Below are 72,089 nucleotides of genomic sequence, written 5' to 3'. Positions count from 1 at the left end.
TTAAAATTATTTTTAAAGTTTATTTATTTTGAGAGATACAGAGACAGTGTAGTAGGGGAGGGGCAAAGAGAGAGGGAGAGAGAGAATCCTAATCAGGCTCCACACCATCAGCACAGAGCCTGATGCAGGGCTCAAACTCATGAAATCGGGGAGATCATGATCTGAGTGGAAATCGAGAGTTGGATACTTAACTGACTGAGCCACCCAGACACACAATTTTTAATTTCAATTACATAGTTGCTCTTTCCTTCATACAAACAGTAATATGGTTGAGGCAGGAGTTTTGTTAAGGGTGAACCTGTTGGTAGTTTATTTCCCAACATATGTCCACACAATGTTTAGTGCCATTGAATTTAAAGGCCTGATTGGCACAAGGCACTACTGTGGTAGGTGGAGGATTTTAAGTACAGGTCTCCCCAGAGCCTTTCAGTGGGCAGTTTAACTCTTTAAAGGGAACAAAACCTCTCAATTTCTCAAGCATATTTCTTTACAGAACTTTTTACAAGGACATTGTGTGTGACTAACATTCTACAGAACAAATTAAGCACCATACTAAGGCACAGGTATCCTAGGGCAGATGACCAGGAACCTTACATGAGGGGATGACCAGGCAACAACACACCTCAATTCAGCTAAGGCTGAGGGCTTCAGGAGTGCATGCCAAGTGATTATAAGCCTCTGTACCTGATGAAGGGGATTAACTGAAAGCCAGTGTCTAGACAAGTAGGGAATCCATAGTGAACACTGAGCAGACATGCCAAGTTGATACTCAGATCTGGAGAGATCACAAACATAACAGGGACCAAAATAGGGACATTTTATCTTCTTTGCTAAAAACTAACTCCCAAAACACTAATTTACAAGCATGATAGGTGAACCTCAGTCCCTCCTGGCTCTAACACCCAACTTCAGCTCCCTAATCCCTATGGCTTAGAGCTCATAAGACAGGGAGTGAGCAAAGCCCAGCATCAGGAGGCCCACAAACAGACTATGGAAGCACCAGTCCACATGCCATCAGTATGGTACACAAGACTTAGTATCCCTGGTCCAGGTAGGTTAAAGCAGTGTGTCTCAAACTCTAACACACAGCAAATTAGCCAGGGATCTTGTTCTAGTGCAGATTCTGATGAAGGACGTCGGGGGTGGGGTCTGAGATTCTGTGTTTCTAGTAAGCTCCTGGTTGGTGCCAATGCTGCTGTTCAGTGGACCAGACTTTGAGGAGCAAGGTTGTAGAGCATCATAAAGGGACATTTTGCCCCAAACTTTTTACAGTTCTCTTCTCTCTGGGAAGGGTCCATAACAGTGCTTGTATACTAACCTTCTTGGGCATGGCTATTGTTTCAAACAGCAAGTTGACTTCTACATTGCTAAATTCAATGGTCAATTTTCAGTCTTCATCATACTTGACCCATCAGCAGTGTTTTATCCTAACAAAATAGGATATTTTATTGCTACTTCCTCCTAGAAATGTAATTCCTTTAACCTGGTTTCCAGGATGCCACACGTACCCCATTTTTCTCTTTCTATAATTCCTACTCATGTCTCCAATCTCTCAAGATTAAAATGCCTCCAGTCTTGATACTTGGACCTGTTCTCTTTTGTTGATTCCATTTGGTTTCATGGCTTTAGACGGCATCTATACCCTACTGACCACATTTTACCCTCAAATGTATATATTCAGCTGCAGTTCCTCCCACCCAGCCTCAATTTCAGTCTTATAACTCCAACTATGTAAAATCTACAGATGGATGTTGAATATATGCCACAACATGCTCTTCCTTCTCAAACTTGTTCCAACCAAATCCTTTTCTATCTCAGGGAATGAAATTTCCTTAAGTCAAAAACCTTAGGAGCATTCTTAATTTTTTACTTTCTTGTGTACCTCATCTCCAATTCATAGATTGTTCCCTGTGACCTGTACCTTACAAATATATCCAGCATCTGATCATTCACCAGCCCTGTCTCTCATTATTGCTGTGGTTTCCTACCTGGTCTTCCTGTTTTCCCTCATGCCTTCCTATAGTTGATTCTCAATATAGCAGCCAATGTAATCCTGAAAATAAATAAGACACATTATGCCACTTCATTGCCCAAAATCTTTCGGTGGCTTCTCATATTACTCATGCCACCATTCTTACAATGGCTTACAAGGATATCTAGAATCCATCTTCCCCTTTATCTGACTGATCTTGTCTCCTGTCTCCCCTCCTCAATATCACTCTATTCTAGTATACTGTCTTTCTAGAAACTCCTTGAATACTGAACACATGCCTACTTCAGGGATTTTGTACCTGCTGGTTCTACTGCCTAGAACTATCTTCCCCCAATATCTGCATGTCTGGTTTCCTTATTACTGGTCTTTCCTCAGATATTATGTTTTTAAAGGGACTTTCCCCAACCTTCCTACTTAAAATTAATCCCCAGTATGTACTTCCTATCTCCCTTTTCTGTTGTATGTTTCTTTGTACCTCATTTCGTTTTCTTACATACTATCCATTTGACTTATTTATTGTGTTTATTGTCAGTTTCCTGCCACCTTACCACTAGAATATGGACTTCTGAAGGAGCAGCTTTGGAATGCTTTTTTCACTGCGATATTCTTAGCACCTGGAATTGTTCTGGGCACCTAGTCCTCAGTAGAAATTCAGTAACTCTTTTTTAAATGAATGAACAAATGAATGACAATGAGTAAATTGACATCAATAATATAGTTGTATTTAGTGATTTCTGTATAAGGGTTTGTGAAGGTTTCCAGTGAGGTTGACAAAATGAAACTGGCATGGCCTTGGGGTACAGTTATTGTCATCTCATCATCTCCTCCCCTTCCTCTCCCTTTTTCACTCAATTCCCTGATATCCACCAACTCTATCAGCAGAAAGGCCAGTGTGCTTCTTGAAGCTATTTCTTCCTATCCCTGTTTACCTAAAGCTAAGGATCTCCTTCAAAACAAAAAGCTTAGCCTCATCCACAAATATGGAGAGAGAACTGGCACCACACAGGGTTCATTACAGCCTCCTCTTGTCTCCTGTGTTTGACCTTATCATCATTAAAAAACTATTTTAGGGCTCTTTGGCAGATGGCAATTGTCCACTTCTTCTGAATTGCCTTTTCCTATCTCAGTCCTGACTGGAGCCACAGGAGTGGTCCTCATTAGATACCACAATTATGACCCTGCACTAAAAACCTCAACAATGTTCCTAGAAGTGCAACCACTGTGTTCCGCCTAGATCCCAGCCTGAGCCCCTCTCACCCTGACAGAGGTCGGCCCTTAGCTTTCAAGAAACCTTAGGCTCTTATGCCACCTGGCTTAGCAGTCTGTTTCCCCTAAGGTCACTGAATTTCAATGTATTTATTTATCTTTCTGCCATTGAGATTTGGAATGGGAAACTATAGTCTATCTTGAAAGTCCTCCATCTCCACATTTTTGGAGAAATGGTGTGAAGTGCCACAGGATCCTTTTTACCCAATAGACTTCTGCCTCCTTATGGAATCCACATTGATTGGATCCTATTGACTAATTATACATAAGAAAGGGGACTTACCTCTATCTAAGTCATTCCCACAGAGGGTAAATTCTCAACTTCATTCCCAGAACTTTCTTCATAGTATCTGCCTTATGTTTGTTACCTTACAGCAAAGCACTTGTCAACATTGAAATAACATGCCGTTGTCATTATTTCTTGAAACATTTAAGATAGCCAGAAACATTACTAAATAAGATTTTCAATTTTATTGTAAATGCACTAAGAACCATACAACACCTTGAAACATGGTAATGGCATAATCTGATTTATGTTTTAAGAAAATAACACTGGATTTGCAGAGAATGTATTTTAGAAGAGTCAGGGTAAAAGTAGACAACTAGTACAGATAATAAATCATAAGAGCTTTGGCTAGTTGCAGTAGTGCACACAGAGAGAAGCAATAACAGAGTCAAAATATGTCTTGAAGATTGACAAAAATGTTGTTCGTTGGGTGTGAAGGTGGAGAGGTATAAAAGATGGAGGATGGTTCCATATTTTTTACATATATACACGTGTGTGTGTGTGTGTGTGTGTATAAAATGTAAAATATATATATTAAAGATTTTTGGGAATGTCATATTTGTTTGGAAAATGATCATCAATTCAGTTTGAAACTACTTATGCTGAGACTTCTGTGAGACATTCAAGAGGAGATATCAAATTGAATGGTTGGGTATGCAGGTCTGAAACTCAAGAACAAGATTTAAGCTAAAGAAGTGTTTCTGAGTTATTGGCATAGAGAGGGTGATTCAATCTAAGGAAAAATTATTAAATAAGAGAAGGAAAGGACTGAGTATTGCAGGCCCAAGAAACTCTAATATGTGAGTAAAAGAGAATACACAGCAGGGGTGACCAGAAAACCAACGCTGTTTTCATCAGGATGAGTTTTGTAATGGATTTCAGGATTACAAGAAAGTTGAAAGAAGATGTTGGGAGTAAGGAAAGTGTCTAGAACATTTACATCTTTCACTTCTCAAAGCATAGTCCATGGACCAGCACTGACATCACCTTGTTTGAAACATGGAGTCAGCCCCTAGAACTTCTGAATCAAAATCTGAATTTTAACAAAAATCCTTTGTAATTTTTGAGAATGTTAATGCAATTGAAGCAGCACTACAGATCCTTGTTTCTCCACCTTGGTTGTACATTACACTCACCAGAGAATATCTTAAAACTTCAAATATCCACATCATACTTTGGAGAAATTCATCAGAATCTCTGTGGGGGTATGTGGAAGGAGGTGAGACTGAGATATCAGTAGTGTCTTAAGAATCCTGTAAATCCAGTGTGCAAATAAATTTGAGAATTACCAGTCTAAATGTGAGTAAAATTAATCAGGGTAAAAATGAGAGTACCCACTGAGGGAATAACTGTACCCTACAAATTTCAGGTGCAAGAAACAATAGGCTGCTCTGTTCTTTTCTAATTTGAAGAACACTGATGCATCTCCAACCCAATCAAGTTGACAGGGAATCTTGTCCCCATTTTGCATGGGAGCTTCTCTATGTGTACGTCTGTATCGATATCATCTACACCACACCAAAGCAGCATATACCGTATGACTCCAATTTTATTAGGTTCTAGAACAGGCTAAAGCAATCCATAAAGACAAAAATTGGAAAGTAGTTATCTCTGGTAGGTGTGAATGGAGAGTTTACTAAAAAGAGTCACAAGGGTATTTTCTGGGATAATGGAAATATTTTATATCTTCACATACTGAATATTTGGTCTGTGTATTTTACTGCATGTAAGCTACACCTCATGAAAAAGACAATTATTGAGAAGAAAAAGCTTTGGGACAACCAGATAGCCAAATGGAGGATGCCATCTACCAGGACAAATTTCAAGTGAATATAAGCACTTAAAGAAAACTATAAAACGGCTAATGGAAAACATGCAAAATCCATTTCAACCTTAGAGCAGGGAGGGCCTTTCTAACAATGATTCACACCTACAAACCAAAAAGAAAAAGACAAAAACATCATATATCCTTGTGAAATTTCTTTCTTTGCTTAGAAGTTCAAGTCGCACTTTCTAATCCTACCGTGTTTAGCTTGCCTCAAAGTCTGGCAGATTGTGAATTGGAAACATGTCATTATACTTAAAGGTGAGATGATGACTTAAAGATGGTGACATGATAGTGTTAGACAATGCGGGGGTCGGAATGGGCCTTAAAAAATGACAGCTAAAAATGTACTGCTCATAACTCTCAGGGACTAAAAATTCGACACCTTGTGTGAGGCATGGTGAGATTCAAGATTGTCGAGGTAAATACTACAGAATTTATAGGCAGAACATCACCAGGAGACCCTGGCTAGGATGCCCGAGTAAAAGGAGGGCAGATAGAATGTCCCCTCAAGGCATTGCATTTTCACCAAGAAAGTGGTGAGGCCAGAAAGCTATTGATTTTTTTCAAGCTTTATAGTGATCTAGGGGATTTTACTTTGAAGGATGTGATTTTTCCCCCCAATTTATCCTATTTATCGAACTGGAAAAAAAGACAGTGGTGATGATATAAAGACAAATAAATGTTCTAAATATGTGCTTGGTATAAGAGTATACACTGATGCTACCATCCTGAATAACAAATAATGTTGGTAATCACTGTTAAAAATCTAAAAAATTTGCTTATGATTTGACCCAGCAATTTTATTCCTAGAAACTTACTGGAAGCTTATTTATTAGAATATCTGCAAGACTTAGCAAGAATATATTTCAGCAGTGATAATAAAAAAAAAATGGAAACAACTTGATAGGTTAAGTAAAACGTGGCATCTCCATATAACAAAATGCTAAAAAGACATTAATGTATCATATGTGATTATTTATTGACATTTATTTATGTTTATGATAAAGCAAAACAAAGAGTCTATATCAGCATATATAGCATAATCTCATGTATGTGTTTATCCATATATATATATGCACCTCCAGAAGACTATTAGCAATACATTTTGGATGGCTGTCTTTGGTGATGAGACACACAGATTTATGGGTAATTCTTATTTGTTTATTTCTATATTTTATAAGAGCCATGTATTTTTTGCATAATAAAAGAAAAGTTGACACTATAAAAAATGAAAACTCTGGATCGGAGTATTTCAAGTATATAGATATGAATTAGCAATCAGGAAGAAATATGACAGTTGTTATAAATGAATCACAGGTTTGGTTCTGAGCTCCCAAGCAGCCAAATCATAAAGGGAAATATTCAGCTTTTTAATTTTCATTCCCATGAAGATGAAACTGTGTCATCTCCAAGAGAAGGAAATCTGTAAATGGAATTTTTTTACCTAAGGCTCTTTTCATATTGGTTTTATATTTTTACTTTTTTGGTTCCACCAGCTTTCTCTTTTAGGTGAGAGGAATATGATTGTGAACTTTTGTTGTTTCAATTTTTTAAGAAACATGGGAAAAATATTCTAATTGTTTTAAATCACATGTGATATAACAAATTGTCAACATTCAGATATTTTCATGTATATTTGTCACAGATTTATTATTTCTAAATTTAGCAGGATTTTTATCTTCAACAACCAAAAAAGTACATGTTATTTTTAATTTATTTTGTTTTTATTTTTCCATTCCTTTGTTTCTTGTCTTTCTTACTGTTTTTTCTTCCCTCTTTTAATGACAGTAGCAGGATGATCTAACAGCCTCTTTAAAAGCTGTTTGAAGGGTCATGTAAATAAATCTGTTTCCTATTTTTAATAAGCAGATTCTATCTGGATGGCAATCTTTTTAGCATCTGCTTTCATTATTTCTGGTTCAACTTGCAACTCCATAAAATGTTAAAAATATTTTGACTTAGTTTTTTTCTAGCTTGATAGGGAGTTTTAATGGATTTCATAATCAGAGGAAATAGCCATTCAACTGCAGATTTCTCCTTTTGCCATCCCATTTAAAATATCTCAGCACTTGATTTTTGAAAGACCAGGATCAGTTTGTGTCCCATTTCTTTCCATTCCAATGTGTTTTTTTTTTTTTCTTCAAAGTGCAATCATATAAATAGTGCTTCATTAAAGGCTGTCAGCACCTGCTCTGCCTTGTAGAACATTCACAAGTTCAAAACGTGACAAACCACCCTCACCTGAATTTCCTGGTGTCACTCTGTGAACCTTCCATGTCTATTTAGGATCATAAATTATGTCTATGTCTTTAAAAACAACAGTGATTTTTAAAGGAGCCTCTTGCAGTGAGGTCATTCTAGCGGCAGAGTGGTACTCATGCCCTCATCTCCAGACCAGTATTTCTTGGCTTAATTTTTCTCCATGGTCACTTGATAAGATGCTGTGAGAATAAAATATAACTAATCATCTTAATATTCATGAATGTAAACATGCTCTGTAGATAGCTGTGCATATCTATAAGATGTTTGATGAATGCTTTAAAAATCATACATTTAAGTGTACACATTTTTACATGGGCAAACTCTGGTTTTACTATGAAGAATAAGAATAATAGCTTTAAGCAAAGAAAATATAAAATCAAGTTGGAAGGCAAAATTACTCCCTTAGACACTGAGCTTCTTGCTGTTAGTCAAGACGCAGGCAGGGTTGGTTTCTCCTGAGATTTCTCTCCTTGGCTTGTAGATGGCTATCTTCTGACTGTGTCTTCACATGGTCTTCTTTCCTGTGTGTGTATCTATGTCCTAATCTCCTCTTACTCTAAGGACACCAACCAGATTGGATAAGACTCACTTGAATGATCTCATTTTACCTTAATTACCATTTTAAAGACCCTGTCTCCAAATACAGTCACATTCTAAGGTATTGGGGGTTAGTACTTCAATGTATGAATTTGGGGGGTGGGTGGGATACAATTAAACTCATAACCCAAGGAAGACCCTTCACAGACATAAAATATAAGGAAAGTGTACACATTCCAAGATGTTCTCGGTAGCCTGCTCCCTGTAGACAGCAATGGAGAAAACTTCACAAAATGTTTTTTTGAGAGAACACAGGCAGCATGCAATTCTAATGACCAACTACCCAGTTTTGGGGCCATGTTTATTCACATGACAGAAAAACTATGCACCAATATGAGAAGAGGGGTCTTTAGCTACCTTGTTCAATTATCCAGATTTTGTATAAATTTCTAGACATTGCCTTATTTAAACCAAATGACTTTTCTAGAGACAAGTATAAGCTCTACTTTTCTAAGGGGACTTAGATATGAAGTTAATTGGACAACCCTTGAGACAGTTTAGCACATACTGTCTGTAGTGTAACATAGCACCCTGACTTGATTCTGTCAGTCCTGGCTACTCCTCTTCACTTATGGCAGCTTTGTTTTCTGAGTGCACATTGGGTCCTGGGGTAGTTCTATATTCAGTGGCAATCTGGTTCACTGAGAAAGCTAATTATCTTACTCACCTAATGACTCTGTCACCAAGTTTTTGAAATTTGCAAGGATTCCATTTATAAATATGGTAGGATCTGGCCAAAGTTTCTTGATAGAAACATTAAAGTTTGTGATGTTAATGCATCATAGGAAGGTTCTGTCTAAATCCTGCAGGCAGGGTCGCTATTCAATTCATCTGTGACAGTGTGTCCATAACAGCTTTTAAAATATTCAAAAACATCACTACTGGCCGGCTAGTTTCTTGTTCCTTCACTGCCTCAGTTCCCATCCCTTTCACCTGGGTCTTCCCTGCCACCTGTAGATGGCACCCACCCTGCAGGAGGGTCCCAGGACCACCTCAGACCTAGGCCATCAACAAAGCCCACTCTGATGGTTGAGGCCAGTGTCCTGCTGGTTATTTTGAAAAATCACTCTTCCCTATAGGCAGTTGGTAGAGTGGGCATTTCATTTCTTGGTAAAGGAAATGGAAGGAAACTGGTAAAAAGGCACATATTTAATTCAACAAATGATTACAGATAACCTACTGGAGGCAGGTAACCTACTGTTACTAGGTAACTTGGGAAACCTTAAAGTGAATAAAGTCTAGTCTTTGAACTCCAAGAGATTAGGGTCTATATAGACTGTGGTTTTTAAGGCTAATAGAATCGAGATTTCATAAATGTGTTTGCTTTCTTAGATTATTCTGATTATGATCTTTCTTCTTAGATTGATCTATTTAGGTTTATGGATCTATTTCACCTGCCCATTCTCTGTATGACCCTTCCTTTCCCCCAACTTTTCCTGCCCTCGATGTGAAAAGTAAATGGACCAATAGTGGCTTTTTCTATCTAATCTTATCAGAGCACACCCAGAAGGGGACAAGGAGTTCTTCTGTCATGTCTGCCCTGCCAGGCTTTCAGCAAGCACAACATTCTGTTGTGTAACATTTAGTTTCAGTCTATCAATTCCCTATAAACACTGGAGAGTCAAGGTCTGCATGAGCTCAGCAAGCAGTATCCATGGCAACCGTACCTAGAGCAGGGTACTTAGCATATGGGAAAGAAGAGATATCACCCCACTGTTTTGTTTTTTTTTTTGAGATCATGTGATGAATAGTTGAATATTAAGCAAATGAAAACACCCATTTTATGCTAACCAATACTACTTTCATGTTATTTTTTAACCTGTATTTAATTCATATGGTTATTCAAAATTAAGACCAAAAAAAAAAAAAAAAAAAAAGAAGGAAGGAAGGAAGGAAGGAAGGAAGGAAGGAAGGAAGGAAGGAAGGAAACGGAAGGAAGACACCTTACTTGGCTTTGATTGAAAACATTTCCAGTGACTTTTTCTGAAAGAAAAATACAATAAAGATGGTCTTGATAATATGATAAGTTCAGCGCATAGAGTAAGTCAGTGGAAAATCTTAAACATGTTCAATAAATATCAATAAATAATAGCCTCGTGAAGACACATAATTGAGTTACACATTCCTGTTACTCACATGAACATCCTGCTATGGCAAACCCTTAGAATACAAGCATAAGAAAGACAGAAAAGTCACTGAGTGGTATCAGACTGTCTGTTTAACCAACATATTACACTGATTAACGTAATCATCTAATTTTAGTGTTACAGAGATGGCTGTATTCTATTGTATTGTCTCTTTGCTCCTAAAAGGGATAATGATAGTACTCTGGAATAGCTGGAAGTCTCTTCTAGCCTTTACTTCATTCTGACCCTCCTGAATAAGATAAGTCTTTTTTAGAGCTGTTGCCCCAATCTCCTGAGATGGCATCACGACTTTTCTTAAGGGAAAAACTTTAATTTTTTCCTATATCCTTTTACATCTCCAGCCCATCATCCTGTCAGGTGAATAAAGTTCAGAAAATGATTAAAGTTTACCAAAAAAAGGCAATGCATACAGAGATTTAAAGGCGATTTTATTAACATTGACTGTAGATTCATTGAGATCTGTTTTTTTTCCCTTAGCTGCATCACAGACATTTTGTTGTTGCTTCCAACTAATGTTCACTATGAAAATTAATATCACGTTTTTGCAAGTGGTTTTTATAGCCAAAGAAAGAACTTCTATACTGTATGTGTTAAGTGTATCTCCTGTCATCAAATAATAAGTGTCTGGCATGTAGCTGAATGTGCAAATATAACTAGAGACATTAATAAGAAAAATACATGAGAACATTTTGTTTCATGAATAAGTACAGTTCTAAAATTTTAAATGAGTCTCCAATGTATTTACATATTTATAATCTTGTATATTATGAGTTCTTTATCACTAAACAAAATCTAGTATTATAGTCTGCGTTTCTTGCTAATGTACAAAGATTTTTTCATAACGTATCTTTGCAAAGACTACTCATCATTATTCCCTGGAGTCAGGGTAAAACTATTAAAATGTTGTGATCTTTTTTTTTCTCCTCAATATACTACTTGATTTTATATAGTACATAGGGATTGATGTTGATCATAATATGTTAAAACCATCGAAAAGACTATATCACACACAGGTTGTGTACAGCATTTCAGAAAGGTGACATATCAGAGAATAGACTCTAAAATGTATACTTGTATTAAAATTGTTTGTATCAAAACAATAAAATGCGCCAGCTTAAAAAGTGTTTTCCCTATTTGGGACTATCTTCTTGATGGTATGAATGTTCTGATTTATTACCTCAGAAATTGTTAAAATAGGTGAAAATGGTTATTCTAAAACTCATTGGAATTGGCAACCATGTTTAAACTCAAATGAAGCGTGTTTTCTACTAATCCAAGCTCATTTTGTTCTTTAACCAGAAACTAGAAAACTAGTATTCTGTAAGTATAAAAATGAGAGGTTAAGCCTGAGGAAGAGAGTTCCTGGAAAATGTGTCTGACATTGAGATGTTATGGGTTGGAGAATGTGGTTGTAGGTTTGAACACAAGACTGAGGCAGTACTGTTTTTATAGAGTAGATGATTATGACGACAGGTGGGACAGGAGGAAAAAGATGATGATTAATGTACTAAGGAAGTGAAAAAAAATCTAGCCGTACAACTATAAATGTACAATGGTATTACTAACTCTGCACATTTCCATTCATTATATTTCTTGTTCTTTTTATTATATTTGACATTGTTGATTTCTCTTCTCTTGAAAAAGTAAAAAAAAAAAAAAATGTATATTCCTTTCACTTCCAAGATGCTACACCTTCATCCTTTTACCTTTTGGCCATACCTGCCCAGAATCTTTTGTATATTTCTCTTACTCTGCTTTTCCTATATTTTGGTGTCCCACAAGGTTCTTTTTTTTATTTAATATGAAATTTATTGTCAAATTGGTTTTCATACAACACCCAGTGCTCATCCCAACAGGTGCCCTCCTCAATACCCATCACACACACTCCCTCCCACCCCCCCATCAACCCTCAGTTTATTCTCAGTTTCTAAGAGTCTTTTATGGTTTGCCTCCCTCCCTCTCTAATTTTTTTTTCCTTCCCCACCCCCATGGTCTTCTGTTAAGTTTCTCAGGATCCACATAAGAGTGAAAACATATGGTATCTGTCTTTCTCTGTATGACTTATTTCACTTAGCATAGCACTCTCCAGTTCTATCCATGTTGCTACAAAAGGCCATATTTCATTCTTTCTCATTGCCATGTAGTATTTCATTGTGTATATAAACCACAATTTCTTTATCCATTCATCAGTTGTGAACATTTAGGCTCTTTTGATAATTTGGCTATTGTTGAAAGTGCTGCTATAAACATTGGGGTACAAGTGTCCCTATGCATCAGCACTCCTGTATCCCTTGGGTAAATTCCTAGCAGTGTATTGCTGGGTCATAGGGTAGATCTATTTTTAATTTTTTGAGGAACCTCCTCATTGTTTTCCAGAGTGGCCGGAATGCACCAGTTTGTATTCCCACCAACAGTGCAAGAGGGTTCCCATTTCTCCACATCCTCTCCAGCATCTATAATCTCCTGATTTGTTCATTTTAGCCATTCTGACTGGTGTGAGGTGGTATATCAGTGTGGTTTTGATTTGTATTTCCCTGATGAGGAGCGACGTTGAGCATGTTTTCATGTGCCTGTTGGTCATCTGTATGTCTTCTTTAGAGAAGTGTCTATTCATGTTTTCTGCCCATTTCTTCACTGGATTATTTGTTCTTCAGGTGTGGAGTTTGGTGAGTTCTACATTCACAAATCAATCAATGTGATACATCACAGTAATAAAAGAAAATAAAATAACCATATGATCTTGTCAATCGACTTAGAAAAAACATTTGACAAAATTCAGCATCCTTTCTTAATAAAAACCCTCAAGAAAGTCGGGATAGAAGGAACATACTTAAACATCATAAAAGCCATTTATGAAAAGCACACAGCTAATATCATCCTCAATGGGGAAAAACTGAGCTTTCCCCCTGAGATCAGGAATACGACAGGGATGTCCACTCTCACTGCTGTTGTTTAACATAGTGTTGGAAGTTCTAGCATCAGTAATCAGACAACAAAAGGAAACCAAAGGCAACAAAATTGGCAAAGATAAAGTCATGCTTTCACTTTTTGCAGATGACATGATATTATACATGGAAAACCTGATAGACTCCACCAAAGTCTACTGGAACTGATACATGAATTCACCAAAGTTGCAGGACACAATGTTCTATTTCAACCTTTTTTTATTCTGACCCTATACACATTTTTGCTTACCCCAGAAGTGTACATTAACCATGTCTATAAGTGACCCAGAAAGCTGTATTTACAAACCAGATTGTTCTCATAAGCTTCAGGCCATCTACTGGATTTCACCATGCAAATTTCCCAAGATATTCCAATCTCAAACTTATAAATTCCAGTCTACCTGACTTCTACATTTAAACTGATGATAGTACTGCCAACTCATGTGCCCAAGCCAAAAACTTGAACATTCTTCCTCTTTCTCTTAATCACCAAGCCTTGGCAGTGTTACCTCCTAAATACTTTCATATTTCATCTACTTTTTTTATATCTCCACCAACTATACCCAAGATCAGGCCTTCATTTCTCTTAAGTGCATTATGACAATGGTCTCTTTCCTCTCCAATTTATCACACATCTTAATAAAGTATGAGTGTGTCACATGATTTTCTTCCATAAACCCTTGTTCACTTTTCATTACTTTTTAGATAAAACCTAACTCCATGACATTGTCTAAAAGACAATGCTTACCTCTCTAACTATATCTCTTGTCTTTCAGCCCATGTGCCTTACCTTTCACATATACTGAATTCCTTCCTAAAATAGACTAGTTTAACATATAGCTTTTGTCCAGGTTGTTACCTGGACACTACCTGGAATACTTCACTGCTATCATATGCCTCCTAACAGGCCCTCAATAAACTAGTTGCTATATTAACATTAATTATTCTTATTTTCCTGGGAAGCCTATTCTGACCAGCCTCCCCTCAGCCTTGAGTTAGATGCCCATCATATACTCTTTATTTTTCCTTTTATGGAATTTATCAATTTATTGGAATTATGTATTTAATTTAACCATAAGAATGGGTATCATGGCAGTATTACTCATTGCTACAGTTCTAGCTATTAGTGTAATACTGAGTTTTAGTAGGCACACAATAATATATGTACTTTTAGAGTGGAAAAATACATTATTTTCATGGTTTCAGATATAAATATTTGAGTTTAAACTAGTCAACTAATAACAAACACTGTTTTCCTCTTGTAGGTTCTAGGTTTGTTTTTTATTCCATTTTAAACAACTTGTCTTGTGTCACCTAAAATAGGGGTAATTGTTTTTATACAGTACTAGTCAGGAGTTCAAAGCATTTAGTGATACAATCAGAAAAGAGGATATGGTTAAAGAGGGGAAAACAGATCAGATGATGAGACTTTTCTTCTGTGACAGACTCATCTCAGGGCCTAAGATGAAGATGAACTGATTTATTGGTTAAATAAACTCATGGGTGCCTGAACTCTATTGTTTCATAAAGTTCACTTTAAAAGGACAATTGTATGGGTGATGGGTACTAAGGATGGCACTTCTTGTGATGAGCACTGGGTGTTGCATGTAGGGGATGAATCACTGAATTCTACTCTTAAAACCAATATTGCACTGTTTGTTATCTAACTAAAATTTAAATTGAAAAAAAGTGAAAAAATGTACAAGATAACAATAAATAAAACAAAAAGACAATTGTATGAAAGCAAGTAATGAGGTAAAGAACTCAGTTTTATAGAGCTAACACATGCCAATCCATATTTTGACCAAGGTATGCTCAGTGAACCATCAAATCAAGTTGTAGTTCCTGCTTCAAAGTTTGGCATTTATCTAACAACCATTTATTCCTTCCAATTTACTATGATAGCATTGGCATTGAATTCCCAAACGAGAGAGCTACTGTGTGGTAAACACAGAGACAGAAAACAACTAGCAAAGAAAAAAGGCTGGGGAAGGAGAACACTATTAGAAACATTTACCAGCCTAAAAATGACTACTGGACTACAGCAAAGGTAGGGATCACCTATTAATGGAACATAAATCGACTGTTTTAAGCACAGTGTGTTCAGACTGCTTGCAGGTACTTCTGATTATTTTTAAAAGATGGCAAAGTTTAGTTCTGTTCTGCACAGTTTGGCAGCTAAAATAATAGAACACTGGAAATTTCCCTTACCAGTACTTTCTTTTATTGCATTATAAATTGTTTTTCCTATAGTAACTCACTGGGTAAAGAATAATAACCATGCCAAAATTAGAGTAAATAATTAAAAACAACTACAATTTTAATATGGTTTTTTTCTGTACATTATTTAATATTAAGTTGCAGTGAAACTGCTGAGGAAGCGTTGAATTTGTATACCCAGCAAGCACAGGAATTCCTTTTGATGATAGAGATGCAATAAAAATAAAATCAATGGTCATAATGTTATCTTAAATGACTTACATTGAGCCTGAAGATGTTCCATCTATTTGTCTTTTTGAAGCATACATTAGTTTATTATTTCTGTAGTCTGTCATGACTAACAGGTATTGCCATAAATTATATTTTCTGAGTCTAATAAATTCTTAATATTATGCTGTTTCAATTGTTTTTATTTTCTAAAAGACTTCATTAAAATATACTCTGGAATTTTAGAATCTTAAAATCAACACAGGTTTTCTAGGTGCATCCGTGATGCATAATTATCTTGTTCATGTCTTATTTAGCTTTCCCTTGAACATGGGCCAGGCTGAGGTCAGTGGAAGTATATTCCAACAGCACACTGCACTGGAGAATCTTGTCAAGTTTCTGAAGTTAGCATTCAGTCTTTTCATTTGTTATTTGTCTTGATATTATGTATAAAATTTATTAATTCATTGATTCTAAAAACATTTACCATGTTCTTGTTATGTGTAAAGTATATTAATAATACTCACATAGAAAATGCATAGTTGGGGTGCCTGGGTGGCTCAGTCGGTTGAGCATCTGACTTCGGCTCAGGTCATGATCTCATGGTTAGTGAGTTCGAGCCCTGCATCAGGCTCTGTGCTGACAGGTCGGAGCCTAGAGGCTGCTTTGGATTCTGTGTCTCCCTCTCTCTGCCCCTTCCCCGCTCATGTATGAATAAACGTTAAAAAAAAAAAAAAAAGAAAGAAAGAATGCATAGTTGATCTTTACCTCCAAAGAGTTCATAATCGGGTAGAAAGGTAATGCAATATGCTAAATGTAATGGTGGAGTTATGTATGTTAATTTTTATGAGTAAAGAGAAAGATTTTTAATTGGCATTGAGAAGAGAAGGAGATAAAAAAAAACATTCAGAAGATGGTGATTCAGGAGTTGACTATTAAGTAAAAGTTATGAGTTGGCTAGATATGAGGAGAACCATAAAGGAAGCAGGAAGTGGGGAGGTATTTGTATTTCCTATTTCCTTTCCTTTATTCCTCTTTTTCTTCCAATAAATATCCATTGAAACTTATGTGCCAGATATACCACAGATGAATGAGATAAGGTCTAAAGAAAAGGTACAAAGAAGCAAAGAGATACAGGCAAAAAAGATATGGTGTGTGTGTATAAATATACTAAATTCAGAGGCAAGAGTGGAAAGCTAGCCAGAGTTCAGGTTACAAAGGGTTATTTATGTCCAGAGATGGATTTTGGACATTATCCTATAGGTAAAAGTTATCTTTTAAAGGTAATTAATATTTAATATTAATTGTAATGTAAAAGTAACTAACAGATTTTGAATTCATTATACTAACTAAAATAAATCAGACAGAGAGATGGATATTAATTATACTTATAAATAAGTTAGGAGAGAAAATAATTTGAATTTAGAGACTTAATATATAGATGTGGAAATTGAGGAAGAGGGGAGACTAAGAAATGACAATTCATATTTAGACTGGGTAATGTGGTAGTGCCAGCATGGGAGAATAGATATGAGTAGGATTCAGTTTTTAACATGCTGTATTTAAGGCTACTAGTGTACCCAGGTAGGTGTGTCCATGAGGCAGTTGTTTATGTGAGTCTGAAGCTGAGTGTAGAGTCTTGGATGCATATTCAAATTTTAGACTCATCAGCTTTTAGTTGATAGCCAAACTAATAAAAGCATATGAGATTATTGATAAAGAATTGAAGATAGAGAAGAAAAGTGGCCCCCAAATAGTGGTGGGAGATATTATTTTAGGGATTGATGAAGGATGAGGAAGGAACCACTGGATAAGCAGACAAGAGGAAATCAGAGGTGGATGAGAAAAATTAGGAGTGCATTAAAAACTAAAGGAATGGAGAGCCTAAAGAACAGGGTTGGTTGACTACTGAATGGAACAAAAAAGCCAATAACATGGGACATGAAATATGAGTGCTGGACTCGGCTTGTTGGCAGTCATTCCTGACTCTAGAAAAGGTGGCATCAGTTAGGTGGAAAAAAAAAAGAAGCAAATTTGGGATGAGATGAAAGATAAATGGGACAAGAAGTAACTGATACTTGTTTTATGCTGTTGTTTGAGAAGTTTAGATGTGATAATAGGAGATAGACTTTTCTAGAGGAAGTTGTGGAGTTGTGGAAAGTCTCTTCAGGTTGTGAAGGAGTGGAGATCAAAAATGATCAAAAATACTTTGGGGAAGTACCATGGGAAAGGGAGAGTTTCCAGTACCCGATCTAGTTCCTGGCACTTCCTTTGGTGGTAGGTCTTATTGTGGTTAGTTTTAGATCAAGAAGAGGGATAGATGAAGCAAGGTCCCAGAGAAAGAGAGGCAGGAGGGATCATGGGTGGAGAGGCTGACTTTGAACAAGAGTACACTTCTCCAGGAATCTTGGAGACAGGCTAAGAGGGATGAATGTGGATGTAGAGAAGTTAAGAGTTAGTGGGGAAAGAACAGAAAGTGAGGAAGCAGGGATAAGGCCGGTTGAGGAAGCTAATGATTTATCTTCTTAATTTGAAGGGACTAGTTAGGAATGGCCCTCTGCTAAGAGTTGAAGGGAGGCAGGTAGCAATGAAGTATAGGATTTCTGGAAGCAACAAGTGTTCAGTATATTTGATGAAGAGAATGGAAATGGGAGCTGAGCAAGGACCACGGAACAAGTACCCCCTGAAGCTAGGGACCATGAATTCATTCTCCAGTCCCATTCTGGCTATAGAAAGGAGTAAAAGAAGGTAGCAATATAAATCTTGGACCAGACTTTTGTTAGGGTGGAGTGCAGCAGAAGGCTAGGAAAAGCAGGGGATTGACAGTGCTGATGAAAGTGTAGTACAGATGATCAAGCATGGGATTTGTGCATCTACCCTGGGTATGGCTCAGGGCCAGGTGAGCAAGTGCATGGTCCTGAGCAGGTGTCCCTTCTATGACCAAGATGACAGAAGTTGCAAGAAGAGCAAATCTCAAGGGCAGTACTGGTAGTGGAACTAGTAGAACATTACTATTGATGAAGCAAAGCCCTCATAAAAAATCTATGTTCATGTTAGGGATATTAATATACAATGGTTCAACAAACAAAGATGCCCTTGATATTATACTCTTCTAGAAAAATACCAAGAATCATGTCTGTATATGTGCATGTGCATGTGTATGTGTGTGTGTGTCTGTATGTATATATATATATATATATATATATATATATATATATATGTACATCTCTAATGTTTTACTAATTAAATTTCTGTAACTGTTTTCAAGTGTATGTTAAAGTGCTTCTTCAAAATAGTCTTTTGAGATTATCATCCTGGAATTTAATCATACATATATTGGCAAATATTTTGCATTGTTGTATTCTCTATATGTATTGGCCTACCTAATAATGTACTGTAGTCAAAGAAAATCCATATTTCATAGATTTATTGAGATATAATTTACATTCCAGAACATTCACTGACTTAAACTGTAAAAATCAATGTTTTTTTTTAGTATATTTACAGAGTTGTACAACCATAATTAAGCAGCCATTAGTATAATCTAATTTTAGAATATTTTCATCAGCAGCAAAGAAACCTCACAACCATTAACAGTCATGCTCCAGAGCTTCCCAGCTCTAGGCAGCCACTAATCTACTTTCCATCTCTGTATATTTTCTTATTCTGGACATTTAAACCCTTGTGTTTTAATACTCCTTTTTGTCCCCCCCCCCTTAAATACATAAGCTTATGTGTGGAAAAGTCTGTGTATTTCCTCTAGCTTACGGCTAATTGTTCCTCTTGTTTCTTTCTGTGTGTAGATCTTCAATAAATGGCAGTCTTTCTCCAGAGTCTGGGCTGATGGTCTTTCCCACCACAATGTCAGTGGTGAAAGCAGATCTATGATCTGGATGTTATGGCAGTGTTGTATACTCTTTATGTTTGATTTGAGACACTGGCCCTGGAAGTGTAGCTCCAGATAGTTCCAAGCCTGTTTCTTTAGCATTCCAAATGGTTCAATAGCCTCATTTTCTGTTTCCTTTATTTTTTTTTAAGTTTATTTATTTATTTTGAGAGAGACAGAGATAGCACAAGTAGGGGAAGGACAGAGAGAGATGGGCGGAAAGAGAGAATCCCAAGTAGGCTCCGCACTATCAGCATGGAGCCTGACATGGGGCTTGAACTCACAAAACTGCAAGATGATGACCTGAGCTGAAACCAAGAGTCTGATGTTTAACAGACTGAGCCACCCAGGTACCCATCAGTTTCCTTTAATTTTAATCAAAGGTATGTATGAACATAATTTAAAGAGTCAAATCATTCTCTATAGCTACATTTGAAAGCCAGCATCCTCCTAACCAATTGATACTCCATCCCAATTTTCAGATGCTCAGAGATTTTCAACGTTTTTAGTTATCATCATCATCATCATCGTCATTATCATTTTGGCATTTACTTCCATAAACCTAGATACCATGTTTGTATTGCTACTTCTTAATTTTTTTTTTTTTTTAGTTTTAGAAATCACCACTGACTTAACCTCCCTTTTACCACCTCCATGCACATATACATGCATATCATTCATCTATCATTTCAATATGGTTAAATATATTCAATACATAACCATATTTTGGGTTAGATTGGCATTCAATGTTTCAGACCTGAAACCTATAGTACCTACTAACCTATACTTTCTTGATTTTTTTCTTTTATGAGATTAATAATCATATTTTTGTTATTGTTTGCTTAGATTCCATCATCACTAATTTATCCCTAACCTTCCCCTAGTTATCTAAATCTCCTTAAATGTATATTCTACCAATTTTACCTTTTTTGGAGGCATTTCTTCTTGAGCTTTCTGCAAGCTGCGATCTAGATTTGTTCCTTTTTCAAGAGGTCTAGTACACAGCTATCATATTGAGTTGCCCTTGGCCATCATCCTTGGGATCTCCTGTTCCTTGAATCTCATTGTCTTTCTCTTTTTGTGTTTTGTTTTCTCATTTGGGGGAATTATATCCTTCAATAACTTTTAGAGAGAAGATTCATAGATAATTTTTTGAAATTTTGAATATTTGAAATTGTTAAGTTTATTTTCACTCATAATTTATATTTCTGTCGAGTATAGAAATTTTTTATTAAGGTTAGTCATTCTTCAAAATTTTCAAGGTAATGTTCAATCATTTTTTGTAGTTTAAATGTTGAGGAGACTTAAGAAAATTTGATTTTTAATTTTGTTTTTGCCTTGCTTTTCTCTAGAAGCTTTTAGAATCTTCTCCTTATCCCCAGTTATATTAGAAAACATAAGTGTCTTCTTTTATTATTCATACAGAACACTTCACCTCTGACACTTATGGTCACCGAATATGTGTTTTTTTTTTTTTTCCCTCTTACCAAATAATCTATGACACCAGCTGGATGTCTTATAATTTAAATCAATCCTGACACCATCTAGCTGGAGGTAGCATCAGATCCCTCAGGTTAAGGGCTCAGCCTCACAAGACTACCCCCAACTTTAAGTGTCAGTCACAAGTCCAGGTTGTCACCAGTGCTTCTGACTGATCCAATACAAAGCTGAGGTTCCCATGCTCCCCTATTTTGGTTCAACTAATTTTCTATAGTGGCTTGCAGAATACTTATGTTTATCAGTTTATTAAAGGATATGATAAAGAACACAGAAGAATAGTCAGATGAAAAGATACACAGGATGAGGTCTGGGAGGTTGTGTGTATGTGTGTGGGGGGGGGGGTCCCAAGTGCAGGAGTTTTGTCCCTGTGGAGTTGTGGTGCATCACCCTCCCCAAGCATTGATGTGTTCCCTTACCTGGAGGCACACTGAACCCCGTATTTTTGGAATTTTTATGGAGGCTTCATCATGTAGGCATGATCAATTATTAATTTCATTTCCAGTCCCTCTCCCTTCTCTAGAGAAGTGGGGTGGGGGAGCTTAAATTCCAAGCTTCTAACTATGTTTTGGCCTTTCTGGTGACAAGCTCTCATCCAGGAGCCACCCAGGATCCCACCCAGAGTCCCCTCATTAAAACAAAATATGCTGTTAGTGTTCTTATCACTTAGGAAATTAGAAGGGTTTTAGGAGTTCTTGGTCCATAACCTGGGGCAGAGACCAATATATATATATATATATATATATATATATATATATATATATATATATATATATATATATATATATTTCTATATATACCTCACACTAGCATTCTTAGATTGTATCTTGAGGCAGATCTATTTTTGCCCCATTTTTCAGAAAGTCATAGAATCTCTCAGTCTGAAAATTTATATTCTTTAAATCCTAAAAGAGGTCTTTAAATATATCTGGATAATATATCCTCATTGTATTCATTTCTTCTATTTTTGGAGTTGCTTTAATTTGACTGTTAGACTTTCTAGAATGACTTTAATATCCTTATATACCTTTTTCTTTTACTTTCCATTAGAAGTCTTTGACTTTAATTTTTGAGAGATTTTCTCCACTTTATATTTCAATCCATCCATTTACTTTTTAATATTTGCAACACATTTTTAATTTCTAAGAGGATTATTTTTCCCTCTGAATGTCCTGCTCCTCTTTTATTTATTTATAGCACTCTGTTCTTTTATTTATAGCACTCTTGTTTTCACAAGTATATTTTTTCTTACTCTTCTGAAGGTATTGTTGCTAGCTCATTTTTAGAAGTTTTCATCTCTGTGCTATGCATAATCTCTATTTTCTCAAAGTTGCTTTTTCTGTTTTTTTTTTTAATGTTTTTTATTTTATTTTTGAGAGAGAGCATGAGCAGGGGACAGCAGAGAGAGAGGAAGACTGAATTGGAAGCAGACTCCAGACGCTGAGCGTGTCTGCACAGAGCCCAACATGGGGCTTCAACCCATGAACCATGAGATCATGACCTGAATGGAAGTCAGATGCTTAACCAACTGAGCCACCCAGGTGCTCCATCTTTGTTTTGATCTCTTTCATGTGAGAGAATTTCCGCAGATACAGGATGATCCTTGACTGTCTACCTGTATTTGAGACAGGGCAATAAAAAGCTAGGTAGAAATTCTCTTTGAATTAGAGCTTTTGACTGTAAGTTTCATTTTGTGGTAATGTGACTAGGGCATTATATAAAGAAGTCCCAAATCAGCAGTATCTTTAGCTTTTGTCCCCCTACCTCCTTTTGGAACTTGTCATCTTCCCCAGAGAAGAAACTTCTAATGCCCTCCAAAGCCTATTGCTTATGTTTTACCTATTGAGATGGGGAAGAGGTCTGGAGGTTTTCTTGAGTCTCTCTGCTGCATTTTAATGAACATTTCTTGGATCGTATAAGTCAATTATCACTCTTTTAATACCTTTAGACTTTCCAATTTTTATTGCTTATTTCTCTTCTTTTATTCCTTTGGATTTATGAGTTTATTCCTTTAAAACTCATTCCTTCCTTCTTTTTAAAATTTTTTTAATGTTTATTTCTGAGAGAGAGAGAGAGAGAGACAGAGACAGAGACAGAGCATGAGCAGGACAGGGGCAGAGAGAGAGGAAAACCTGGAGTCCAAAGCAGGCTCCAGGCTCTGAGCTGTCAACACAGAGCCCTACATGGGGCTCAAACTCATGAGCCCTGAGATCATGACCTGAGCCACCCAGGAGCCCCTCTTTCTTTTTAATAGAGCTTCAAGAAGGAACAAATTCTATGAATTAATTATCCACTTTTTTCCACTTAATCATTCATAGCTAAGTTCTATAGCTTACACTATGTACTTCACCTTATATACAGACACATGAATAATTTTAATTCAACTTAATAAATGTTATAATAAAGGAAAGAAATGTACTGAGTGCATAGAGGGTAAGACTGAACTTAATTAGAAAAGTTCATAAAGGTTTGTCATATTTATTTATTTAGTTATTTACTTAACATTTGGGCTAGAACTTAAAACATAAAAATCAGATTTGCTATTCATTAAAGGAAGTGAAGGAAATCTTGACACCATGACTTTAAATTGGGAAGGTACATTTCTGGGTTGTTTCACAGACTTCAGATTTATATCCTCAAAACAATTCTCTTAATTGGGATAATATCTCATATTGTAGATAAGAAAAGTGGGACCCAGGAGATTTATTTTTAAAAGAATAAAATTATCTAACAGGAAATGATAGGCTTGAATGTAAATATAGTTTCCTATTTCTCCAAAGCTATGCTTTGGGTGTAGAAATATAACAAGAATGAAATAAGAATCTTTATCAGAAACAAAAATGGCACTGCTATTAACTGATAAAATAATCACCCCTCAGAGTTTTCAGGAGTGATTGTCTAATTTACATTATACCCTGGTGCATTTTCTCCCCTTATCTCACTGATAAATATCCCACTCTGTTGGATTTTTTTTTATTTGTTTGTTTGTTTTACTTCTTTCCTACACTTGTACTTATTTTGTGTACAGAGAAAGGGCATTTTTTTTCTTCTTCTGGGGATTGTGGAAGGAAGCTAAATCAAATCACTTAACTTATATTTTGAGACTCATGGATTAATTTCTTCACACCCTTTCTGTCCCAAGTTTCAATGACCTCCAGATATATCTCCCCTGTGTGTTAGCAGAGGCAGAACTATAAGATAGGTTTCACGTGTTCAGCATTTGTGGATTTATGGATGCTCAAACATCATTTCTACCTGCTCCATCTCCCACCTTCCCTTCCCTTTTGGGGCTTGTCATCCTTGCTTCAAGACTGAGCACGAGTAAACTCTCCTTATATGAATTCCTTTCTCTCAGGTGGTTTGGACACAAGTGGCACGAAGTGTATCTCTTGATTTTCTGTAAAGTATTGCAACAATACCATTTGATCAACCCTTTGCTCATTTATTCCCTTATTTGATCTTTTATGAGACACTGAATACAAACTTTGCATAGGGAACTAATTAACTGTAGGGAAACAGAAATGACAAGACCTAAAATTTATTGAGTGCTTATTTTGCACTAGATCCATTCTAAATCTATATACTGTATCAGTTCTCACGATTTCAAACTTCTATGAATTTCCATTTATTATTATTATCATTATTCCATTTTACAGATGAGAATTTTGGGGTACAGATTTAAGTAAGTTTCCTCCAATCCAGTACACAGTACTAAGTAGAGCCTATATTTGAACAAGTGTAGTCTGGCCAGGAAAAAAGCTTCACTCAACACCTTGCAGGTCACGATCAGCTTGTTCTGCAGGGATGCATTTAGCACTTACTACCTGGAAGTTTCAGTTAACATTTTAAACTTATTTGTGTGTTCATGGACATTTTATAAGCATTGAAAGAGTAGAGACCCTTCAGGCAAGCAGAATAACAAAGTAGGCACTTAGAATTTACAGAGGAGTTTAGCCAATGCCGTTAGGGTTAGAAATCTCTTAGGCACCTCAATCCGCAACAACTCATAGGCTAATCCTAAATGGACCCAAAACAATGTAGTCAGGTTTCCCAGTGCCATATGGTAGAAGAAAGAACACTGGACTAGACTTGGAAGACTTTGTCTTAATTCTGGCTCTTTCTCTTTTTCTAGTATGAAATTGGGGAATTGAAAGCCAGTCACTCTTTCTACACCTTGGATTTTACATCTGGAAAACAGTGAACCTAATACCTGATGCCTTACCTCGTACTGTTTGAGTACAAAATTATACAGTGTGTGGAAGAGGTATACAAACTTTAGAGCACTAAAAAAGACAATCATTCATTGGGTCAGTGTGAAAAAGGTAAGCAGTTGAGCTGTAAAAGTAATCATACATTAAGTCTTGTTTCTTTTTCTCCATTGAAAAGATTTTCATCTGTCTTCTAGGAGATCATACTTGCCCAGTTTTCTTCCTACTTTACTGGCTGTACCTTTTCAGACTTTTCTGATAATTCTTCTTCTTCATTCTGACCCTTTCAAACTGGAGATTTCCAAGCTCAGTCCATAGACCTCTTCTCTCTCACTCTTGACATGATCTCTTCCATTGTTCTGGTATTAAATGCCATACATATGCTAATGAATCTGAATTATACCTTCAGCTCAGTCCTCTCTCCTGAGCTACAGATCCAATACCCAGGGTGATGATTAAAAAAAAAAAAATTGGGGCGCCTGGGTGGCTCAGTCGGTTAAGCGTCCGACTTTGGCTCAGGTCATGATCTCACGGTTCATGGGTTCAAGCCCTGCATCGGACTCTGTGCTGACAGCTCAGAGCCCGGAGCCTGTTTCAGATTCTGTGTCTCCCTCTCTCTATGCCCCTCCCCAACTCATGTTCTGTCTCCCTCTGTCTCAAAAATAAATAAACATTAAAAAAAATTAAAAAAAAATTAAGGGCACCTAGGTGGCTCAGTCAGTTAAGCGTCCCACTCTTGATTTTGGTTCAGGTCACAATCTCATGGTTTGTAAGATTAAGCCCTGCATCTGGCTCTGCACCAATAGTGTGGAGCCTGCTTGGGATTCTCCCTCTCTCCCTCTCTTTCTGCCCCTCCCCTGCTCTCTCTCTCTCTCTCAAAATAAATAAATAAATAAAAACATTTTTTAAAAAGATCATGTTGACCATACTCAAAACCTTCCAATGCCTCCTGATTCCATTCAGAGTAAAAGCTAAAGTCCTTACAGTGACTGACAAGGTCCTACCTGTCTTAGCCCCTTATAGATCTCCAAAATCTCCTGTTTGTCTTTACCTGGCTCCCTGGGTTCCAGCCATTTGAGCCTCCTTAATGTTCCTTAAACACAGTGAGCACTCTTGTTTACAGAGCCTTTGTGCAGCTTGGGCACCCATCCTGCTGATGATCATATGGACAAATCCCTTGACTTCCTCAAGTCCTTCCTCAATATCTCCTTCCAATGAGACCCAACCTGGACCAAACTATTTTTTTTTTTTTGACCAGCCCTTTTAAAGATGCTTGTCCCCATGTTCTGAGAACCCTGAACACATTATACTGCCTACATTTTTCCTTAGCCCTTGTCTACTAATATACTCTATTTGCTATTACTGTCTGCCTATTCTATGCTAAAATATAACCTTCATGAAGGTAGAAATGGTTTTCATTTGTTTTATTCAGTGATGTTTCACAAGTACCCAGAATACTGTCTGGCATATGATGGACACTTAACTGACATCCACTGAATGAATGAGTGAATTGATGAATGAGTTCCAAGACATAAAACAAACTGTTAAAATGTATCAGAAAGAACATCATTTAGAAATCTTGGCATAAAGGGAGGGTAGGATTGGATCTATAAAGATACTGTCACACACATGGACAGGTCAACTTGTTGGTTCCCAAACTTCCCTACTCCATGTAGCTCCTGATACTGCATACCCAAGAGCCTATCTCTCACTCACCCTCAGTAGGAAAACAGAAGAATTTTTGGAGAAGAAGCTTAAAAAAAATCATAATTTTCTATTATCTTTTAAAGATTTATTTTTAGTTCTACTTGGATAATAAGGAAAGAATTTTTGTGCTCTTCAACATATTTGAACATTTGAACATATTATTTTCTTATAAATAATTGACACCCCTTTAACCAGTGATGACAAAATCTTATTCCACAGTTGAGAGAGAAATAGCCCCCAAATCTAAATGCTTTTTTAACATTTGTACCTAATCTAAATTGTAATGAAGTAATCAAGCAATACATATAAATAGCTATTATCAGATGCCTTCCTATTTATTTCCATAAAAGGAAGAGCTTAAGTTACTTAGAAGGCTCAATATTCTGAATACTGGGGTCACCCTAATGAAGGAAAGGAGCACACAATTGGAGGCTGAAAATGACAGTGGTAAATGTGTAAATTTAGACAAAAATCATAGCCATGCTTGGTTATCTTTGACAGACAGAGTTTTTACAGACTTTGCCTAGGAACAGAGAACAGGTGGCACTGAATCAGAGATGTGCCCTGTGTCAGTCCTTCAAGGGTGCTCCAGGCCTTCAAGCACAGCAGGATGAGGATCCTGCTATAGACTGAATGCTTGTGTCCAAGCAAAATTTTTTATGATAAATCCTAATCCTCAGTGTGATGGTATTTGGAAGTGAGGTCTTTGAGCACTGGTAGGTCATGAAAGAGAAACCAACATAAAGGAGATTTGTGACCTTATAAAGGAGATTCCAGAAAGCTAGCTGGCTTCTTCCAACATGTGAGGTCATAATGAAAAGATGGCGGTCTATGAACCAGGAAGCAGGCTCTCAGCAGACGCTGAGTCTTCCAGTGCCTTGATTTTAGAATTCCTTGACTCCAGAACTGTGAGATATTAATGTGTACTATTTATAAGCCATTAAGTTTATGATTTTCTGTTGTAACAGCCTGAATGGATTAAGATAGACCCATGGGTGTTGCTGCCACCACCTTTAGGCATGCTACCTCTGTTTCCCTCTACTATCTACTATGTCTTTTAAAAAAATAGATCATTTTTTATATTTAGAGGAATAATTAACCAAGTATTATTGTTCTTAAAATAAAAATTAATTAATTCTTTGATCAAATGATAAGAGTTTGGTAAACTGCTTCAGCTCAGCCTGACTATAGCACCAGAAGGAAAGCTTGTATAAATACAGTTCTCTGCTGAGTGGAGTGAATTTCCTACTTAATTTTCAACCCTTTCTATTGGCTATTTTTCCAGAAATAATTCCATTTTGTGCCTATTTTGACGACTTATGATGATACCTACTTATAAAAATACTCACCACTCATAATTCTTCATATCATCTGTGCCCAAGTACACATATGGGCACATGAAACAGACTCAATCTAAGGGTCTGAGAAGAAAGTGGGCTTACAGAAAAATTGTTTTACAAAATCTCTTCCTTGGTTTAATAATGTATTTATTTAGGTGCCAGCCAAAATTGCAAAGATCATGACATATTCTTATTGATATTTTATGGGTTAACACATTGGTCATTTACTTTAAGAATATATCATAGAAGTCTTCTCCCCTCAGTTCAGATCCTAAATTAGACACAAACTTGACTGTAACAAGTCACAGAGGGAAGGGTTATCAAGAAATACATACTATTTTCCCCCAAATTTCCTCATGACATTGAATATAAATGTCTTTCTCATTTACACTGCTGGGGTTAATATTGTTGGTCACATGTCTTACAGTAATTTCAAGTCCATAGAAAAACAAAACAAAACAAAACAAAACAAAACAAAAACTTTGCCTAAAATTTCATATGTTAGAAAATTGCATATTTTTTGTTAATTGTCAATTCACTGGACTATTAAATCCACTTTAGTCTGTATTTTGTGGAGTGATCTAAAGAAACTGTGAAATTATCTCATGTTGTTAACAGGAGGGGCAGCTTAAACTATAAACAACTTGTTAGCACAGGTTTTAAACCTTTAAATATTCTTTTGGTATGAATCATGTTTCAAAGCCGGTCTTCCATATTATTACTAAATGTACAAAAACAGAATCAATTGGTTCCTGGAGCCAGCTTCATAAACTCAGCCCTCAGTATTTTCTTCCCTTAGTTTATCAATTTCTTCAGGCTGGGTGACAAGAATATCCCCATCCCCTGTTCTTGTCCAAAAGGAAATGGAGTACTACAGATGCATTCCAAGGTATTTGGAAACCTCATTCTAACATAAGGATCATTCCTCCTATTGGAGAGAACACTGCGGAACCACAGATGGTTCAGGAACAAGCAACTGGGCCAAGTTTTAACATTTTAGTGTTGCCACATGGGTTTTGTTTCCTACTAATAATGCAGCCAAGTATCTTGAAGCTCTTGCCCCTAACAGGAGGCTGCTTCTAAGTGGTCCTTACTCAGGGATTAGGATCCTATTTTTTTCCTTCATTAGATGGATATTAAGTCAATGCACTGCCTATATTTGGCCCAAACATGTCATTCCTTATTTTTAAGTTGGACAACTTATAGCTCCAGGAAACATAAATAATTGAAAAGCACTTTATATTTTATCAGTTTCTCACAACACTTTTATGAAGTGGGGTAGTGTTACTGAGATATCATTGCAAATGCAATGATGGGTGATATGTTTCCTTTTCACATAATGAACTGCGAAATAAGGTCACCAAGGGAAAATCTGGAATCCATTAGAATTTTTCTTTTAAAACTAATCTCTATCATTTACAAGGAAATAATAAATCACCTTAAATTGAATGTAGCCTGCATTTATGTCTATAGAGTAGTAAGTGCAGAAGAGGGTTGGTCCCCCAGTGACCCAGGAGAGGGAAGGTCAAATCTGCCTGTACCCATATTGTAAGAAGCTGAAAGAAATCCTGGAATCTTATGGGATTCTAGCTCATACTTTCTAAGGTATGTATTTTTTTTACATCATGAATTGCAAAGGGAGATCTGTGGAAAGTCTCAGATCCTAGTCAGGTGTGCCACAGCAGTAGAGGCCATGACTCACTGGCTAAGGTGATGTTTATTTGCTTTGTGCTGTGCCACTTTCTCAGCTCCTCTGGGTCCTTTTCTTCCAAATTGAAAGCAGTCCCTAAAAATGAGAAATAAAGTAATAGGAAAAGTCATTTCTTTAAGGACTAGGTTACTAAAAGAGCCTGCATTTCTGTTCCTGGCATTTTCCTCTTGCCTAGCCCTAGCCTACTGCCATTGGTGTGCCACTTTGTTTATTGGAGTGGACAAAATGCATCTTCCTTTACAGTTGAGCTGTTGAATGCCAGCTATGTTGTGTGCTAAGGTTCTGTCCAGCCTCATTTGTCTAATATTGGAGCTGCTAAATCTGTATGAAGCATGAAGCAGAAAGTGCACATTCAAATAAGAATTCCCTGAGTGCACACTCTGATGGTCCAGCATGGCAGGTTCCCAGGGGAGAAGAGAGAAGCACAAGGATGGGCTCTGACTTCCCCTTTAACCCCCTTCTCCTGAGTCAGAATGAGTAGCAGTGGGATAGTGAAGAAGTACAAAGAAGTAATCTGAATTACTTCTGAACTTGTGCCAGCATGTCTATACAATCCTTTAATCAACACCAGTTTCCTAGTCATTTAAGTAGCTTCATTTATTGCTTCATTCTAGAAGTACATCTGGGAACTTTCCAAACATACAGACTCTAAGCATTCTAAAAGCTAAGTAAAGATAAGTCCCAGTAAGTAGCTCTTCAGTCGTGGGTTTATGTGATGGTGAACTTTGTCTTTTCTTTGGTGACAAGTTTACTAAGAACAGACCACTACAACTCCTCTGGTTCTATCTTTGTGGTTCAGATAGAGAGGCATTAAAATAACCCAAGATATGTCACAGCCTTTCTGTCTAAAATATCTTTAGATGGCATGTCCTCAGTTGTAAATCTATTTCTTGCAAAAGGAACTCCCAGGTTGGAAATTTTCCCATACCTTTACATTAAGGCTTTCTTTGAAATATTAGAAATTATCTCCAATTCTAACCCTGTCTATTTTATTTAAAAAAAAATTTTTTTTTTCAACGTTTATTTATTTTTGGGACAGAGAGAGACAGAGCATGAACGGGGGAGGGGCAGAGAGAGAGGGAGACACAGAATCAGAAACAGGCTCCAGGCTCTGATCTGTCAGCCCAGAGCCCGACGCGGGGCTCGAACTCACGGATCGCGAGATGGTGACCTGGCTGAAGTCGGACGCTTAACCGACTGCGCCACCCAGGCGCCCCACCCTGTCTATTTTATTGCCAGAGACATGGAAAAGTGAGGGATATGGAGAAAAAATAATTGCATGATAAATTCCCAGTCTTCTAGAAAAAGCATAATGAAATGTGTTGCTATTAGATAAATTAATAGATTATTATAATATTTTTTTCTAAGGAGGTTGGTAATACTTGAATCTTGTTCCAGATAAACCACTTGTATCTTCCTGATCTCCAGTAAAAGTGAATATACAGAATATAATCAGCAGAGCAAGGCAAATAACATGTGAATCTTTGACCCCAATTGAGGCAGGCTCTTGAGGACATCATTGTACCCTAGTGTTGGTGGGCTCAAGAGGTTATTATCGACCTGATCCCACAGCTGATCTTTATGATGAGTTATTTGGTCCAAAGTCACAGGCCCTGGGAGCTGTTTGCCAGGTGGTGTGTATGACATTATTGCCACTACAGGCAAAACAAAACAAACAAACAAAAAAACAAAACAAAACAAAAACTCGGTGAAGAGGAATACTATACCGATACCTTATAATCTTGATGTGTTTCATTCACTGGGGCTGATTCAGTAATAGCTTAAATTCTTCGGATTGTACAGGTGGTGAAGACAGAATGTAGCCTGTCAAAAAGCAGATTTATTGACTGTGGATGCAGAAAATGCAGGGTTTTAGTTGATGGGTAACTGAAAGCAGGAGCTCCATACCTCTTGACTGGATCATCTCCTTCTGCATTTTCCTTGAAAGTGAGGTATGGTGCTTACACATTTGTGTTAACTTCCTTACAAGTCACTGCCAAAGAGGAAAGGATGTACATGTTTCCTGGCTTCCGTTTAGAAATCCTAGGGGCACTTTTAATAGGGCCAACTTGAGTCCTTCCAGCAATTACGTGGCCAGGGAGATGAAAGACAGTGATGGATCTGTCAGATTTTGATACTGTAATTTCCAAGGGGTAAGTTCAGCTGTCAGTGTACATATGGATTTAGGGGTTAGATGCTGTACTGAGAGCAATTGCTGATGTTGGTCTGGCACCTTCACCTCTGTTTACAGCCATTGTCCAGGATGTAATGAATTAGATCACTATTTTTTGCCTTGGGTGAATTAAGTGTAGTGAGAGAGGAATGGAGGACTCAAAATAAAGCTTTTCTTTTTCCTTCCTTCCTTCCTTCCTTCCTTCCTTCCTTCCTTCTTTCCTTCCTTCTTTCTTTTTTTTTTCTTTAATAGGAAAATTCACATATTTCTAATTCTCTTTGGCAGAGATTTTAAGAGCATATTTGAGGTGTGAAGAGTTTGGAAATAAGGCAGCATTGAGGTTCCCTTGTACTTCTCTGCCTTACTGGTTCTGATAGTGCATCCTGAGGTTTCACTAGTATGCTTTTATCAGTACACGATGCTACATGTACTTTTATTTTCCCCAGTGACCATAATTGCAATTTGGTATTTACAAACAAAATTGCTTCACAGAGCTAGAACAAACAATCCTAAAATTTGTTTGGAACTGCAAAAGATCCTGAATAGCTAAAGCAATTCTGAAAAAGAAAAACAAAACTGGAAGCATCATGATTCCAGATTCCAAGCTATATTACAATGCTGTAGTCATCAAGACAGTATGGTACTGGCACAAAAATAGATACATAGATCAATGGAACAGAATAGAAAACCCAGAAATGGACCCACAACAATATGGTCAACTTATCTTCAATAAAAAAGGAAAGAATATCTAATGGAAAAAAGGTAGTCTCTTCAATAAGTGATGCTGAGAACACTAGACAATGAATGCAGAAGAATGAAACACATCAAAGAAGGCAAAGGGAACAAAAGCAAACATGAACTATTGGGGCTTCATCAAGAAAAAAACCTTCTGCACAGCAAAGAAAACAATCCACAAAACTAAAAGGCAGCCTACAGAATGTGAGAAGATATTTGCAAATGATATATCTCATAAAAAGTTAGTATCCAAAATTTATAAAGAACTTACCAAACTCAACACCCAAAAAACAAATAATCCAGTGAAGAAATGGATAGAAAACATGAATAGACACATTTCCAAAGGAGACATCCAGATGGCTAACAGACACATGAAAAGAAGCTCAACATCACTCGTCGTCAGGGAAATACAAATCAAAACCACAATTAAGTGCCTCTTCACACTGTCAGAATGGCTAAAATTAACAATACAAGAAACAAGAGGTGTTGGTGAGGATGTAGAGAAAGGGGAACCCTCTTGTGCTGTTGGTGGGAATGCAAACTGGTGAAGCCACTTTGGAAAACATGTGGTGGAGGTTCCTCCAAAAGTTAAAAATAAAACTACCCTATGATCCCACAATTGCAGTACTAGGTATTTACCCAAAGGATGCAAAAATAATGATTCTAAGGGTTAAATGCTCCTCAGTGTTTATAGCACCGTTATCAACAAGAGCCAAACTATGGACACAACCCAAATGTCCATCGACTGATGAATGGACAAAAAAGATGTGGTATGTATGTACAATGGAATATTACTCATCCATCCAAAAGAAAGAAATCTTGCCACTTGCAATGACATGGATGGAGCTAGAATGTATTATGCTAAGCAAAATATGTCAATCAGAGAAAGAAAATACCACATGATTTCACTAATAGGTGGAATTTAAGAAACAGATGAATATATGGGAAGGAAGAGAAAAAGAGAAGAGAGGGAAACAAACCACAAGGGACTTTTAACCATAGAGAACAAACTGAGGGTTGATGGAGGGAGGTGGGTGGGAAATGGACTAGATGGGTGATGGGTACAAAGGAGGGTACCTGTAATGAACACTCAGTGGTGTATGTAATTGATAAATCACTGAATTCTACTCCTGAAACCAATACTGCTGTATAAGTTAACTAAAATTCAATTTAAAAAAAGAATTCTTTGATACTAATTTTTTTTTAATGAAAACAAAAGTTTTTATTTGATTACCTCTTGGTATGAACCACAAGCAACAAAGCTGAGGGCTCTTTTTGTTTCTGCTTTTTTTTTCTTTTTCACTCTCAGACTGAATTAAAAATTTAATTTTAGTTAAGAACTGTTAAAACTAGAAGGCTCAGAAATGTCACAGGTCACACTTAAGTGATAGTGACGGCACTAGAATCAGGATCTTCTGGCTCTCAATTCAGTATCATGTACAGCTTTGCTGTATCATCAAGCCTTGTGACTTATCCATGCAAAGTTTAGTATTATAATTAAAAAAGAAACAAAATAAAGTCTATATACTAAATATTTAATGATTTGTATGATAGTTTCAGTGTGTGGCAAATGGACACAATGAATAAGCAGTTTATATAGATTCTTATTATTCATAATATCGCTATGTACCCAAACCAAACATTTCTAATCTCATATTAGCTTCCTATTGCTGCTGTAACAAATTGCCACACAAATAGTGGCTTAAAAGAAGATGAATCTATTAATTCTGGAGGTCAGAAGCCCTAAAATGAAGGTATTGTTGGGCCTGCCTTCCTTCTGGAGGCTCTAGGAAAGAATACATTCTTTGTCTTTTCCAGGGTCTAAAGGTTACTCACATTCCTAGGTTTATGGTCCCAAATCACTCCAACTCATGTTTTGATCACATCTCCTCCTCTGATCTGGACTCCCCCACTTCTTTCTGTAATTTATAAGGACTTTTGTGATTAGATTGGGCTCCCTAGATAATCCAGAATAATTATCCCAAGATCCTTAACCATAGCTATAAAATTCCTTTCCATGTAAGTTAAAATAGTCATGGATTCCAGGCATTAGTACTTAGACATCTTTGGGGACTGTTATTTTGCATACCACAAGGATCATTCAGGAATAAACAGAGAAATCTGAAAAAAGAAGCTCCAATGTCCCTCAGAATTTCTGGGTGTGTAACCCATATTTTAACAGGAAGGTTCCATGCAGAACACCCAGGTAGTGAGAACCCTCCCCTTTCCTGACTCACTCAAGCCAATTAGTCTATTAGGTGGGGTTTTCAGTGGGGGTTTTCAAGAGAGACAAGGATGTGTGGAAAGGGAGTTCTTTTAAGTGTGCAGACAAGCTGAAGATCTGCTGCCTGGGGCTCTGTATAAACTAAGGAGAATGAGAACACATTCCTCATGAGGGACAGGAGGACAGAAATATTGGGAGAATGATGGACTTGCTGTGAGGTTATTATCTCAAAGATAAAGGAAGACTTTGCTATTGCTTCCTTTTCATTATTGAGCACTTTTTTTCTCTTTTTTTATGTCTCATTATTTTATTATTATGGCAGAACATTTATTATCAGATGGCCACGGTTAAAATAGGCTATGTTCCTCAGGTTGTTCACGCAAGCAGAAATATATGCCCCTACTACTGGCCAGGTGGGCTGGGAGAACTGCTAAGGATACCCAGAGGGTTAGCCTGCAGCTGAAGCAGGGGGCAGGCTCTGCACCCCTCACATTTCTTATGCGTCCCTGATTGGTATACAATCAAAACACAATGACAGGAATAAAATCTCTCTCTTTAGGGAGGGCAAATGTCTTTAATGGTTACTCACATTAAATAAGCATTTGTAAGTAGGACTGTTTGTCCAAAGTATTGCTGAATAACTCCAGGTGTATCAATTCATTTCTCCAGTGGAATCAGAAAGCAGGCAGCAATCTGTCCCCAAATGGATAGCAAGTCAGGGAGTTCCTTAGAGACTGGATCAAGAGTCTTTCCCATGGTGAGGGGCGCATAGGTGGCTCAGTTGGTTAAGCGTCTGACTCTGGATTTCGGTTGAGATCATGATCTCATGGTTTGTGAGATTGATTCCCATGTTGGGCTCTTCACTGACAGCACTGAGCTTGCTTAGGATTCTCTCTTTCTGCCCCCTTCTCTAAATAAATAAATAAATAAATATTGAAAAAAAATATTAAAAGCAAAAGAGTCTTTCCCATGGTGAACAGGAAGTCAAGTAAATGAAGTGAAACATGAATATTCTCTTAAGAGATGAACAAACGGGCTCTCTGGGTCCTAGGGCATTATGACAGGTGTCTATGTAAGAGGTTCAAAGTCAGACTGTATCTCTTAAATAATAAAGACCTGCGGATTATCAGATCAAGACTCCAGTATGTATTTGAGCCCTGTAAGAAACTAGTCATATCCTGAATCCACACTCAGCTAAGCAGCCTCCAACTTCACCTCCCTTGAGATTGTTCCTGAAGTAGTCCTGTGCACATGAGGGCTTTGACTTTATTGGACATCATGAAATCAGCTTTCTTGAAAGCCTGGGTAAAGTCCTAGGTTTGGGATGCTATTCTGGGAGAGTGAGGGTATCATTTGGTCAGTGCTGCTGTGTGCTCACCTCTGAGCAATGCATATTTGTTTCCTGTCTTTACATATATTTTAAAAGAATCTCCATTTTTATCCATACATCCAGAAAGACTTGTATGGAACATAGGACAGGGTGATGCCACCTAACTGACAACTTGCTTCTCATTAATGCATTGTGTGTCAGAGTTCCAGGGTATTCCAGAGGCTGAACTGGATGCCTCAGGGTCTTGCAGCAGAGTAATGAAGCAGCTGCAGAGCCAGTACCTGTATTTCAGATAGACTATTGTAACCTGATGGTTTCTCCACTTGTCATGCTGGACATCACCCTCAGATCCATCCATCCACACACCACTTTATTGTGTTGCTCACTGTAGAGGAAAGCCCAGTGTAGAAGCTTGCCGACAAGCCTGATTGCTGCTGCCTTGGCCCTGTGGGAAGTTTGCCTTGGTGGCTTTTCATGGCCCTTTAGAAACCACTTTGCCATTAATCCTTCCCTCTCTTATCTCATACGCTCATGTTACATTCTGGCAGTTCAAAATCCCCACCTTTTCTGATCCAGGTTTGTGTTTCAATTGCAAAATGTCCACAGCCTCATCCAGTCCTGTGTCCTCAACAAACTATAGTACCTGGGGCCTGATCAAGGTAGGTCATTTCTGAAAATGAGCTGAAACTTACTAAGTTGGTGTTTTAATTTCCTGAAAAAGATACTGGCTGAGTTGAAGAAGCATCCTGTAAAATTCAAAGATTTGACATTTCAACAACGTGGCACAGTTTGTCTCCCATACCTTTTTAGGGAAAGCAGACCAGGTGCATGGTGTAGGTAGAGGGGAGAGAGTGACTGTCTGGGTGAGTGGACTCTGGGAATGGTGCAGAAGCACATTTCCCTCACTTAGTTGTGTTCAGCAAATGAGCAGGTGCAAAGTTATTTTTAATTGAGTTCTACCCCAGGGGCCTACAGTGAACTGAAGCTGTCTGTGTGACCAGCTTTCTGCACATTCAGAGCTACTCATGGACCCCACAAGGAAACTTTTCAGTTCATCAACTGTGTCATCTATAAAGATAGAAAGCATTATAGAAAAAAAATACTAATCACTCTAAAACAGTCCTCAAAAGAGCACAGAGATAAAACCCAATATTTCTGGTTGACAACTGGCTAATGCAATAATTGCACTCTGCAATAGAACTTTCCATGGTGATGGAATGTTCTATTTCTGCTCTGTTATTGAGCACTTGAATTATGGTTTGTGTGATTAGGAAACTAAATTTTGTATTTAATTTAATTTTAATTTAAGTAGCCAGATGTGGCTGGTGGCTATTATACTGTAGAGTGCCAGGGTAGTGTGGTTTGGATTATGCCAATAAAATCTATGCTAATAGCTACAGAATTGAATGTAATTACTTAAGAATAATCCTCTTGCTAATCTGCTGTATATTTGGGATGTCCTATTATTTCTAATAAAAAAATGAGTGTAATAGGACTTGATACGTTTTACCACTTTAATAAAATGCTTTTCATGTTGTGCTTATATTTGGATAAGTAAAGAAGATTATAGCTGTAAACTATATTTTAAGCTAGTGTAACTTCCAACGGAGATAAAATAACTCTGTCTTTTTCCATACATGAGGTTAATGAAACACTATTATGCCTTTTACACTTATTTGAGGAGATTTTGATTGCTAAAATAAAGAGAAAGAAAAGGATTTTAAAAATGTTGTGTTTGTATATCATTTCAAAAATAGAGACTTTAGGAGGAGAAAAAATTATCAATTACAATTACTTCTAGTAGCATGGAAGTTAAGAATACCAGTCCATACACCACTGAAAGTGTTTTATTCTATCAGGCTGTTGCTGAAATTTGTATTTCCCTAGCAACAAAGCAGTAGATAGGTTTTTCCTTCCAAGGTAATTAGGCATGTACTGACACACAACCACATTTTATGCTATTCTACACAGTGAAATAACAACAACTAACATTTATTTAGTACTTGCTAAGAGTCAGGCACTATTCTTTGCAATTTACATGTATTAACTCTTTTTAACCTTATTACTGTTATTATTCACATTTTATGGTTGGATAAAGAGAGAAGTGGGGTATGTTTCCCAAGGTTACAAAGTAGTAAACAAAGAGGTCTCTAATTTTGTGATTTTATTCACAGGTTAACATAGATATTTAGTTTCTACGACTTGATTATAATTGTACTAAGCCATGACAATGTAAAACTGAAGAAAACATTTTTTTCCATACTCCTGGTCTATTCACAGATATAGTTAAGTAAACCAAAAGATAAAATATATTGTAAAAGAAGTGGTTAACAATGTTACCTTTTTGCATTTACATCCCCTACTCCCATGCACCTTTGTTTTTTCCTTTTGCAATCTGGTTCCTTCCACTTATAGATCTGTCTGTGGAGACTGTTGACTAGTAAAGTCTGGGGCAGATACATACTTGAACAGAGCTATTCACATGTGGCCTAAAATCAGAAGGATCATCATCACCTGAAAACTGGCTAGAAAATTCAAGTTCCCAGACCCCCTCCCAGTGATATTCAAATAGATGATGAAGGCGAGGTGCCTTTTGGGTCTGGCTTCTTTCACTTAGCAAAATGCATTTAAAGTTCATCCTTTTTTAAAATGTTTATTTATTTATTTTGACAGAGAGAAAAAGATAGACCGTGAACCAGGAGGGGCAGAGAGAGAGAGGGAGACAGAGAATCCCAAGGAGGCTCTGCAGCTGTCAGCACAGAGCGCCGCAACGTGGGGCTCAAACTCGTGAACCATGAGATCATGACCTGAGCCAAAACCAAGAGTCTGACGCTTAACTGATTGAGCCACCCAGGCACCCCAAGATTCATCCATATTCTTAAGTGCATCAGTAGCCCATTACTATTAATTGCTGAGCATTATTACATTTTATGACTATTTTGCAGTTTGTTTATCCATTACAAGTGAAAGGGTATCTTGCCTATTTATAGTTCCAGCTATTATGAAAAAAAGCTGCCATAAACATTTGCATACAGGATTTTGGTGAGCAAAGTCTTTCAATTCACTTGGATAAACACCCAGGAGTGGGATTGCTTGATTTTTTAATAAGTGTATGGTTTTATTTTATAACAAGCTGTTTTCCAAATTGGCGGTCTCATTTTGCATTTCCACCAGTGATGAATGAGATTTCCTGGTGTCCTGCATCATTGCAAATATTTGGTATTGTCCTTGTTTGTTTTGCCCTTCTAATAGGTATTTAGTGGTATGTCATTATGGTCTTAATTTTTCGTTTCCCTAATGACAAATATTGTCAACATGGTCAAATAAGCTTCTTGTCACATACTTATTTGCCAACTTTATATTTTATTTGGTGAAGTGTTTACTCAGATATTTTGCCCAATTTTCAAAATTGTATGCTTTAGCTTTTTATTGTTGAATTTTAAGAGTTCTTTGTATATTCTAGATGCAAGTCCTTTGTCATATATGAGGCTTTTAAAATATTTACTTTTAGTTTGTAGATTGTCTTGCCATTATTTTAATGATACATTTCCCAGAGCTATGACATAATTTTGACAGAGTTCAGTTTTTCAGTTTTTTCTTTTATGGATTATGCTTTTGTTATTGTATCAAATTTCTTCTATGTTTTCTTTTGGAAGTTTTATAATTTAAGTGTTATGTTTAGGTCTATGACCCACTTGTATAAAGTGCAATGTATCTGTCACTTTATTTTTTGTATGTGAATGTCTGGTTTCCCAGCACCATTTATTGAGAAGACAGTCCTTTGTCCATTGAGTTGCTTTAGCATCTCTGTCAAAAATTACTTAATTAGCATTGGGCTAATAACAGAGTATGAAGCCTGCTTGGGATTCTCTCTCTCCCTCTCTCTACCCCTCCTCCACTCATGCTATCTCTCTCTCTCAAAAGTAAATAAATAAAACCTTAAAAAATCACTTAATTACATTTGGACTCTGTCTTCTGTTCCATTGATTCACATATATCCTTCTTTATAAACCTGGATTGTCTGAATCTTTGTACTTAGTTATTGTTCAGATTATTTGGGCCGCTCTAATTTCTTTGAGTTTTCATATGAATTTTAGAATTAGCTTGTCAATATCTAATACAGTTTACTGAGATTTTGTTTAAGGCTGTGATACATTTATAGATTGTGTGGTGAAGAATTAACATCTTTAAAAAATATTTATTTATTTATTTTGAGAGAGAATGTGATCAGGGGTGGGTCAGAGAGAGAGGAAGAGAGAGAGGATCCCAACCAAGCTCCATGCTGTCAGTGCAGACTCTGATGCAGGGCTTGAACCCACAAGCCTGAGATCATGACCTGAGTCAGTCGCTTAACTGACTGAGCCAAACAGGGGCCTCATGCACAATTAATGTCTTAAAAAAATGGACTATTGTAATCCATAAACATGATATGCCTCTTCATTTAGAACTAAAAAAAAAAAAACAAAACCACAAACAAAAACCTTTATTTTCTTTTATCAGTGTTTTGCAGTTTTCAGCATACAGATCCTGCACTTTTTCTGTTTGATTTGTACCTGTGTGTTTTTTTCTGTATGTGTGCTTATGTGCATGCAGTGGAAATGACTACTAGAAATGCCTGTTTTTTTATTTTATTTTTTTATTTTTTTATCATTTCAAGTCCCGATTGTCATTGCTGCCACAGATTTACTTAGGAATACAGACAACTTTTGTATTTTGATCATGTATAAAGATGAACTTGCTAAACTATTAGTTATAAACTGATTTTGTAGATTCTTTTGAATTTTCTATGTCATGTTGCCTGGGAATTGAGATTTTTTTTTTTTTTCTTCCTCTTCTCCTCCCACTCCCCTGATTCATTGGTTGTGACTATCAGGACAAGGTTGTTCCTGATGCTGAAGAGTGGGTGGAGATATTGCCTCCTTTACCATTAAGCATGATTATGCTGTAGGGTTTCTTCTGTGAATACTATTTATCAGGTTAAGAAGATTTGGTTTAATTACATTTGCTTAGCGTTTTCATCAATAAATGGATATTGAATTTTAATGCTTTTTCTGTAACAATTGAGAAGATCATACGGTTTTTCCAGTTAGTCTGTTAATCTAGTGAATTATATTGATTGATTTTCAGATATTGAGCCAGTCTTGCATTCTGGCATGAGCCCTACGTGGCAGTGATATATTATCCTTTTTATATATTCTGTATTCAATTTCCTAATAACACTTCATTGAAGATTTTTACATCTATGATCATGTGGGATTTTGGTCTTTTGTTTTTCTTCTTGTTATTTTTGTGTCCAGTTTTGGGATTAGGGTAATATTAGCCTTATAAAATAGGTTGGGAGGTGTTTTCTATATTCTAGAAAAGAGATTACGTAGAATATATATTGTCTCTTTCTTGAATGCTTGGAAGAATTTGTTAGTGAACTCATATGGACCTGAAGTTTTCGTTTTTTTTTTTTTTTTTTTTTTTTTCCTTTAGGAAGAGAAGCACATATTTAACTGAAAATTCAATTAGAAAATAGATATAGAACTATTCATATTATTTTTTTAGTAAGTTTTGATAAATTTTTGTCTTTGAAGAAGTAGTACATTTTGTCTTATTTATTGAATTTAGGGCCATAGAATTTATTAAGTTTATTGAACTTAAGGCCTGTTTATCCTGTTAATATCTATGAAGTCAGTATATATGTCCAGTTTTTCATTTCTAATATTGAAAGTGTGTTTTTCTCTCTTTTTCCCCATCAGACTGGCTAGAGTTTTATCAATTTTTAAAATTTTTTTAAAGAAGCAGCTTTTAGTTTCATTGCTTTTCTACATTTATGTTTTCACTTTTACTGATTTCTGCTCACATATTTTTATAATTTGTTTCATTCTGCAAGCTTTTGGATTAATTTTTTTTTTGCCCAGTAGTTTCTTAAGGTATGTATTTAGATAATTGATTTGAGAAATTTCTTAATTTCTATCATGTTAATTTAATACTATAAATTTCCATCTAAGTAGTGCTTAAAGGATACCCCACAAATTTTGACATGTTGTGTTTTCATTTTTCTTTATTTAAAAAAATATTCCCTTAAGACTTCATCTTTTTTCTTGAGTTATTTTAAATATTTGAAAGTTTTTAAGATACTTTCACTGATTTCTAGCTTAATTTTATTATGATATGATACTTTATATAATTTCTATTCTTTTAATTTTTGTTTTGTATCCCAAAATATGGTCCATCTTGGTGAAATGAATTGTGTACATTTGAGAAGAGTGTTTTCTGCCATTGGCATGTGGAATAATATATACTAGGTTAATGGTATTTGTATAACCACCTGGAAGAGTCAACCCTCCAGTTCTCTTGTCCACCCATTCTTAAGGAAATTACTCTTGCCTCTAGGGGTTTACAAATCTTGCTTATGCCATCAACTCTGGTGGAGTGTGTGGGTTTTCCTGGTCTCCTAGTGTTCTGCTTGGCCTCTTACCAGAAGAGCTTTCTTTCTTCCTCACCCAGCAAAGTTTAACCTTTTCCACTGAGAAACGTAGCTTCCTATCATGATCCTGTGTACACAGTATTTACATTTTAGTCATTTAGTCATTCAACAAATATTTATTGACTACTGTATGCCAGGTCATGAATATGGTGATGAGAAAAAGAGAAGGAAAAACTGGCCTCAAAGAATGTTTGTGTTTTGTGGTTCAATCTCATCATCCTAAGCTTCTAAGGTAGTCAGATGAAATATCCACAATTGGCCCATCTTCCTGCTCCATTTCCCAGAGTTATGATGACAGTGATTAGAGGAATCTGGTTGTTATTTTCAAGCACTCTTTATTGTTATATGCAAATAATCTTGTTTTAGGGAGTGACTGGGGGATGAAGGTTTTTGACTACTGTCTCTATGTTGAGCTCTGTGAGATAGCTGGTTCAGAACCACTTCTTTGTTTGATACAGTCTTGTGGTACCTGTGAACCAAAGTTCTGCTGGCCACCAGAGTCAGGAGCTTAAGAGGTGTAGGCTGCCAAAACTAGGCACCAGACATGCTCACAAGCTCTCTTTGAGGAGGCTTCAGTGATCTGGAGCTGAGCAGAGGGAAAACACAAAAATGATACATGTTAGCCTCATCAGTCTCTGGAAAGAATTGCAACAGACCCCTTAATATGTATTAAATTAGAACAGTGAGTCCTCTCAACATCACTCATCATCAGGGAAATACAAATCAAAACCACAATGAGATACCACCTCACACCTGTCAGAATGGCTAACATTAACAACTCAGGCAACAACAGATGTTGGTGAGGATGTGGAGAAAGAGGATCTCTTTTGTATTGTTGGTGGGAATGCAAGCTGGTGCAGCCACTCTGGAAAACAGTGTGGAGGTTCCTCAAAAAACTAAAAATAGAACTACCCTACGACCCAGCAATTGCACTACTAGACATTTACCCATGGGATACAGGTGTGCTGTTTTGAAGGTACACATGCACCCCCATGTTTATAGCAGCACTACCAATAATAGCCAAAGTATGGAAAGAGCCCAAATGTCCATCGATGGATGAATGGATAAAGAAGATGTGGTATATATGTATATATATATATATATATATATATATATATATATATACATACAACGGAGTATTACTCAGCAGTCATAAAGAATGAAATCTTGCCAACTACGTGGATGGAGCTGGAGGGTATTATGCTAAGTGAAATAAGTCAGTCATAGAAAGACAAAAATCATATGATTTCACTCATATGCAGACTTTAAGAGACAAAACAGATGAACATAAGGGAAGGGAAATAAAAATAATATAAAAACAGGGAGAGGGACAAAACAGAAGAGACTCATAAATATGGAGAACAAACTGAGCATTACTGGAGGGGTTGTTGGAGGAGGGATGGACTAAATGGGTAAAGAGCATTAAGGAATCTACTCCTGAAATCATTTTTGCACTATATGCCTACTAATTTGGATGTAAATTTAAAATAAAATTAAATTAAAATAAAAATGCCATCACTAATTTAAAAAAAATCAGAACAGTGAGTCCTCAATAACCCATAAGCACTATTTCTATGTTGTAGTCAATGGGTCTCATGGACACAAGCTCCATTGGCTTTCTTTTTTTTTTTTTTTTTAATTTTTTTTTTCAACGTTTATTTATTTTTGGGACAGAGAGAGACAGAGCATGAATGGGGGAGGAGCAGAGAGAGAGGGAGACACAGAATCGGAAACAGGCTCCAGGCTCTGAGCCATCAGCCCAGAGCCTGATGCGGGGCTCGAACTCACGGACCGCGAGATCGTGACCTGGCTGAAGTCGGACGCTTAACCCACTGTGCCACCCAGGCGCCCCCTCCATTGGCTTTCAGACCCAGATGTTTTGGGGTTTTATCCTTCAGGTGTCAGTCGCAGTCTTAAAAGTTGGGGTCCTGGATTTGGGGTCTAAATCCTTTGCTATTTGGGGAGAAGCTGGGAGTTGAGATTTCCCTTCCTATCATAGGGAAAATCCCCAGGGTGGGGCTGTGGTGAGATTGTGTCTACCTCTCCTATCCAGTTCGATGTGTTTTTTTTTTTTTTTCTTGTTCACCAGATGTGTAGGGGTCACTCAGCTAGTTTCTAGATTTCTTTCAGAGGGTATTCTTCTGTATGTAGTTGTAGTTTCAATGGCCAGAGGGAAGAAATGAGTGCAGGAGCCTCCTACATCTCCATCTTGAACCAAAACTTCATTAAATTTCTATTGAATCAAAGCACGCTTTATTAGGTAGACTGCATACTTAGTTATGTAGTTTTATTGTGGCTGTCAAAATATGGAATATCAATATGGCTGTGCTTCAGCCATACTGTTGTTGTGAAAACACTATTCCTTTCTGTGATTTATAGTCTCCATCATCAACAGCCCAAATATCACCACCTACCCTACTCTGCTACTTTAGATCCTCTCAGTCCCTCTGCCTCTAGCTTCCTTCTGCATTATTCCAGCTTCACTGGAACAATGAGGCAGCCAGCTCCATGTAGGCATAACTCAATAGTACCTTGCCTCCTGCCTTACTCGTCACTTTTCATCACCCACCATAGGTTTGCTTATTGGTATTGAGGCATAAGATTCCATAGGATATGCTTTGTACCCACGTCTGTGCAACTGGAAATGCAGGAATACCAAAATACTATAAGGATGATCTTCCAACCAGTAGGAGGTGAAGATCAGTCACTATATTCTTCTTCTTTACTTTCCCTGTTTCAGCTGCCCTGAGAGGTAGGCAATCACATTGCCTTTCAGGAGATGAACCCACAAGGCTGCATGGACCAGGTGGCTGGTTGTCTCTCCTTCCCTGTCTTGCTGCTTTTGTGCTCACTCATACTTCCCTGGAATTCTACTGTCTAGGTAGTAATGCCTAACTTTTGCCTCAGGCTTTGCTTTGATGTCATTCTTCTCTTAACAAATATAAACTTGTAAATGTGAGATGACACGAAAGGTAAAGCTCGTAAGGAAAGATTAAACAAAATGTCCCAGTCAGAAGCATCCCATATATGATCTCTACTCTTCTAGCATTTGTCACTCAGAAAGCATTATTTCATTCTTAAATAGTCCTTGTAGGAAGAATCTCAAGGAAACCAAGATGTGAAATGTACCTTATGGGAATGGAGCCCAAGTATTTAAGCTTTTATCACTGACAGAGCAGTGGAAGGCAATGTTTTAAAATAAAATGTATTCAATAAAGGAACTAGTTATGCCAAGATGAGTAAGTTCTACAGATCTGCTGTACAATGTGCCTGTAGTTGACAATCCTGTGCTGCACACTTACAAATAGGTTATGAAGGTAATCTCACGTTAAGTGCTCTTACAACTCCCCACACACATAAGCAAACACAAAGGGGCACAAAGATACTTTTTGGAGGTGATGGATATGTTTATTACCTTGATTGTGATGATGGTTCCATGCATATGCATATGTCCAAACTCATTAAATTGTATACATTAAATATATGCATCTTTCGGTATATCAATTATACCTCAATAAATCTGTTAAAAATAATAGTAGGGGAACTGCATTCTGGAAGAGGGGATAAATGGTAACTCTGTGCAGTATCTGCTCAGTTTTTCTATGAACCTAAAACTGCCTAATGAAATAAGTCTGCTGATTAAAAAAATAAAAGCCAATTGTCCAAGTAGATGTAAGTGAAAAGTTAAGTCAGAAGCAGACAGTCAAAAGGTGAGAACACATAGCCTAGATTAGAAATGAAAATGCGAGAATCTGAGCTTCCTAGGGACCAGTTCCAAACACAGAAGAGTGATAATAACGTTCAGTCAAAAAAGCGTGAAGACTGGGAGAAAAAAACTGCAGGGCTGAATACTAGAAAAATAGCACAAAAATAGCACATAAAATGGAAAGAAAAGCCTCTTGCAAGCCTGTTGCTTTTTAATCTCAGAGGAAAAGTTCATAGTAGAAATATAGAAGGTGGGGGGTGGGGGGAGCTCCAAACACCTGTTCTTTAAAAAGTCCTTCCATCTCAGAGCCACTTTTGAAATGCAATCTAGATCTCATTTTGTCATACACCTAGCTTTCATGTTATCCTCTGATACCTGGTTCTGTGTATGGCAAACAAGATCTACGGAGTCCTGCCTGGAAGAAATCAGAGGCAAATGTAAGTTTGCTGTTTTTCTGTAGACAAAAACATGTGCAATATTTGTCCTATTGCACATGAAATGTCAGCAGGGTAGGAAAGGGTGTTTGAAACTCCCAGCACAACCTCTGATATCATGGAATGCCTTCTAACTTTTGGCCTATTTCGAGCATTGAATTGAACACAAATTATTCAAAGAATGATATGGGTCAACTGAAAGAGATTGTTCTAAATATAACACTATTGCACATAATAGAAAATGTAGAGGAAAGTAGCAATTATTTACTGAGTACTAATTATTTTCCAGGACTCACTCTGCCAAATGCATTTTGCATCAATCCTGAGAAGTATACACTACCGTTGATTAAACATGAGGAAACAGACTTTGAGAAACTAATCCCTTGCTTTCACAAAAAGAGTACAGAAAGCAGAAATGTGACATATGGCATCTATATTCCATGTGTCAGTCAGTAATGGTACCAATAGCCACTGCTGAAGGAAACCCATTGTGTGCTATGGTTTACAGGTACTATTTTTTTCAAGTTTATTTATTTGTTTTTAGAGGGGGAGAGAGAAAGCACGAGCAAGCATGGGGTAGGGGCAGAGAGAGAGAGAGGAGAGAGAATCCAAAGCAGGCTCCACTGTCAACACAGAACCAGACAAAGGGTTTAAATTCATAAACTGTGAGATCATGACCTGAGCTGAAATCAAGTGTTGGACACTTAACCAACTGAACCACCCAGGTGCCCCTACAGATACTATTTTTAATTCACACAGAATTTTGAAAAAAAAATGGTGGTTATTATTACTTTACTGGTAAAAAATCTGAGTCTCACCAGGCTGAATAGCTTAATCAAGGTGACACAGTAAGTAAGGAGAACAGTCAGAATCTGAACACAAGTTAACTAGACTTAAGAATGTATGATGTCAACCTTAAAAATAAAACTGCCACTGGGACGCCTGAGTGGCTCAGTGGGTTAGGCATCTGACTTCAGCTGAAGTCATGATCTTGCAGTCCATGAATTCGAGCCCCACGTTGGGCTCTGTTGCTGACAGCTCAGAGCCTAGAGCCTGCTTCAGATTCTGTCTTTCTCTCTCTCTGCCCCTCCCTCATTCACAATCTCTCAAAAATGAACAAATGTTAAAAAAAATAAAACTGCCAGTTATTTTACTAGCAAAAGATAGGTTTATTTGAGAAAAGCAGAAAATTACAATCCATGGCTAGCAAGTCACAGCAAAATCATAAGTCAGTCCAACAACAACAACAAAAAAGAGAGGAACATTATTTTATAGAGAAGGAGGAAGTTGTGAGGAGTTGTTTTGAGGGAAAGTCCTTTGGAGAAAAGCAAGAGTTCAGGGTGGTGAAGGTTTCTCATTGGCTAAGTTGCAGGGGTAAATTCTTGTAGAAGATGCAATGTACTTTCCCTGGGTGGCCTTGATCATTCTTTCCTGTTAAGGAATCTTCTGTTGGGTCTGTAATTGACAATTCTTCTTGTGATTAGCATTGGATGGTATGGCTCCCCCTAGTAGCCTTCCTGTCTAGCATCCTGAATCTACTTTTTTGGTTTCTCTTTATTCATTTTCACAGCTGGAGTCTTATTTATTTGTTTTGTTTTTAATACACTGCTATCATTATAAAATAAATATATATGAATGATATATGAAGCTTTCCATGTAACACTGGGTCCATTGTGGATGCTCAAAACATATGGGTCTTTTTTCTGCATGGTCTCAGACAAGTTGGTGGTTGAAATCTAGTACTCTGTCTAGAGTTAGCCAAAACAACAATAACAGCAGCCAGGGTCAGTAAACAGTAAGCACAGTGAATCTACCATTCCTTGTCAGTTTGTCTTTCAGAGTTCTAACAAGGTAAACCTAATCAGTATGTCACTCCCTTTTTTTTTTTTTTTTTTTTTTTTTTTGCATACCAGAAAGCAAATGTCTGCAGAAGAGTATTTGGGAATCAGTAAAGCAACTATGGTTTCCTGAGAGACAGATCCCAGAAAGAAACAGCTCCAGGAAACCAGGAATCCACCATTGGTGAGTCACCATCCAGTTACACTGCACCTACTGACTACTTGTGTTATGTATATTAACAGCAGATTAGAACCCCAGAGTCATGATTTGTCTGTGTGTACCCCCAGAAGGAATCTCAAAGGTCATCTATCTTACCCCCCCCCTCAATTGTCCAGATAAGAAGATTAAGACTCTGAAAGGTAAAATGTCTAAGTTCACGTGTTTTGAATTCCTCTTGTCCTATGTTATGCCAGATTTTCAGCCTCAAGTCCAGGGACTGACCTACACTGAAGGTTCAGCAGGCTGGATGGAGGACTTCCCTGAGGTCTGTGGTGACTGAAATCAAGCTACAGTGTGTAGAGTAGCGTTGGTTTGAGAAAGGTCTGCTTCCCTGCCAGAACACTTTCCTCCTTGTTAAGTGGAGCAAGTATTCCTCTACTTTTTCTTTTTTTTAATTTTTTTTTTCAACGTTTATTTATTTTTGGGACAGAGAGAGACAGAGCATGAACGGGGGAGGGGCAGAGAGAGAGGGAGACACAGAATCGGAAACAGGCTCCAGGCTCCGAGCCATCAGCCCAGAGCCCGACGCGGGGCTCGAACTCACGGACCGCGAGATCGTGACCTGGCTGAAGTCGGACGCTTAACCGACTGCGCCACCCAGGCGCCCCTCCTCTACTTTTTCTTGGGGAATACTCCTGCACTCAATTTGTAGCAAAAGAGAGGGAGTAAGTTACTTCATGTTAGTATAACCAATCTTCCCATACATAATCAGAGACAGAATCTCAGGAACTAATATTAAGAGAACTGCCTTTTTAAAATTATCATTATTTGAAGTATAGTTTGCACACAATGTTACATTAGTTTCGGGTATCCAATATAGCGATCCAACAACTCTATACTGATGCTATCTATACTCACCACAAGTATAGCTACCATCTATCACCATATAATGCAACCACAATACCATTGATTAAATTTCCAGGGAACATATCTTGTATTGAAGACAGTAGCCTAGTACTTAATTTACCTAATTTTATTTTATCTTCCTAATGACACTGTGTAAGGTAGTAATTATCTCTGTACTACAGGGGTAGAAACAGAGGCTCACAGAAGTCCAGATATTTTTTCCCTGTTAGAAAGTGGATGAACAATGGTATGTGTGATTCCAAATCCCAGACATCCTGAGAAGTGTTTAGTTAGAATAATAGCCTCATGTTGAAGCAACCCAAAGAATAAGTAAAATTATTTTTCCAAGTATGTGATTTACAGCCACAGCAGTTGAAGATTTTCTTTCTTTCTTTTTTTCCTTTAATTAGAGGACTGATATCAGTAAAATTACAAAATGAAAACCTAAGCTGGTAAGTCTGTGGACAAATGGATACTAAGGCCACATTTATATATCTAGAATCAACATTTAGAGAGGGTAGATTAATAAAGCAAACAGAGTGATGACGATTACCCTGGTAACATAATCTCCATTGAGCCTTGCTTGAGGAGAAAATGAAAAGCTCCAACATCTCTCAGGTTCAACCAGAGTTCATTGAAGATAGAAAGTGTTACATGCTTTGCTTTCTCTCTTTTTTTTTTTTTTTTTTCCTTAAAAATCAAAGGTGGCAGAATTAACACAGATGATCTAGCGTCTGGAGGACAGTGGTTCAAAGCTTTCATTAGAGTCCTGGTTACCGAGTAGAATGAACCAGTGGCACCAACACAATCTTTGGGGCTCAACTCAAGATTCTTTCCATGAAAAAAAAACATTACCAGAAATTATAACATTTCTCTAAACGAAATTTAGCCACCAATTTCAGGCTCACTTTGAAAGGAAATATTATCATAAGAGTTGGCTTTAGTATTGGGCCATTTGTTTTTTAAGTTGCTCTTCTTGTCTAAGTAGAGGAAGAGGTATTTGCCATAAAAGTCAGTTTTTCTTATCTTCTTGGGCATAGAAGTTTAAGCAAACCCCCTCACATGAAAAGAATAACAGGTGTATCCTGGTGTATCCTCCCACCCCACACTCACTCACTTTTTACCCCGCCAACATCTATCCATTTGGTAACATCTTGTCATACTTTTTTTTAAGTTAATTTACAAGTTAATTAACATACAGTGTAGTCTTGGTTTCAGGAGTAGAATCCAGTGATTCATCTCTTACATATGACACTCAGTATTCATCCCCAAAAGTGCCCTCTTTAATACCCCTTTCCCATTTAACCCACCCCTTTATTTTGTTTTTAGTTGAAATATATTTGACACATAACATTGTATAAATTTAAGGTGTACAACATCTTAATTTGATACATTTATATATTGTAATGTGATTGAGACTGTAGCCATAATTAACACCTACCATATTAATTATCATTTTTTTAATGGTTGGAAGAATTAAATTATAGTCTCTCAGCAAGTTTGATGATTATAATACAAGACTGTGCATTAAGTCTCTAGGGCTTATTTAGTACTTGTTGCAAGTTTGCACCCTTCAACGTCTATCCTACCCTCCCCCCATATCTTAATAACCACCATTTTCCTTTGTCTGTTTTTACATATTTAGCTTTTTAAAATTCCACATACAAGTGATATTATTCAGTACTTATCTTTTTCTTTCTGACTTACCTCACTTAACATAATGTCCTCATGTTCTATACATGTTATCACAAACAGCAGGATGTCCTTTCTTTTCATGGCTGAATAATATTTCATTTGGTCAACAGGTACATGAAAAGATGTTCAACATCAGTAATCATCAGGAAAATGCAGATCAAAACACAATGATGTATTACTTCATACCTGTTAGAATGGCTATCATCAAGAAGATAAGGGATAATAAGTGCTGGCCAGGATGTGGAGAAAAGGGAACACTTGTGCACTGTTGATGGGAATGTAAATTGGTTCAGCTACTATGGAAAACAGTATGAAAGTGCTTCAAAAAGTTAAAAATAGGTCTATCATATTGCCATACTTCTTAAAGGCATGTAGACACATGAATGTACCCAATACAAATAGTATTTTGTGCTGTTTGCTATTTTATATATCATTTTGCAGGGGTTTATTTTCACTAAACTAGTATGTTTTGGGGGGTTGTTCATTCCATAAAAATCTTCCTTATCATGCACAACTGCTATAGTATATTCTCTAGTATGCCTTATCCATTCAATAATTGATAGTATTTTACAACTTTTTTTTTTTTTTATTTTTCACAAACAAGATGCTAAAAACACCCTGGGACAAGCCTACTTGTTTGTCTGGGTTTCCCTACAATTGTGTTCTACTGATTCACACTGCATCATATCTATCCTGCCCTTGTCATGTCTCCAAGCAAGCAAAGCACATTCCCTGTCCCATTATTGGCTTTGGACCTGTGAGCACCACATCAGAAGGGACACTCTGCTTCAGATGGTGTGGTTCAGCCCCACCTGTTGCTCTTTCTCCCTTTGCCTCAGGAACAGCATATCTGAGATAAGGGCTGCTTTCTTCCATCTATGACTCCATAATGGGAGCACATGCAGAGAAGACCAGAGCTGACCCACATTCCCAAGTGGTGGTAACAGAGAAAGAGAGATTTCTTATTATACCACTCTGGGATATTAGGGACATTCAATACCATTGCAAAAGCTGAATAGTGTAACTAAATTCTAACAAGTAGAATGGTTGAGTCATAAGTTTAAGTCCATTCTACAAATATTTTGAAGTAAAAGATTTTGAACCTACTGTTCCAGATTCTGGGGTTCATAGCAGTGTATAGCAGTGAAGAAAATCAAGTTCCTACTGGCAGGGTGCTTATGTTCTGCACATGTTATAAATTTTTAAAGTTTTAATAAATGCCATTAAATTGCCTTCCCCTAGTATATAGTTATAAATAGAGAGGAAATTTAGGGTGCTTTGTCTTTCCAGATTGCTTCTCCTCTATTCCCTAACCTGCAATGAAGTGCTTTCATTCTAAGCATGAGCTCAGCAAAGCTGGCTGTACAACTAACCCTCACCTTATAGACCCTGGAAGCCAGTCTGGCTGTGGATATTCTACCTGGTAATATCATCTTTAACCTTACTTTTTAGTTTTCAGCATGAAGGCATGCTCTATCTTTACTCATACAATAAGGACAAATGAGATTATGGAAACTCATGGTTTACAATGTCTTGAAATCTTAGGCCTTTCTGTGGTTGCATGGCCATGATAGGCCATAGAACTGAGAGAACTCAGTGCAGTGGAGTGAATGGAGAGGTCAGAGAGAGAACAGCTAGTGCTGTAGGGCAGGTTTAGCAAACTGGGGTCTAGGGGCCACGTCCCAGGGAAAGGAACAGGAAGAACAACCTGACTCCAGAGTTCAGCCTGACCAGGCAAAGATGCATCTCAGAGGTCCACAATATCCTTATTGCCATTTTCCTGATGTCCTGGAAACTGTGGATGAGCCCTGGCCCCTGCATGTCCTCTAAGTCATATACTTCTTACCAGACTCTTCTGCTCTTTTCAACATCCAGTGTCCTACCAAAGTCTTGGCCCTTTTCTGAAGTACTTAAGCAGGCTCCTGATATCCTGTTGTACAACTCTTGTCAAAATCCGTTTTAGAGAAACTGAGGCCAGCTTCTCCTATTAAAATAGGCATTGGTTCTTCAGAACTTCTATCCTTGCTAGATGCTTTCTAGTCCAGCCTATCTTCTCTTCTCCCTGTGCTGTCTGCCTCTGCTGTGCTGTATCTCTTGGGGCTCTTCAGCCTCTATTCTAGCAACTCTTTTGAGCTCCTGTCTTCTGCAAACCTGGTTTATCCACATAGTCTGTGTCACTGAGGCTTCATGTTACCTTCCCAGCCAAGTGCACAGGATTATAGGCAATATACTCCTATGCTCTTGAATTGCCTGGGTATCATTTTTCAGAAAAATTCCTGAAGAAATCTTGATTTTGAGTCACATTCTGAATATAGAAAGAACACACTTTCCAGAAGTCATGCATGACCACACAGTAACAGCAGCAAATGTACATTTAAGGCTCAATTTTTGTGTGTACTAGTCTAAGAATTTTACATATATTAATCTTCACACAATGCTATGGAGTAGCTCACCTTTTTAAAGGTGAAAAAATTGAAGCACAGAGAAGAAAGTGCCTCACTCAATATCACACATTTAGAGGCATCATTGAAAGGAGACTCTGGGGCGCCTGGGTGGCTCAGTCAGTTGAGCCTATGACTTCGGCTCAGGTCATGATTTCCCAGCGCCTGAGTTCGAGCCCCGCATTGGGCTGTGTGCTGACAGCTTAGAGCCCGGAGACTGCTTCAGATTCTGTGTCCCCCTCTCTCTCTCTGTCCCACCCCTGCTTGTGCTCTGTCTCTCTCTGTCTTTCAAAAATTCATAAACATCAAAAAAATTGTTTTTAATTAAAAAAATTAAAAAAATAAAACAAAAGAAAGGAGACTCAGAATATTCCCAGGTGATACAGTTCTGGAGACAGGAGAAATAATTTCTTCCCACCAATAAAGGAATTTCCTGATCAGCATCATTGGAGATTACTTGAATATTTCAAAGGCTTATGAGTGCAAGTTTTTTGCTACATTACCATATGTACCAAGTATATTTTTTTGGATGAGTAGTTTGAATAAAGTTTACTCTCAATTTGAAAAAAGATAATCTCAATCCTAAGTCTGTGCTTAACATTGCCTTTAAATAAAATATTAAAGTGGCAAATACTATAGTGGTGACTATTAAGGGAGAAAAATCAGCAGAATTTGCTAATTCCTTGTTTGTAAGGAGTGAAGGGGAGGGGACAATAAAAATGACTCCCAAGTTTCTGGTTTACATTGAACGTCTTGGTACTTGCAAGAGAATCAAAAGGCAGAGTCACAGGCTTTTGGGGCAATAGGCTGGGTGCTAAATTTGGGACTGTCAGATAGACACTGCTCTCAGGATTGTCAGCTGGACCACAGTTATTTGTGTCCCAGAAAGTCAGACTCCAGTTTGCATCTGGGCCCAGCCCTACTCCTCTGCCTGTAACCTGTGAAAGTTATTTCATATTGGGACCATTATTTTCTCACTGATGATGTGGGGTGATGGTAATTCCTGTTTCATGGAATCATTTGATATAGGCCTTTAAACTGTAGATAATAATATAGGCCTGAACATTCTTGTGTAAACCCCACATGGAAACAGGCATGGTGGCAGCAGCCTCCCAGTCAGCTTTCCCTGTCACCAGAGAATCCCCAAAAGCCATTGATGGGTATACCCCTTTCAGAGAGGTGGGAAGTCCACTAAGTAAGAGGTTGGTATCACTCCTTACCTCTGGATCTTTCGTTAGATAAAGGTTTTAGATTTTACTTGGTTTTGGATAAACCGATTCATCCAATATATATCAGTCTTACAAACTAAGTAACAGCAAAATAACTTAGTGGCAAATGCCAACTCACCTATGGCCTAGAATTTCAGAAATAATTTCTGAAGCTGGAAAAGGGGTTTTGTGTTCCTTGAGAGTGCTGCTGTTACTACCTGAAACACCAATTGCCATGGAGGTGGGGTTGGGGGGCAACCTACTGATTCAGAGCACATGCCTGAAATGGGTTGTTGGAGTAGACAAAATAAGTACTGACTTGTTTCAGAATCAAACAGCCACTATCGAGAGAAACTATTTTTTTTTTCAAACGTTTTTTATTTATTTTTGGGACAGAGAGAGACAGAGCATGAACGGGGGAGGGGCAGAGAGAGAGGGAGACACAGAATCGGAAACAGGCTCCAGGCTCTGAGCCATCAGCCCAGAGCCCGACGCGGGGCTCGAACTCACAGACCGCGAGATCGTGACCTGGCTGAAGTCCGACGCTTAACCGACTGCGCCACCCAGGCGCCCCGAGAAACTATTTTTTTTAACATTTATTTATTTTTCAGAGAGAGAGAGACTGGGGGACCGAGGATCTGATGTGGGTCTCAGAGCAGAGCCCGATGTCAGCGCACAGCCCAATGTGGGGCTCAAACTCACGAACCTTGAGATGATATCCTGAGCTGAAATCAAGAGATGGCTGCTTACCAGACTGAGCCACCCAGGCACCCTAGAGAAATTATTTTTATAAACACATCTTAGTTCTGAGATTGGAATATCTAACAGCCCGCTTAACTATTTTTAAGTGTTTAAAATAGATCAGATTCTAAGTTTGAATTAGTTTATACTTCATCAGGTGGACTATTCACAATAAGAGATGGTTTATTGATTCAACTCCACAGAACATAAAGCAAGATGAAAAATGAGGCCATGATTGAACACCATGTACAATGACAAAAAGAATATCATCTTTTCTGGGCATGCTGTCTCTTTATTTGACAATGTTGGAAAAACTATTAGACAAAAAGAGAAATGAAAATTGTGGTATACACAACACATTCAACTGGGGTCATTTAAGCCATGTATGTAAAATGATGGCTTGGAAAGGGAATGGTGGAATACCCCATTTAGCTATAGACTTGCTCTGACACCCAGAAAAGTGAAGCACTGCTAACAGTGTAGTGCTGGGGGGTTAGTACCTAGATCTCCTGATTCATGATCTTCTTGATTTCTAGTAACCAGGTTTTATTTTTATTTTTTTAAATTTTTAACGTTTATTTATTTTTGAGACAGAGAGAGACAGAGCATGAATGGGGGAGGGTCAGAGAGAGGGAGACACAGAATCTGAAACAGGCTCCAGGCTCTGAGCTGTCAGCACAGAGCCCGACGCGGAGCTCCAACTCAAACCATGAGATCATGACCTGAGCCGAAGTCAGAAGCTTACCCGACTGAGCCACCCAGGCGCCCCAACCAGGTTTTATTTTTATTTACTTCTTGTCTTCTTGCTCAATGCCCAACTTCTCTGTGGAGCATCCCTTGGCCTTTCTGGCCTGACGAAGTATTTCCCCACTCTGACTTCCATGCTTCCACTTTCTGACAGCTTCAGGTAATGATACTGCTCAGCCTTCTATCATTTCTCCTCTGCCCAAGGCTGAAAATGTGCTTCAACCTTTTGTTGCTGTGTCACTTTATGGACTACAAACAATGGCCCTATACACAAAAGTTTACAGAAATCCAAGATTGCTTTCTCCCTTTTCATGCTTTTCCCTCTTGGGTCCAACCTGATGACCCATGGAGGAAAGTAGAGATTATTTCCTTTATAAGATTGCTACTGTTTCTTAGAGACATTGTGGGAAGGAGTAAAAATACTTGATTTACTCTGGAATGTAGGTAGTTGCACTTGTTTTGAGAATTAAAAGATCTTTCCCATTGTTCATGGGAAAAACTGTAGCATATAATGGCTGGATGTCATTCCACATCAATAAAACTGCAGGTGTTTACTCTTTTTGTCAAGAAAGTGAAATTTTCATAGGTACTAATTTTCTTGAGTTATTGTGTTTTATGATAAATCTACATTTAATTTTCAGTAGTGGAAAAGAGAAACAAAGTTTCAGACATAAAAGGATTTTGCACAATCCAATATGTGTTTTATTATAAGTATCAAGAACGATGAAAGCAAGGCATTGAGCAGTCAAGTGGCTGTGAAACTTAGTTACTATGGCAACAAGGGTGATTATAATGTTGTGGAGTTACGTGGCTGTTCTAGGTGGACCGAGAGAGTGTACAAAGGGAAAAGGGGAATTTGAAGGTGTGATGTCCCCAACTCAAAACATGCATAGACAAATCTGCAAATCTGTATGAGTGAGTAACATCTTTACTTTCTTTACTGCAGGGAAGATGTGAAAAACAAGTCCTGGTTCTATTAGTTGTAGAGTTGCAGTTCCATTTAATTAGTTAGTTACCTATTGTGGGAGGGATTTGTTGGTTGGTGATGACTTTTCCCCTGGTTTTATTGACATATAATTGACATATAACATTGCATTAGGCATGAAGCATGATGAGTGGATATATGTATATATTTCAAAATGATCATTGCTCACATAGTTACAATTAGCAACTTTCAAATATACAATACAGTATTGTTAACTACAGTCACCATCCCAGAACTCATTTACATTCCAGAACTTATCTATCTTATAACAGGACATTTATACCTTTGATCACCTTTACCCATTCCCCCTACCTCTCAACCTCACATCTGGCAACCAAACTGTTTTCTGTATCTGTAAGTTTCTTTTATATTTAGATTTTGCATATAAGTGACATCATAAGGTATTTGTCTTTCTTTGACTTATTTCACTTAACATAATGTCCTCAACTTCCATTCATGCTGCTGCAAATGCCAGGATGTCCTCCTTTTCCATGTTTGAATAGTATTCCATTGTATACATATATGACATTATATTTGGTCATTCATCTCTAGATGGACACATGGGTTATTTCCACATCTAAGCTGTTAAATATAATGCTGTAATGAACATGAGAGTGTACATATCTCTTTGAGATAATTATTTTATTTCCTTCAGATACATACCTAGAAGTGAGATCGGTGGGTCATATGGTAGTTTTATTTTTAATTTTTGAGGTATCTCCACACTGTGGCTGCACCAATTTACATCCCTATCCATAATGCACAAGACTTCTACTTCCACCTAAATATACAACCTTGCCAAGTCCCTTATATTAAGACCAGGGTACTGGTGGAGAAGATGAGGGTCTAAGATGAGAGATGGAGATTGTGCTGGACAGTTGCTATAGTGGCCTTCATGATCACTGCCTCCCAGTATTCACACTCTTATATAATCCACTACCTTTGTGTGTGAGTAGGAACTGTGACTTGCTTCAAAACACTGGAAGATGGCAAAAGTGATGGGATCCATGTGATTACATTTCATAGGATGTAATTTGTCTTGCTAGGAGAATCTCTCTCACTCTCTGTGACTTTGCAGAAGTGAGCTGCCATATTGTGAGCTACCACATGGAGAGGACCATGTGGAATAGAGCTGAGGGTGGTCTCTAACATACAACCATAAAGAGACTGAGGCTTTTAGTGTGACAGCTATAAGAAATGCTGTCAACAACCACATGATCTTGGAACCAGATCCTTTCCTATTTGAGCCTCAGAAGAGAGAGCAGCCCCTGCTGACATCTTGCTTGCAGCTTGTGAGACCCTGAGGCAGAGATGTTACAAAAATTGATGCCCACACTTCTGACACGAAAAACACATTAGATTTGTGTTGTTTTAAGCCAGTAGTTCTGCAGTAATCTGGTTATACAGCAATAAGTAACCAAGTCAGGGGTTAGAATTTGCCCAAATAGAGATAGAGCTGAGCATTTTGACCCCACATTCCATGTGAACTTTCCTCCTGACCCTCCTCTCCCACCCTCAAGTGAAGGGACCTACTCTCTTCAGGAAAAAGTCTTTTCAATGACTGTATCTAAGGCAATTGCCTCAGAAGGAGATGTTAATTTTTCTCAGCTCTCCCCATGGCATCCAGATCCATAATGGGAATTAGATCCCAGGAAAGCCAGTCAGAGAACTAGTCATTTTTAGAAAGATAATACAAATACCAAAAAATCTGCAAAAACTTACCAGTTTTTATCTGCAAGAGTCAGAGGAAACATGCATGAGAGTGAATTTTAAGAATATTATAACAAAATGGACAAAATTTGAGATGAGATTGAACTGAAATTATTAATACAGATGTGTTCACATGGATGTAATTTGTTGGCTTACCCATGTGGAATGATATTACCAGTACTCTAAGTTGTGTAATTAAAAGCTGCATTCAACTGTTGCCCACAATTAATGAGACTGAGAAGTCAAAAGTTTCCCGGCAACCTCTAGAGTTCAGGAAATGGGCATGTTGGAGTGGATCTCTCATGTGCTAACTACTCAGCCATTCTTTAAATAGCTACACAGAGGACCTGGAAGACACTCTTTTCACCAAGATACAAAGAATTAATTGGTGTAGATGGTACTAGTATACCTGAAAAATTCTTTGATGTCTGCCCTCTGTAGTTGGAAAATAACAGTAGAAGGTACTATACTGGATACTGGATTCCCTGTTCATAGTTAGAATAATATGATTCTGGAATGGTAGACACCAGATGATGGAACTAAAAAGTTGGAGGATGGATTGACAATTAGGGTGATTTTAAAAAGAAAAGCCTATTTATTTTGGAGTACTTTTACATTTACTGAAAATTTGCAAAGATAGTACAGAGAGTTCTCATATATGCTTCACCCAGCTTTCTTTAATATTAGCATCATATATATCTGTGGCAAATTTGCCAAAACTAAGAAATTAACATTACACAGTACAATTAACTAACTACAGACTTCACCGGAATTTAGCTATTTTTTTTTCTCTCTTGCTCTGCTTTCAGATCCAATCCATGTTGCATTTATTCTCCTTTGTCTCCTCTGATCTATGATAGTGTCTTATTCTCTCCCCACCCCACCTCCCATAATCTTGACTATATTAGAGAGTACTTGGGTATTTAGGCAAGTATTTTGTAATGTGTTCCTCCATTTGGATTTGTCTGATGATTTAATGATTAGACTAGGGTTAAGGACTTTGGGGAAGGATACCACAAAAGTAAAGTGCCCTTCTCATCACATCATGTCAGGGGATACCAGATAGTAACTGACTCATTATTGATGATATTAACCTATATAACTTGGTTAAGGTAGTATTGATGAAGTTTCTCCACTATAATGTGGTCAATTTTTTTTTTCCTTTTCATACTTTCTTGTTTGGGAGAGAATCACTAAGTAACCCAAACCCAAGAGGAGAGGAATTAAGTTTCACCTTTTGAAAGGGAGAGTATTTGTATATTATTTGGAATTCTTTTGCAAGAAAGATTTGTACCTTCTCACATTTATTTACTTATTATTCAGCTATTTATTTATATCATTATGGATCCACGGATTTTTTCTTTGGATTATAACTCAATATTTTCATTATTTATAGTATTGTTCAAAATGTGCCAGCTTTGACTATTGGCAGCTGTTTTAGGATGGTCTATATATCCTTTTTTATATCTAACATTTTTTAAAGTACTTCCAAAATTACTTTCTGGCACTTCAAGATGCACTAAACCTGTTTGAATTTTCCCTTCTGCAAGCATAGAATCAACCATTTCTCTTAGTAAACCTGGTTCTATTTGTTGGAGAATGAAATTGAAAACGAGATCTGGGTGCTGGGTATGTCATTACTGTAGGCTTGTTACTGCTTCTAGATCCTCTCAGTGGGTAGCTAGAAAAAAAAAAAAAATATATATATATATATATATATATATATGTATGTATATTATCATTTACACATAATGCATTTCTGTCTACCTACCTACCTACCTACCTACCCTGACCTACGTACCCATAAAAGTGATACATAGATAAAAATTAACATGAGTTCATGGTAATTCCAGCTCAGCATCTAGGGTTTATTCTATCTTTCCCTCTCCTTACATATTATTAACTTTATATCTGACAACAAAAAACCTAGTTTTCATTTTCTACAATTTAGTTATTTATTTAAATCCATTGTACATGAAACTTTAATTCATGATTCTTTTTTTTTTTTAATTCATGATTCTTAACTCAAACCCACTATTGTAACTTTTTACATAAAGGTTTGGTTTGTTGTGGGTTTTTTTTTATTTTGTTTTTTTGTTTGTTTGTTTGTTTGTTTGTTTTGTCTTTAACCTTATCATATTTAGTCAAAACAATTTTCCAAAGTTACTTAGGTCAAGCCATTTTTGCCACATTCAATTTAAATGTTTGTTTGTTTATTTTTGAGAGAGGGAGAGAGAGAGAGAGAGAGAGACAGAGACAGAGACAGAGACAGAGAGAGACACAGAGAGGAAAAAGAAAGAGAGAATCCCAAGCAGGATCCCTGCTGTCAGTGCACAGCTTCATGGGGGCTCGATCTTAGGAACTGTGAGCCTGAGCCAAAATCAAGATTTGGACACACCCAACTGAGCCAGCCATGCACACCTTGCCACACTCAATTTAATAAGACTATGCATACATTTATAATACAGTAGATTTCTTTATTATACTGGGCATCCTGCCTTGGGATCTCCCAAATCCTTAATGATTTATTTGATATTAGCATGCAAATAAGTTCACTCTGTAGCATTTCACTCACTTCTATGAGTCTTAACAAATTCATGGATTCATGTAACTACCATCATAGTGCCATATAAAACTGTTCCATTTCCCTAAATATCCATGTGTGTTCCCTTTAAAGTCAACCCCACCTTCATCAATCATTGGCAAGCCCCTGTGATTTTGCTTTTTTTTTTTTTTTTTTTTTTTTTAATGAGTTATATACATGGAACCTTGTAGCCTATTGGGTCTTGCTTCTTTCACTTTGCACAATTTAATATTGATCCAATACTTATAAATTCATTTATGGTTCAACTTATTTAATACTAATTATGTGATTCAGTAGCTCATTTATTTTATTTATTTATTTATTTTAACTTACAGCCACTTTAATGGTTGGTTTATCAATCTCTCCTTGTAGCTCTAGCAAATATTCCTTTACATAATTTAGGCTTCAATTTTAAAGGAATGCAAGATTTGAATTGTTACACTTTTCTGGTAAATTTAACTATCATTAAGTTGTGGTCCTTTTTATTTTTTCTAATTCACAATTCATTTTTATTTATTTTTATTTTTTTAAATTTTTAAAATTTTTAAATTTTGTTTTAAATTTACATCCAAATTTGTTACCATATAGTGCAACAATTATTTCAGGAGTAGATTCCATAATGATCTTTACCCATTTAGCCCATCCCCCCTTCCACAATCCCTCCAGTAACCTTCTGTTTGTTCTCCATATTTAAGAGTTTCTTATGTTTTGTTCCCTTCCCTGTTTTTATATTATTTTTGCTTCCCTTCCCTTATATTCATCTGTTCTGTGTCTTAAAGTCCTCATATGAGTGAAGTCATATGATATTTGTCTTTCTCTGACTAATTTCGCTTAGCATAATACCCTCCAGTTCCATCCACGTAGTTGTAAATGGCAAGATTTCATTTTTTTGATTGCCAAGTAATACTCCATTGTGTGTGTGTGTGTGTGTGTGTGTATCACATCTTCTTTATCCATTCATCCATTTATGGACACTGGGCTTTTTCCATACTTTGGCTATTGTTGATAGTGCTGCCATAAGCATTGGGGTGCATGTGTCCCTTCAAAACAGCATACCCGTATCACTTGGAAAAATACCTAGTAGTGCAATTACTGGGTCGTAGGGTAGTTCTGTTTTTAGTTTTTTGAGGAACCTCAATACTGTTTTCTGGAGTGGCTACACCAGCTTGCATTCCCACCAGCAATGCAAAAGAGATCCACTTTCTCTGCATCCTCACCAACATCTGTTGTTGCCTGAGTTGTTAATGTTAGCCATTCTGACAGATGTGAGGCAGTATGTCATTGTGGTTTTGATTTGTATTTCCCTGATGATGAGTGATGTTGAGCATTGTTTTATGTGTCTGTTAGCCATCTGGATGTCTCCTTTGGAAAAGTTTCCATTCATGTCTTCTGCCCATTTCTTCACTGGATTATTTGTTTTTTGGGTGTTGAGTTTGATAAGTTCTTTATAGATTTTGGATACTAACCCTTTATCTCATACGTCGTTTGCAAGTATCTTCTCCCATTCTACTGGTTGCCTTTTAGTTTTGCTGATTGTTTACTTCACTGTGCAGAAGATTTTTATTTTGATGCAGTCCCAATAGTTCATTTTTGCTTTTGTTTCCCTTGCCTCTGGAGACGTGTTGAGTAAGAAGTTGCTGCAGGCAAGATCAAAGAAGTTGTTGCTTGCTTTCTCCTTGAGGATTTTGATGGCTTCCTGTCTTACATTTAGGTCTTTCATCCATTTTGAGTTTATTTTTGTGTATGGTGTAAGAAAGTGGTCCAGGTTCATTTTTCTTCATGTCGCTGTCCATTTTTCCCAGCACCACTTGCTGAAGAGACTGTCTTTATTCCATTGGATATTCTTTCCTTCTTTGTCAAAGATTAGTTGGCCATACGTTTGTGGGTCCATTTCTGGGTTCTCTATTCTGTTCCATTGATCTGAGTGTCTGTTTTTCTGCCAGCTCATTTGTTTTTATTGCTGAATGATATTCCATTTTATTATATGCCACAATTTTTTTAAATCAATTTATTGGTCATCTTGGTCAACTATTTGGACAGAGACTTTTGCTTTTTTATATTTTTGGGCAAAGTTTTTATCTACAAATTCAATTTATTTAATAAGTATAGAGCTTTTCAGGTTATCTATTTCTTTTTGAGTGAGTTTTGTAATTTGAGGCTCCCAAGGAATTGGTCTATATCACATAAGTTTTCAAATTTAGGGTCACAATGATGTTTGTGGGATTCTGTTATTTTTTTAATGTTTATTTATTGTTTAGAGAGAGATACAGACAGAGCATGAGCAGGAGAGGAGCAGAGAAAGAGGGAGGCACAGAATCTGAAGCAGGATCCAGACTCTGATCTGTCAGCACAGAGCTCAACATGAGTCTCTAACTCAGGAATCACAAGATCAAGACCCGAGCAGAAGTTGGATGCTTAACTGTCTGAGCCACCGAGGCGCTCCAGGATTCTGTTATTTTTTAATACCTGTAGTATCAGTATTGAGGTTGCCTGTTTATTTCATGACATTGGTAATTTGTGTTTACCTTCCTTTATCTTCGTGATCCTCACTAGAGGTGTATTCATTGTACTGATCTCTTTAAGAACCAACTATGATAATTTTCCTTATTGTTTTTCCATTTTCTGTTATCAAGTGTATTGACTTGCTCTAATTTGTCTTATTTCATTCTTTCTGTTTATTTTAGCTTTAATTTTCTCCTTCTCTCATTTCTAGTTTTTCTTTGTGGAATATGAAGTTGCTAATTTTTCTAATAGAAGAATTTCATGTTATAAATTTCCTCCTACTGTTGAATAAAGTATGCCAAAGATAGCCGATGGGACTAAAACAAGCTCTGGTCTCTAGCTTAGAGACCCCTTCCTCCGGGTTCTTCTTTTGTTTGTTGCATGTGTGAAAACCCCCCACAGATATGGAAGCTGACAGCATAAATTACTACACTGTAAGGGACATCAGAAAGGAGACGACCCCATAACTTGAGGAAATCACTTGGCCCACAAAACAGCCAGAGCGGCTGCCTGTTGTGACCCAGGCGAGCTCCTACCTACAGTGTGACTCTTGTGCCCCAGAGGGAAGCCTCTCCACCCCAGTACACAAAGAAGGAAATTGGGCCTCAACAGAAGGGGGAACACTAAGCGAAGAGGGATGGTGGGTTATGCCAAATGGACACATCTTTGTCCTGTCATCTACGGGGAAACACCTAATGAAGGAATATCACCAACTCACGACCTAGGGAAAACTTCAGTAGAGGCCCCCCTCAAAAAGAACTACTATAACAGCCAGCTGCCAGCATTATGCCGAGCTGTGAGTGAACAATGTGTAACGTTTGCCAAAAACAATGCTTGTTCTGCCCCATAGCCCCTGCCTGGCACACAAAAGATGGGGGCCACCCCTTTTGAAGACTTAGAGGTGGACTTTACCGACATACAACCAAATAAAGGGTTCAGGTATCTTCTTGTAATAATCTGTACATATTCAGGATGGGTCGAAGCATTCCTGACCAGAATGGAATGAAGTCATGAGGCGGCCAAAGCCCTTCTACAGGAGATTGTGCCTAGGTTTGGTCTACTCTTAACCATACACGGTGATAATGGACCTGCATTTGTGGCAGATATTATACAAACCCTGACAAAGTCCCTCAACATTACCTGGAAACTGCATACTGCTTACCAACCCCAGAGCTCAGGGAAAGTAGAGAAGATGAATCGCACCCTCAAGGAAACCCTGGCTAAGTTCCACCAAGAGACTAATCTCCCATGGCCAGATTTACTACCGCTGGCCTTCCTGCATGCCCAATGCATGGCTGGGGCACTGGGATTCTCCCCTTTTGAGTTATTATATGAGCCACCCCCCCCCCATGTTTAGCCACCCCCCCCCCCCATGTAACTCCAAGGAGACCTACACCCAGATTGAAGACAAGAGAATAAGAGAATAGCTCCAGACCTTGGGAGCAGTCCTAAAGAAGTTACAGAGAGACACCATAGAGAAGGTCCCAATTTCCTTAGGGATCCCCGTTCACCCCTTTCAGCCAGGAGACTCTGAATGGGTCAAAGATTGGAAGAGGGAACCTCTTAGACCACGGTGGACTGGGCCACACACTGTTATTTTAGCAACTTTTACAGCCCTTAAAAGTTTCAGGTATCACCCCATGGGTCCATCACTCCAGAGTTAAGAAGGCCAACTCAGAAGAACCCACAACCTGGGAAAGTGATCCAGATCCAGTCAACCCACTTAAACTGACCCTCAAAAGGGAAACTGGCCCCTGAGACCTCCAGCCCTGCTCCAGCCACAACCTGGAAGCTGGCTGGCCTGCGAACAGCAGAAGCCTGGGGAATCAATACGTGAACCTAGCCCAGGGATTTGGATGCAACTCTGCCAGTCCTTGCCCCTTACTCGTGTCATATCCCTGATCTTACTTCTTACTGTTGGGCTGATAGAGACTGCACCAACAAGCTATACATGGGACAAAAGATTCATGCTGGGTCTCACACACCTCCTCTGCATGGGAGGATTTTTAAGTGTTGCCTGTATATTATGATAACCTCTCTCACCCTCACAACAGCCGCTTACCCACTTTGCCCCCAGGATTGTTATATGACAATAAGGGTGTCAAGAACATTCAGCACCTTCACCTCCCTCCACAAAGATTGCTAGAAGGGAAAAACACACACTGTCAGTCACCTGGTGCCCCAAGGACTAAGTATTGGACAGTAGAGATAACCCAAAATGTTAGGAACCCATGTCACAACAAGGGCCTCCAGACAGGGAAGCGCGCTTGCTACACTTACCTTCCTCAATGGGGGATCTCTGATGGGGGAAGGGTGCAAGACAGGGTCCTTCAAAAGGTTATAAAGGATACCCGGGATAGGTTAATACAAGCCATACAGGCGACTACTCCCCCAGCAGCCTACCAGGGTTTGAACCTTTCAGCCTTCAATCAGATGCTTACCAATCCCCCACTCTGGCATTGGGCCAACACTACTCTACAAGTCCTCCATAAAATAGATAATCACACCCAAACCTGCTGGATGTGCTTGCCCCTCAGCCACTCCCAACTCTTTGACCTGGAAGCTCCTGAAAAATCTCAAAACCAACACCTCTGTCTTAATTGGACCACTGGCCACTGGGATCTGTCTCATAAATGCCAACAATCTAATCTGTACAGTCCCTGAAGGTATGAATGGCACTTCTCTATGTGGAAGAAATATAACTTTAAGATGAATACAACCCTATGTTCAACCTCTGGGGTGTTCTATCTGTGTTCTAATTTGGCCTACCCATGCTTAGAGGCCAATTGGACTCAGATATGTTATTCCATCTTTCTCACCCAGAGATATCCATATACACTGAAGATCGGTTCCTAACAGCCTTTATCCCCAAGTCCTGGGCTAAAGGGGCAATCCTGCTACCCGTTCTGATAGGAGCAGGAATTGCAACAGAAATAGGAACTGGAATAGGGGGCATAGGTTCATCCATAGGACTGTACCATAGACTATCTCAAGAGCTAAATGAAGATGTGGAACAGGTGGCAGTTTCTCTGGTAACCTTATAAAGCCAAATAAACTCTCTGGCGGCAATGACCCTCCAAAATAGGTGAGCCCTTGACCTCCTCACTTCAGAAGAAGGAGGGACTTGCATTTTTCTGGGGGAGGAATGTAGCTGTAAGTCAGGAATACTTACAACTAAGGTTAAGGAACTCAATGAAAGAATTCAATGTAGACAACAAGAAAGTATCAATCAATGGAAAGGATGGGATCTCATGGATTGGGCATCCTGGCTTCCTGCCCTGACAGGGCCCTCTCTCCATAATTTTACTTGTATCCATCTGCCCCTATATACTGAATATTGTGTTACATTTTATTGAAAACAATGTTGCTCGCCCAACTACTGCACGTATCTTAGCCCTCCAAGAGTACCAACCTGTAAAACTGAAAGGTGATGCCTACTAAAAGGTTTTTTTAAAAGACATCAAAGGGGGGGGCGGAATGTTGGAGAAGTAAATAAAGTACGCCAAAGATGGCTGATAGGACTAAAACAAGCTCTGGTCTCTAGCTTAGAGATCCCTCTTCTGGGATCTTCTTCCTTGGTGTGCTGCACATGAAAAACCCCCACAGATATGGAAGCTGACAACAATAAATTACCCTCCCCACTTACTCGTCGCTCAGATCCTTGGAGAAATGGTCTCCTCTGAGCCCATGGGTGTTCAGTAAATCTCCGATCACCAAGATCTCTGAGTGCCACTTGGTTTTTCCGCCAGCCTGGTTCTGTAACACTACAGAATGTGTATTTACTAAATTATCTGTATTTCCTAAATTTTGATGTTTTCTTTTCATTCTCTTTTTTCTTCTTTTAAATTAATATACTTTAATATTTAGAACAATTTTAGGTTTACAGGAATATTGAGTGATGATTCAGATAATTCCAGTTTACCTCTCATATCTGTGGTACACATATAGAGTTTACACTACTATTAACATCTGACATTAGTGTGACACATTTGTTACAATTGACCAATGTTGATATATTCTTTAAAAAATTTTTTTTTTCAACATTTATTTATTTTTGGGACAGAGAGAGACAGAGCATGAATGGGGGAGGGGCAGAGAGAGAGGGAGACACAGAATCGGAAACAGGCTCCAGGCTCTGAGCCATCAGCCCACAGCCCGATGCGGGGCTCGAACTCACGGACCGCGAGATCGTGACCTGGCTGAAGTAGGACGCTTAACCGACTGCGCCACCCAGGCGCCCCGTTGATATATTCTTAAGGTAAATAATTTGCATAAGGATTAACTCTTTGTGTTATACATTCTGTGGGGTTTGACAGATGTATAATGACAAGAATCCACTATTGCAGAGCCATACAAGATAGTTTTAGTGTCATGAAAATCCTCTGTGCTCTTCCTATTCATATATCTCTTCCCCATAACCCATGGCAACTACTAAATTTCACCATCTTTGTAGTTTTGCCTTTTCAGAAAGACATATAATTGGGATCATATGTAGCCTTTTCAGATTGGCTTCTTTTACTTTAATAATATATATTTAAGTTCTCTTCATGTCTTTTTGTGGTTTTACACCTCATTTGTTTTTATCCCATTTTATAGATGTACCACAGTTTATCCATTCACCTATTAAAGAATATCTTGATTGCTTGCAATTTGGGCAGTTATGAATGAAACTGCTAAAAATATCCATGTGCAGGTTTTTGTGTGAACATAAGTTTTCAACTCATTTGGGTAAATACCTAGGAGTGCAATTGCTGTATCATATTGTAAGCATATGTTTGACTTTGTAAGAAACCTCCAAACTGTCTTCCAAAGTAGCTGTACTATTTTGCATTGCCACCAGCACTGAATGAGAATTCTTGTTACTCCATATTTTTGCCAGCATTTGGTGTTGTTGGTGTTTTCAATTTCATAAATTCCAATATGTGTATAGTGTTATCTCTTTGTTGTTTTAATTTGCAATTATTTAATGACACATGATGTTGAGCATCTTTTCATGTGTTTACTTGCCATCTGTGTATCTTCTTTGGTGAGAGGTCTATTCAGATCTTTTATCCATTTTAAAAAATGGATTGTTTTCTTATTGTTGAGTTTTAAGAATTTTTGTTATTTTGGAATCCAGCCCTTTATCAGATATGCATTTTGCAAATATTTTCTCTAAGTCTGTGGTGTCTTATTTTTTAATAATATTTTTGTAACGCGTAATTTTTAAAATTTTGATGAAGTCTAACTCACCAAATTTTTCTTAAAAAAATTTTAATGTTTATTTATTTTTGAGAGAGAGAGAGAGAGAGAGAGAGAGAGAGAGAGCAGGGGAGGAGCAGAGAGAGGGAGACACATAATCTGAAGCAGGCTTCAGGCTCTGAGCTGTCAGCACAGAGCCCAATGTGGGGCTTGAACTCACAAACCACTAAATCATGACCTGAGCCAAAGTCAGATGCTTAACTGACTGAGCCATCCAGGTGCTCCTAACTCATCAAATTTTTCCTCCATGTATCATGTTTTTGGTGTTCTATCTAAAAGTTCATCATCAAATCCAAGGTTTCCTAGATTTTCTCCTTTGTTACCTTCTAGTAGTTTAATAGTTTTGTATTTTACATGTAGGCCTATGATCCATTTTAAGTTAATTTTTGTGAAAGGTGTAAGGTCTGTTTTTTTTTTTTAGTGTGGATGTTAATTTGCTGAAAGATGTTTTTTTCTCCATTGAATTGATTTTGTTCCTTTGTCAGGCCATATTTATGAGAGTCTTTAGGGGAGCTCTCTATTCTGTTTCATTGCTGTATTTATCTATTGTTTCACTAAAACCATATTATCTTGATTACTGTAGCTTTATAGTAAGTCTTGAAGTTGTGTAGAATCAGTACTCCTTAAATATTGTATTGGCTTTTGTGGATCTTTTGCCTCTCTGTATAAACTTTAGAATCATCTTGTTGATACCCACAAAATAACTTGATATAATTTTTATTGTGATTACATTGAACTTACAGATCATGTTGGAAAGAGCTAACATCTTGACTAGATTGTCTTCTCATTCATACATGTAGAATATTTATTTATTTAACTTTTCTTTATTTCTTTATATTTTTTGGTTTTTCTCATGGAGGTCTTGCACATATATTGATAGGTCTTATATAAATTTTGCTAGATTTATACCTATTTCTTTTGAGGGAGTACCAATGTAAATTGTATTGCATTTTAAATTTCAAATTCTAATTGTTCATTGCTGATATATAAGAAACAATAGATTTTTGTATATTAACCTCATATTCTACAACCTTGCTACAATCACTTGCTAGTTCTAGTTTTTCTGCTGTTGATTCTGTTGATTATACAATCAATATAGGCAGTTATGTCATATGTAAACAAAGATGGTTTTACTTATTTATTTTTTTGCAATCCTTTTCTTGTCTTATTGCATTGTCTAGGTCTTCCAGTAGTCTATTGAACAGGAGAGTTGAGAAAGGACATATTTGCTTTGTTCCTGCCCTTAGCAAGAAAGCCTCTAGCTTCTGACCATTAAGTATGATATTAGCTGTAGGATTTTTTTTAGATAATTTTTATACCTTTGAGAAAGTTTCCCTCTATTCCTTAGTTTGCTGAGAATTTTCATCATGAATGTGTGTTGGATTTTATCTATGTCTATTCTGCATCTATTCACATAATCATATTATTTTTCATCTTTAACCTGTTGATGTGATGTATGATATTAATTGTTTTTCAAATGACATATCAGCCTTGCATATCTGGAATAAATTCCACTTGGTCATGATGTGTAATTCTTTTAAACATTGTTGAATCCAGTTTGCTAATATTTTGGTGACATTTTTGTTTTTCACTTTTATTTCAAAATATTACTTCCATTTTCTCTTCAGACTTCCTTTTAGCCTATGGGTTAACTTTAGCATTTTTTAATTTCCAAAATATTGGGATTTGTCAGATATCTTCTTTTACTGACTTCTAGTTTAAAATTTTAGGGGGTTAAAAATATACTTTGTGTGATTTCTATATTTATAAATTTGTTAACTTTTTTTGTTATGGTCTGGGATGTGCTATGCCTTGGTGAATGTTTCATGTATCACCTGACATTACTAGGTGGATTTTTTTATAATGTCAATTAGATCAGATTGATGGATAATGTTTCTGGTCATCTATATATAACCTTACTGATATTTTGTCTACTGTAGTTATACATCCCTATACTTTTTTCAAATCTCATAGAATTTCTAGTCAACTGTGATGTCATTTCGTATTTTCTCATTCTTTTTTTTGATAAAAATGTTTATTTTTGAGAGAGAGAAATGGGAGATGGGGGAGGGTGGGGGCAGAGAATCAGATCCAAAGTGGACTCTGTACTGACAGCAGAGACCTGGTTCAGGGCTGGAACTCATGAACTTTGAG

At 37.4% G+C, this 72,089-nt stretch overlaps 1 long non-coding RNA gene across 2 annotated transcripts; it reads left to right on the top strand.

Annotated features, from left to right (window-relative positions):
* Positions 1-27,878: 27,878 nt before the first annotated feature.
* LOC147580348 (uncharacterized) lies at positions 27,879-64,653 on the top strand. 2 transcript variants are annotated; one of them, XR_015251927.1, is made up of 3 exons: positions 27,879-27,957; positions 49,091-49,199; positions 64,451-64,653. It is a non-coding gene; the product is annotated as an uncharacterized LOC147580348 (long non-coding RNA). The 2 variants fall into 2 exon arrangements; XR_015251926.1 differs by lacking the exon at positions 64,451-64,653 and adding an exon at positions 51,887-52,616.
* The last annotated feature ends 7,436 nt before the right edge of the window (positions 64,654-72,089 follow it).

This window comes from Puma concolor, chromosome B3 (assembly GCF_028749965.1).
Source record: "Puma concolor isolate L17-30 chromosome B3, mPumCon1.1.hap2, whole genome shotgun sequence".
Lineage (NCBI taxonomy): Eukaryota > Metazoa > Chordata > Mammalia > Carnivora > Felidae > Puma > Puma concolor.
Note: the sequence above shows the minus strand (reverse complement) of the source record. Positions and strands in the feature narration are given on the sequence as shown.